The 72,089-nt window shown below is 43.2% G+C and overlaps 1 pseudogene; it reads right to left on the bottom strand.

Moving 5' to 3' along the window:
• Positions 1 to 40,213: 40,213 nt before the first annotated feature.
• On the bottom strand, positions 40,214 to 41,116 carry LOC140198394 (craniofacial development protein 2-like; annotated as a pseudogene).
• Positions 41,117 to 72,089: the final 30,973 nt, after the last annotated feature.

The raw sequence follows: 72,089 nt of genomic DNA, 5'->3' as shown, positions 1-72,089 counted from the left end.
TAACCTCCTGGGTCGCCCTGAACCCTCCACCTTGGTTCGGCATTTGGCCCCTCTCTAACGTCACCCTTAACTTCTCCAGGTCAAACTCCCTTTCCTTCTCTTTCTCTTCTTGTTCTAGCTGCTTTACTCAGAACTCGTGCTTGAGTCTTAATTTTTCCATCTGCAGCTGCACTGCTTCTCTACCAGGTTTGCTCATAGACACCATCTCCAGCTCCTCGTGGGGAAACACACCTTTAAATACATAATGCTCAACGATAGCTCTGTGCATCTCCGCTCTCCTCATTGTCGGCTTCCCCTTAAAAAAGATTCAACCATTTGGTAACAGTCGCCAATTCTGATTTCCTGGCATCCTCTAATGCCTCCAAGGTTGGCGCCTTTAGAAATTCCTCAATCTCCATTTCTGCTGTTTGCCCTTTTTTTTCTTTCGGGAATTCTAACCCAATCAATTTACCCAGTCCCAACTTTGGCGTTCAAAATCCTGGACGAGATCCCCACTTATGTTACCCCGTAACTGGGTTGCCAAACCAGCAGAAATGGAACGCTCATTGGAGTCTGGATTACTAGGAACTAATAAAGTTTTATTTAAGAAATAAGTAACGCAGTACACTAATCATAAGGATATGAATATAACAAGTTAACAATGATAATACACACATATACACAGAACTAGGGTAATAGGAATCAACCAAGCTCTATCGCAGTCTAGGGGTAAAATGATCAGTCTTAAGTGAAACAGAGTTCAGTTCAGTTTAGTGCAGTTTGCAGTAATCGCTATTGTCGTACCATTGGAGAGAGAGAGAGAGATGCAATTTGGTTTCAGGCAGACCTTTTTATATCTTCGCAGTTGGGTTCGGGCAGATCTTTTGATGTCTTCTAATCCCGCTGTGGTCACCGACTGTGACCCCTCCATTCCGGATATGATCGTTCTTCCGCGGTGAACCCGGCACCCAGGCAAGGGCAGACACACACCTCAGGTTCCCACCGATCGTACCTTTACACCCTGTGGGTCTCTGATCGGTTCCCGCGAACCGGTCCTCCAAACTCCCACCACTTGTGGGGGCACACTGCTCTTTCCAGGGTCTCATGGCGTGTCTCATGCCTTAGCAAACATGCTCCTTTTATCCCCCTGCAGGGGTATCACCTGTCCAACAAACTTCAAACAGTTCAGGTTGAAAGCAACCGGCCTGTCAATATCTGAATTGTGTTTCTTTCCCGTTAATCTCTCTCTTCTCTCTCATTAGCATTTTGAATGTTTCTCCATTGTCTTCTGTTATCTCTCTCATTAGCATCATCCGTCCTGTAGCTCTGCTTGGCGTCACACATGACATAGGCGAGTATCAGAACCTGGGGGAGTGGATGAGAATGTGGAGCAAATAAAGCGCGACTGGTAGTGAACAAATTGTCTTAAGCCAATGACGGTAATTTACAAAATAATCTCTAAATTTCACAACCCTACTCCCAGCCATTCTTTTTTAACATACGTACTTAAAGCAGCATTCATCATCAAGGACCCCCAACATCTCTTCTCGCTGCTGCCATCAGGAAGGAGGTACAGGAGCCTCAAGACTCACACCACAAGGTTCAGGAACAGTTTTTACTCTTCAACCATCATGCTCTTGAACCAAAGGAGAAAACTTCACTCACCACATCACTGAACTGTTTTCACAACCTATGGACTCACTTTTCTCTTTTTGTATTTGTGCAGTTTGTTGTCCCTCGCACATTGGTTGTTTATCTGTCTTGTTGGGTGCATTTTTTCATTGATTCGATTGTGTTTCTTTGTATTTGCTGTGAATGCCCTCAAGAAAATGAATCAGCTGCCTGGCCTGCTGCGTTCACCAGCAACTTTTATGTGTGTTGCTTGAATTTCCAGCATCTGCAGAATTCCTGTTGTTTGTATATGGGGACATACTTTATATGTAAGTAGATAATTCATTTACTTTAAACTTTGAACTTTTGAGCTTTAGTACTTCTGTATGTTGCGGTATTCTTTTTGCATCATCTTAGAATCTGCCATCAATGGAAAAATAATTTACTGTTGGATATTGTTTGACACTGAATCTCATAACTCCAAATTACCTTTAACAGAACTGACAGATCTTCAAGCTATGTTACTAGAAAGTCAGACAAATTGCAACAGAATGTAACTATAAACAGACAAAATGATGCATGATATAAGACAATTGGATAAAATAATTATAGGGATGGAACTGACTGTGTATCTGACAAAGAATGAGATCCACCTTGAATGAAAAATCATCAAAATACAATTTATAGATCAGTGTGAAGGTAGTATTTATGCTATAAAAGCATTTCTACGATAGTAAATAGATTTCAATTAAGTTGCATTTCCATTTAGATTGGTATATAAAGTCCTAATTTAAATCAATCTGAGACATTCATGTGGAATAGATTACTTCCTGTGTTAACTCCAATTTAAATTTTTTTAATAAAAATATATTTATCAGTGTCAAACTTCATGGGGAAATTAAGGTGCATTATCATATTAATATGGAATGTCTTTTCTTGCAGTGCATAGCAACTGTTTTTTATAATAATTGGACATTTGCTAATTATTCACAACTAACTGATTCACTAACCTAACACATTTTCTACTAGGTGATTGCAACACCTTGCGACTGAATGATATGTACGTTCATTTTCATTGATTCAGATTATCGATGTTCTCACAAATCTATATACTATGAGCTGGTAAAAATAGCCTGGAAAATGTATTCCAAAGTTACAAGTACACCGGGCAATTTGAAGGGTGGATCTCCCGTTTGAGTTGCCAGCAGAAACAAGACACAGATTTTTGAATGAAAATATAGGCCTTGAAACTGGACCCATTCAGATACGCGTTTTATTGTTTCATCAGCAAAACTGTTCTGTGCATGTTAGATTGTGCTTGCAATTTTTATTTGGGCTGATCAGTGACCATTGGGAAATCGGCCTCAACATTTTCAAGCAACTTCTTTTCATATGAATTTTTACTGACTTCAGATTCACTCAAGTTAGATCACCTAGTGGGTGGCAGCAATGTTGATGTTTATCAGCAGAAATCAACTTTAAAATTAGAACCTGTGGCTTGAGTTCATAACTGACATAAAGAGTAATGAAAATTGACTGAGGTTCAACTTAAAAGCTCCTCTATGTTTGTTAGCACCTTTCTCCATAATGCACATAGGGCTTGTCAAATGTGGTTGGTGACTCATCTAGGAGAAGTGAAACTCTGATCTCAAGTCTCAACTGCCTTGCAGCTACACCTGTCATGAGAAAGGCTTCTGGAGTAAACCCCAAGTTAATATCCAGAGCTGGAGTCTATAAGGCAGTCTGACGGTTCAATATTGACTGGCAGCTCCTGCAATGATGCTGGTGCTAAACTGTATCGGTCTCAGCCATTCCTTTGGATTCCTCAGCTGCGTGGACAGGGGGAGAATGCTGCATGGGGAACAACTTCCTCTCCATATCATACAGCGCTGGATTGCATCATGGTTTGCGTAGACATCTAGGACACAACACCCATGGTCAACCTGAACCAACAGAGGCCTACCAATGCAGAGGTGCATGCCGTCGTCTCCGCTGCCACAGTGAAGTGTGGGTTTGACTTTGTACTGTGTAGGTGATCAAAGACTGGGAGGGAATTGCACATGTCCTCCCTTTCCAACTCTTTCCTTCATGGCAGGCATTTTGTGGTTCCTATAGAGAAAGCATGTTTTTTAAACCAAAGTCAAGTTTATTGTCATGTGCACAGTTATCAGGTGCAATAAGAAACTTACTTGTAGCAGCATGGCATTGTATACACAACATTCACAAAGAAAACATGAAGTATTTGCAAGTTTTACAAGAAGGAATACAACGAATAAGCTCTTCTTGTCACACTGGCGCCGGCATTGAGAGCAGGGTGGACCCAAATGCAAGACACATCTTGTGAGGTTAATTAAATTTAGTGTATTGTTCGACACCAGGAGAGCAAGGCAGGAGCAGGAAAAAGCGAACTGGACAGGGACTCAGGACTATGACTAGGCTGGGACCAAGGGTCTGGGCTTGGACTCGGAATCGGCTCCCAGAACTAGAGGAGACATGAAGAGGCTAGGGTATGGACTCCGAGCCAGAAACTGGGCAAGGAGGCAGTACCTGGGTCTTGCCTCGGGCTCGGACCCCAGAACCAGGCAAGGACATGACATGGGCTAGGGAGAGGAGGAACATGGGAACACAGAGCCTCAGCTCGGGGAGCAGGTACATGGAACCATGGACACATACACAGAACACAGAGTTGGGACCCCTCCTTGGGTACAGGACATAGGGCCGGGACTCGCACACAGAACAGAGAGTCGGGACCCCTCCTTGGGTACGGGATATAGGGCCGGGACTCATGACCCTCCACGGGTCAACGGCAAGATGGCCTGACTTACCCCATGGAGGCGAGGACAAGACAAGACAGAACATGACCCTCCCCCCCGCGGGGAAATGGCAAGACAGCCTGACTTACCCCACGGAGGCGAGGACAAGACAAGACAGAACATGACCCTCCCCCCTGCGGGGCAACGGCAAGACGGCCTGACTTACCCCACGGAGGCGAGGACAAGACAAGACAAGACCAACACGAATGAACTCCAGACAGTACCTATCTAGCTCCGGCGATGGAACTAGACCGAAGTGCAGGCAGGGGCTGCAGACAAGGGCTAGAGGCCAGAGGGACAGAGAAGGGATTCAGACAAGGGGGTAGGACAGGAATCACAGACCACCAGGGTCAGGACTTGACTCAGAACTGGGAAGCCGCTAGGGACAGGACTTGACTTGGTGCTTGAATGCCACCAGAACCAGGACTTGACTTGGTGCTTGAATGCCGCCAGGGCCAGGACTTGACTTGGTGCTAGAATGCCGCCGGAGCCAGGACTTGACTTGGAGCCTCCGGGTAGTGGCGAGCTCTCAACTCAGCCTGGGAACAGTAGATAGCGGTTCTTGATTCCCTCCGGCGGGTTAACTGATGGACCCACCTCGGTGAGGAAACTTTGCAGGCTCGCTTTGGCGAGATAACTGGACAGGGTTGCTCTGGTGAGGAAAGGTGAATTACCGGCACTCGCTCCGGCAGAGACTAGGCTTGCTCCGGCCAGATGACATCGGCACACCGTACCTTAGATGACTTTGCAGACGCTCCTGTGCCGAACGGCTGAAAGCTGGAGACTATAAGCTACTGGTTTAGCTGAGTGTTAATTGCCTCTAATCACCAAAGTCGAGGGACATGGGAAAACAGGGAATCAACAGTCCGGATCATAACATAAACAAGGTAAATTTAAAGGGACCCCGATCCAGACCATGACACTTCTCAGGCTTCCAGATGGGTATATAACTGACATTTCAATGACAGATTCTGCCATCTTCATCAGGGATGGTGCCCAGGCATGTCTAGTCCGGTGGTATTTATATCCCCGTTGTCCATCCAATCAGGTTTCTGCTATCCCACCTTGTTTACGATCAAATTCCAGTTCCTAATTAGACCAAGACCTTCATCTTTTTTAAAATACATTTCCTCTATTTTAATTTCAATGGCTTCTGTTACCAAAAGCCATTGGCGCGGTACAGTAGTTCTGTGACATTGAAGCCAATCCTATGGCCATTCTGAATTTCTACACAGAGAACTTCAAGGAGAGAACTCTGGGTTCAATGCTTCTTCAGATACATTGATAGCACCTTTGTGGTGTGGCTCATGGACTCCAGGCACTCCAACAGACCATCTGAACAGTATACATCTGAACATTAAATTTGTGATGGAGATGAAGAAGAATCATTGCCTCTTGTTCCTGAACATTCGAATATGACAGAAACCAGATGGTCGTCTCAGACATGGCATCAATTAGAAACCCACTCACACAGACTTATACCTCAACAATAACAATCAACATCTCGCTTCCCAACTTAGAGAGGTTCTTTCTACTTTGATTAACCATGTAAAAACTATATCGGACCCGAAGAGTCTCCCCAAGGAAAGAAGACAATTACACACGACATTCCCACAGAAAGGCGACAAGGTGAAGGAAATCATTCAGGCCCTTAAAAGAGCCAATGGAAAAAGCAGGGACCTTAACAATGAGGAGGAACCTGTCACTACGGCCTGTCTTCCCTGTATTTTCACTGTTTCTGGATGCTGAATAAATACTGGATTAATACCATACACAAACCCATAAGGAAGCTCAAATCACAGATTTGAGTCAAAAAGGACCTGGGACTCAGGTTGGCTGTTATTTACAGGATTCCTTGTGAATGCGGAGCAGCGTATATCAGCCAGATAGGACACACAATGGAGACTGCATTCAGGAGCACTGCAGGTGTATCCGTTTGGGTTACCCAGAGAAATCAGCAATAGCAGAGCATTGCATTTGCAATGGCCATACGATTGACTTCAACAACACAAAACTGCTGTGCTTTTGGGACTGTCTGGTAAAGGAAGCCATTGAAAACTAGAGAAAATACATTTCGAAACACTGTATTCCATTTGCCACTTTTTTGCTCATTCTTCCAATTTGTCTAAGTCCTCTGCAATTGGATTGCTTCCTCAGCACTAACTACCCCCACCTAACTTGATATCATCCAGAAATTTTGCCACAAAGCCATCAATTCCATTATCAAAATTATTGACAAACAATGTGAGAAGAAGCAGTCCCAATACTGACCCCCTGAAGAACACCACTAATCACTGGCAACAAACCAGAAAAGGCCCTCTTTATTCCCACTCACTGCCTCCTGTCTGTCAGCCATTCCTCTATCCATACTAGTATCTTTCCTGGAACACTATTATTTTATCTTGTTAAGAAGTCTCATGTGAGGCAGATTATCAAATGCCTTCTGAAAATCTAAGTAAGTGACATCCACTTCCTCCACAGATTTGTCAGGCAAGATTTCCCATTACAGAAACCATGCTGACTTTGAGTTATTTTATCATTTGTCTCCAAGTACTCCAAAACCTTATGCTTAATAATGGACTCCAATACTTTCCCACCCACTGAGGTTAGACTAACTGGCTTATAACTTCCTCTCTTTTGGCTTCTTTCCTTTTTTAAGAGTGGAGTGGTATTTGCAATTTTCCAGCCCTCCAGGACCATGCCAGAATCAAGTGATTCTTGATCATGAACATTGCATCCATTATCTCTTCAGCAACCTCTCTCAAGACTCTGGGATGTAGACCATCTGGTGCAGGTAACTTATAAACCTTAAGACTTTTCAGTTTGCTGAGTCCTTTTTCTTCAGAATAGCAATGGAACTCACTCCTACTCCCTGACACTCACGGACCTCTGGCTAGTGTCTTCCATAGTGAAGACTGATGCAAGGTACCCGTTAAGTTCATCTGCCATTTCTGCGATCACATTACTACCTCACCAACATAATTTCCAGTGCTCCAATATCAACTCTCACCTCCCTTTTATTCTTAATATAACTGAAAAAGCTTTTAGTATCTTGCTTCATATTATTGGCTAGTCTGGCTCATATTTCATCTTTTCCCAACTAAGTCATAGTCATAGTCATACTTTATTGATCCCAGGGGAAATTGGTTTTCGTTACAGTTGCACCATAAATAATAAATAGTATAGAACCATAAATAGTTAAATAGTAATATGTAAATTATGCCAGTAAATTATGAAAGAAGTCCAGGACCAGCCTATCGGCTCAGGTTGTCTGACCCTCCAAGGGAGGAGTTGTAAACTTTGATGGCCACAGGCAGGAATGACTTCCTATGATGCTCTGTGCTGCATCTCGGTGAAATGAGTCTCTGGCTGAATGTACTCCTGTGCACCCCCAGTATATTATGTAGTGGATGGGAGAAATTGACCAAGATGGCATGCAACTTAGACAGCATCCTCTTTTCAGACACCACTGTCAGAGAGTCCAGTTCCATCCCCACAACATCACTGGCCTTACAAATGAGTTTGTTGATTCTGTTGGTGTCTGCTACCCTCAGCCTGCCGCCCCAGCACATAACAGCAAACATGATAGCACTGGCCACCACAGACTCGTAGAACATTCTCAGCATCGTCCAGCAGATGTTAAAGGACCTCAGTCTCCTCAGGAAATACAGACGGCTCTGACCCTTCTTGTAGACAGCTTCAGTGTTCTTTGACCAGTCCAGTTTATTGTCAATTCGTATCCCCAGGTATTTGTAAACCTCCACCATGTCCACACTGACCCCCTGGATGGAAACAGGGGTCACTGAAAAACTTATTGCTTTTTCAGTTGCATTTTAAAAGCTTCCCAATTATCCAACTTCTCACTCACTTTTGCTGCCTTATTTGCCCTTTCCTTGGCTTTTATGCAGTCCTTAACTTCCCCTGTCAGCCATGGTTTCCTACCCCTGCCATTTGAGAACTTCTTCTGTGGGACATATCTATCCTGCGCCTTGTGAACTACTCCCAGAAACTTCAGTCACCACTGCTCTGCCATCATTCCTACCAGTATTCCCCTCTAATCCCCCTGGGCAAGCTTCTCCCTCATGCCTCTGTAACTCCCTTTATTCCATTACGATACTGATACATGTGACTTATGCTTCTCCCTCTGAAACTGCAGTATGAATTCAATCATATTATGATCTCTGCCTCCTAAGGGTTCCATTTCTTTAAGCTGATGAATGGGATCTGGGTTATTACACAATACCAAATCTAAGATAGCCTTTCCCCAAGTAAGCTCAAGGACAAGCTGATCTAAAAAGCCATCTTGTCGATATTCAACAAGTTCCCTTCCTTGCGATCCGACACAAACCTGATTTTCCCAATCCCCTTGCATATTGAAGTCCCCGATTACAATTGTGTCATTACATTTAGTACATGCCCTTTCCAGCTCCCTTTAATCTCGACCCCACATCTTGGCTACTATTTGGAGGTCTGTATATGATTCCTATAATGGTTTTTTAACCCCTGCAGTTGCTTAACTCCACCCACAAAGATTTGACATTCTCTGACCCTATGTCATTTCTTTCTAGAGATGTAATTCCATCTCTTACCAACAGAGCCACACCACCGCCCATGCCTTCCTGCCTGTTGTTTCGATACAAAGTATATCCTTTGATATTCAGCTCCCAACTACGGCCTTCTTTCAGCCAGGACTCAGTGATGCTCACAATGGCATACCGACAAATCTCCAATTGTGTCATGAGTTTGTCCACCTTATTCCAAATGCTCCATTCATTTAAATACAACACCTTCAGTCCTGTATTCTTTGCCCTGATGAATTTTGCCTCTGTGGTAGAACTTAACACTTTGCTCTGTCTGCAGTTGTACTCAATCATTGGCTTGTTCTTCCTTACATTCATATTACATCATCAACTTGTAAACCTGCTAGCTCATTCTCAGATCTATCATACTGGTTCCTATCCCCCTGCTATATTAGTTTAAACCACTCTCAACAGCTCCAGCAAACTGGTCAACAAGGATACTGTTCCTGCTCAGATTCATGTCCATCCCGACCCTTTTGTACAGGTCACACCTGCCCCAGAAGAGGTCCCAATAATCCAGAAATCTAAATCCCTGCCCCCTGCTCCAAATCTTCAGCCATGCATTTATCCATCACCTCATTCTATCATTCTATTCCTATCCTCACTATACTTATTCCTGCCTGCCTACACCTGCTATGCATCTCCTTTTATATTCTTTACCCAGGGCCTCAACATCCCTTGAAAGCTATGGCTCCCTAAACCCATTACCTTTACCTTTTATGGTGAACAAAGGACATAGAAAATCTAGCTAAGAAGGAAATAAAAGCTTATGAAAGGTTTAAGAAACCAGGTACTGTTAGGTCTCTAAAAATTCCAAGGTTGCCAGGAAGGAGCTTAAGAATGACATTAGGAGAGCTAGAAGGGGCCATGGGATGGCCTTGTCAAGCAGGATTAAGGAAAACCCAAAGGCATTCTACAAGTATGTAACGAGTAGGAGGAAGAGCAATGTGAGAGTAGGACAAAACAAATAAAATAGTGGAAACATGTGCATGGAGTTGAAGGAGATAGCAGAGGTACTTAATGAATACTCAACAGTATTCACCAGGGAAAAGGACCTTGGCAATTGTGGGGATGACTTACAGCAGAGTGAAATGCTACAGTGTATAAGAAGGAGGATGTGCTGGAGCTTTTGAAAGATATTAAGTTAGATAAATCACCGAGTATGGGCGAGATATACACCAGGCTACTGTAGGAAGCAAGGGAAGAGATTGCTGAGCGATCTGGCGATGATCTTTGCATCAACAGGAGGGACGGGGAAAGTACTGGGGGGTTGGAGGGTTGCAAATGTTGTTCCCTTGTTCAAGAAAGGGAATAGCGATAACCCAGGAAATTCTAGACCAGTGAGTCTTACTTCAGTGGTGGGCAATTTATTGGTGAAAATCCTAAGAGGCAGGATTTGAGCATTTGGAGAGACATAATCTGATTAAGGATAGTCAGCATGCATTAAATTTCATCTGATATTTTTCAGCCCATTTCCAGCTTCTTTTTCTTAACCAGGGCCTCAATATCCCTTGAAAACCAAGGTTCATTGGTTCATTGGTTATAAAACCTGTTATCATTACCTTTTATTCTGACAGGCACATACAAGCTTTGTAATCTCAAAATTTCACTTTTGAAGGCCTCCCACTTTCCAAGTACATCTTTGCCAGAAAACAGCCTGTCCCAATCCACACTTGCAAGATTCTCTCCATTACCATCAAAATTGGACTCTCTCCAATTTAGAATATCAACCCAAACACCAGACCTACTCTTTGCGTATTTACTTTGAAAGTAATGGCATTGTGATCACTAGATGCAAAGTGTTCACCAAACTCCTGTCACCTGCTCTGTCTCTTTCTCCAACAGGAGATGAAGTATTGCACACTCTATCATTGGGACTTCAATCTTCTGATTCAGAAAACCTTCCTGAAAACATTTGATAAACTCTGTTCCATTTTATCCTGTTACAGTTTGGGAGCCCCAGTCAATATGCTGAAAATTAAAATCACCTACTACAACAACCTTGTGTTTCTTTCACCAGATTTGTTCCTCTAAGTCCTGTGGACTGTTGGGTGGTCTGAGGAGGGGGGGAGAGAAAGCAGCGCGCCGCGCATGCGCAGCCCTCTGGTGAAAAATGCTATCGTATCCATTAAATAGGGGCCGTGGACAATTCTGATTTGATGGAGACGGACGTGAAAGCACAGAGGAACATCTGGAAAAATTTCTGAAACGCTCGTTCGCTGCTGTCGTTACTGCATGGTGGGGCATCTTTCGGAGGGAAGGCCTCAAAATCCCCGGCTTTGCCTGCTGTTGGCGACCGAGAAGGAAGTCAAATCGTTCAGATAGAGATGGCGCTCAGTACTCGGTGTTGGAGAGCTGATCAGAGCTCGAAGTTTTCGGATGACTCAGAGTCGGACCGTGGTCGGGTATGGCAGGGAGAGTTTTTCTTCCTTCTCCTGTCTGTGTGAGATGTGGGACATTTGAGAGACTTTGAACTTTTACTGTGCTCATGGACTTCTTCACCAAGTTATGGTATTGTTGCACTGTTACAACTATATGTTATAATTATGTTGTTTTGTTAGTTTTTTTCAGTCTTCGTCTGTCCTGTGTTTTATGATATCACACTGGAGGAAATATTGTATCATTCCTTAATGCATGCATTACTAAATAACAATAAAAGAGGACTGCGTGTCTTCATAATCTAATTTAATATAGCCCCAATAATATGGCATAGCTTTCTTATTCCTCAGTTAGGCCCAAAAAGCCTCACTAGTTTGTCCTGGCTGAGCACTGCCATAACCTTTTCCCTGACCAGAAATGCTACCCATCTCCCTTTAATCCCTCCAGCTGTGTCGTGTCTAAAACAATGGAACCCTGGAATATTTAGCCCCTCCTGCAACCAAATCTCACTAATGGCTACATTATCATAATTCCACATGCTGATCCATGCCCTGAGATCATCTGCCTTTCCTACAATACTTCATGCATTGAAATATACTGAACGCAGCTCAGAACATTAGTTCTATGTTCTGTGGCCCTTACAGCAAAGCTGTTTGATAGTGAAGTCGGTCATATTGACATCAGATACCATTTTGCTCATTAGGACTCATTTTCCAAATGCAAGATCCCAGCAGGAAAGGCATTAAGATTTGTGTGGTCATGTGGAGAATTAACTATCGAAGTGAATGTCTGCTTTTTAGGAAGTTGTAAATGAGTCTAAAATTCTGAAAACATTTTTCAAAAGATAGACTTTATAAGAGAACCCATTTTGTATCTGAAATTGTACATAATTCAATGAAAATCATTCTGTTGTGTCGATCAGTAACCATTCTTTTCTGTAGGCAAGAGAGGTTTGTCTCTGTAAATCAAAATGCAGTGAAATGGAAACAATTCAAAATGAAAGCAGAAAACTGGAAAAACATTGCGCAATTCAACATCACCTGTGGAGAGACACAATACAGTTTCGACTCAAACGTAAACACAAAATTCTCTGCAAATGTTGGGGTCAAAGCAACACACACAACACGCTGGTGGAACTCAGCAGGTCAGGCAGCATCTGTGGAAACGAACAGACAACGTTTCGGGCCGAGACCCTTTGTCAGGACTGAAGAGGGAGGGAGCAGGGGCCCCATAAAGAAAGTGGGGGGAGGGTGGGAAGGAGAAGGCTGGTAGGTGCCAGGTGAAAAACCAGTAAGGGGAAAGATCAAGGGGTGGGGGAGGAGATAGGCAGGAAAAGTGAAGCAGGAATAGGGGAAAGCACAATGTGTAGTAGAAGGAGGCGGAACCATGAGAGAGGTGATTGACATGAACATTGAATTCTCCAGCTTGCGGTAATTCCCTCTCCCTCCCTTCCCCCATCCAGTTTCTCTCTGCCCCCTCACCCAGCTGCTTATCACCTCCCTCGTAGCGCCCCTACCCCCTCCCTCTTCAGTCCTGTTGAAGGGTCTCGGCCCGAAATGTTGACTGTTCGTTTCCATGGATGCTGCCCGACCTGCTGACTTCCTCCAGCATGTTGTGCATGTTGCTATGACCCAAACGTACCTGAAAGCAAATCAAAATAAAAAAAACACAAATCTTAGCAAAGTGAAGAAAAACAAATTGTCGGAAACACTTAGTAGGTTAGGTAACATCTGTGGGAAGACGAAAAAAGTTAACATCTTGGAAGTTTCAAGAAATGAATCTGCACTCTTCAATGCAGTTTGATCCTTTAATTCACTACAGAGGTGCTGCCCACGCAAAGTGCTTAGAAAACTTTTTTATTTTTGTCCCTGATGGGACCTGCTGCCCATGCTCTCAGCCCTCGGAATTTAATGTTTATTATTATCAGTTTTCTAAATCATTATTTATTTATTGATCCAGCAGCAGGCACTTTGAAACCAATAAGCTTGCACCACCCAGTTACACCCATGTGACCAATTAATCTTCTGGCAAGAACATGTATGCCTTTGAAAGCAAGCACCTGGAGGAAAGCAACACAGTCAAAGGGAGTTCGTGCAAACTCCTTACCTGCTGCATTAGAACTGAACTTGGGCCTCTGGCCTTACGTTAACCACTATGCTTACATGCCACTTCTACTTCCACTTCTCCAGACGCCCAGTTCTAGCTTTGCTGCCTTGACATTCATCAACTTTAAACAAAATATACATATTAAAAAGAAAGAAATAAAATATTTAAAAATAATTACCAAAACTATGTTATTTAAATCGTGGGCAGAAGCTATTGAAGCCTGAAGTCCTACACCACAAGGTTCAGGAATGGCTACTTTCTTGCAACCTTCAGGATCTTGAACCAACTTGCATAACCCTAATCCTACATCATGAACACAGTACCACAGATCACTTCCTGCACTACCTTGTCCCTGTGTTTCTGCACAACTGCTCTGCTGTCCTGTCCTTCACTGGCTTGATTAATTTATGCTATGTAAGTTCTCTGTGTCGGTGATGCTATTTTTCATTATTGTACTGGGCTTATGACAGTAAACCTGCCTTGACTGCCAAACAATTAAAAAACACATGCCTGGTGTACCAGAAGACCATAAGACATAGGAGCAGAATCAGGCCATTCGGCTCATCGAGTCTGCTCCACCATTTCATCATGGCTAACCAATTTCCCTCTCAATCCCATTCTCCTACCTCTTCTTCATAATCATTCATGCCCTGACTAATCAAAAACCTATCAACCTCAGCCTTAAATACACCAGTGACCTGGCCTCCATCGCCGCCGATGGCAATGGATTCCATTGATTCACTACCATCTGGCCAGAGGAATTCCTCCTCATCTCTTTTCTAAATGGACATCCTTCTATTTTGAGATTGTGCCCTCTGGTCCTAGACTCCCCCACTAAAGGAACCATCCACTTTATCAAGGCCTTTCAATATTCAATAGTCCATGAGGCCCCGCTCTGATTCCTCTATGTTCTAGTGAGTACAGGTCTAGAGCCTTCAACTGCTGCGCGTATGATAACCCTTCCATTCTCGGAATTATTCTCGTGAACCTGCTTTGGACTCGCTCCAATATCAACACATCCTTTCCTAAATGAGGGGCCCAAAATTGCTCATATACTCTAGGATAGGCCTCACCATATATTGCTTTTATATGCTAGTCCTCTTGAAATGAATGTGAACATTGCATTTGCCTTCCTCACCATTAATTTGACCTGCAAATTAACACTTAGGGAATCCTGCACGAGGACTTCAATATCCCTTTGCACCTTGGACTTTTGAATTTTCTCTCTGTTTAGAAAATAGTCTACGCTTTTATTCCTTCTGCCAAAATGCATAACTATAATCTTCCTAACACTGTATTCCATCAGCCAACTCTTTGCCTATTCTCCTATTCTGCAGCCTCTCTGCTTCCTTGACACTGCTTGGCCCTCCAACTAACTTTGTATCATCCGCAAACTTAATCACAGGCTATCAATTTCATCATCCAAATTGTTGACATACAAAGTAAAAAGAAGTGGTCCTGTATGTTTTCACAAATAAAATGACATGAGGTGTTTTATATTTAAGAAAAAATGTAATAACTTATTTATTGTACTCCAAACCCTGAAAACAAAGAGTGGTAAAAATACCTTACATAATTACACCCAGACCAGGTCTGTGGCAGTTCTCGATGCCAGCAGGTCGACTTCTGGCCACTTGGTGGAACGGTCCACCATGGTCAGGAGGTGCATGAACTCATGGGAGGGGGGGTGGATGACCATCAAGGTCCACATTGACATGATCAAACTGTCACTCAGGGACCTCAAAAGGTGTTAATGATGCCTGAACATGATGGTTAATTTTTGCCTGCTGGCATTCCACATGGACTGCAGTTCAATCACACACGTCCTTTTTGAGGCTGTGACGAAGAAATTTCTAGTGTAACCAGTTCGTGTGAAGCCTTCCAGTCCAGATTCAAGAGGCCTTGTATGGACTTGAAAACAGTCTGTCTCCTGTCTGCGAGCACGATGGGGCAAGGGTGACCGGTTGAGACATCACACAGGAGAGAAACCCCAACTTCCCTGAACTAAGTATCAGCCAACCAGAGGCCTGTGACTGCTGTTCAGTAAGTCTGGACCTCTGGGTCAGTAACTTGGTCAGTTGTCATGCCTTATGTGTATGGCCTCATCGGCGGCCATCAGAGGCAATCAGCCACACCATTATTTTTCCCCTTGATATGTTGTATACCCGTTGTGAACTCAGATATGTAGGCCAGGTGGCATTGTTGCCGTGCAGACCAGGGGTCTGATATTTTGGTCATTGCGTGCACGAGGGGTTTGTAATCAACGAACACTGTGAAATGGCGACCCTCTAGAAGAAAACAAAAATAGCGGACAGCCAGATAGAGACCGAAAATCTCACAGCTGAGCTTCCTTTCAGGCTAACGAAGCTGCCAACTGAAGAAGGCCAGTGGCTGCCACACGCCTCTGATCAGCTGTTCATACACAGCACCCATAGCGGAGTCTGAAGTATCAGAAGTAATGGCTATGAGTGCATTGGGGAGTGGGTGCACCAATAGGTTCACATTGGAAAGAACTCGTTTGGTATCATCAAATGCCCTGGTCACGTCCACTGACCAGTCAAGCGCTTGATTAACCTTGTAGTGCACTATATAGGGGGAGCATCAGTTCAGCATCTTGCAGAATGAAGCAAGATAAAAATTTATTATACCTTAAAACTCCTATAGTTTTTACTAGCGTGGGACAATGGGAAATCCATAATAGCGGCTACCTTTGATGGGAGGAGTTTTGCACCTTCTGTGGAGATGCAATGGCTGAGAAAGTCAATGGTTGACAACCTGAAATGGCACTCAGCAGGGTTAAAATCAACTTAAGCACTTAAGCGCTTATAAAGTGTGCGGAGATGGGATATGTGTTCGGATTTGGATCCACTGGTGACAAGTATGTCATCCTGGTAAACAAAAAGTCTCTTAATAAGTCAGAGTTTATCAGCCATTGGAAAATCTTTGCTGCATTGTTCAGCCCAAGCAGCAAGCGGCAAGCAGCATGCACAGAAATTCAAAGAGGCCAAATGGGTTATCACAGCTGTTCTGGAAATGTCCTCAGAGCACACAGGCACCTGATCATAGCCCCTACTAGATTGACTTTGGAAAAAAAATTAACTTCCTGCCTAAGTGTGCCAAAACATCTTGGATGTGTGGGACCGGGTAATGGTCAAGAGTGGTCGGTAATCACTACACGGGCAGTCACCACTATCAGACCTCGGGACCATGTGGAGGGTGAAGCCCAGGGACCATTTGACTGGTGTACAATGCCGAGTCTTTTCTTGTTGGCAAATCAGCCTTCAAAGTTGCCAGCTTTTCTGGGTCCAGTCTACATGCGCGAGCATGGACTGGTGGGCCAGTTGTGGGAATGTGGTACTCGACCCGTGTTTTATGACTGTTGTGGAGAATGTGGGCTTGGTGCAATTTGGGAATTCACTCTGCAGTTGAGTAAACTCACATGCAGAGGTGCATGCACTTGACAGAGTTGTGGGGAACTTGCTGTGGGAGCAGGATAACAACCCCAAGTCCTTGACCACCACAAGCCAGCTGTTCTTAAGACTGACTGGCAGTCCATGGGCACAGAGGAAATCTGCACTGAGCAGAGGTCTAGCCACCTTAGCCAGGATGAAGCTCCATGTGTAACCTCGCCCACTGAAGCAGAGTATCGCCTGTTGTATCTCATAAGTCTGGATCTTGCTGCTGTTGGCAGCCTCCAGCGAGATTTCGTCACTCTTTCCTCTCATCAAGAGGTGACGCTGGCAGCACAATTACTTGAGCAGCTGTGTTCACAGACCTCAGATGTTGCAACGCTACAGCGCGATCAGCCCTTCCTAGTGTTCATACTGAAGTGAGTATGGTAAAATCACCGGTCTGGCATCTGTTTCAGTGCTGCAGGCATCCTTATGTTGGGAGCCTTGCTGACCGAGCTTATTGAGATAGAGAAAGGAGGAGGAATGATGCATCATTGCCTGGCTGAGAGTAGACTATCAGCCATTTTAACAAGCTCCCTATAATCCTTCACGAATGCATTAGCGAGGGCTAAATGAACTTAATCGGGAACTTCCTGCATGAAGAGTTCCTTAAAAATAAAATAAGGATGGTGATTTGCCAGGAGAGACAGCATATGGTCGATTAGCTCCAAAAGTCTAGCATCACTGAGACCAGGTAAGGAGAGCCACTGTTCGGTGCACATAGACTCTAATAGTCCAAAAGTCTGTAAAAGGTGCGTTTTCAGTGATCGGTATATATTGTGTGCAAGCAAGTGTTCAAAAAGACTCACCACCCACAGCCATGGATGCTACCACGTAGAAATATTTGGTGTCATCAGTGGTGATTTCTCACAGAGTGAGCTGGTCCTCAGCTTGTACAAACCAAGCGATGACATTTTGCTCCCAAATTTCCAGCAGTTTCAAAGTGACTGCTTTGGCCACTACTATTACGTAAACTACGTCGACTCAGGCCCAGGGGGCCGGCATCGGGCACAATGACGGACTCTCCACTTCTCACTCTCCCTCAACTTGTTTAATAACTCTGGAATCATCCTCGAGCATTGGAGACACCAATGTAGGTTTCTGCAAATAAAATGAATTGAGGTGTTCTATGTTTAATGAAACCCATAACACATTTTATTGAACTCCAAAACCAAAACATAAAAGCATGCAAAAATCCTTACGTGACCACATCATCACATCAGAACACCCTTTTAAAGTGAAACCCCACTTCAGTGTCGGTGGTTGTGAATTATGCACATTTCTCCCAATTACAATACACTAGAAGATGATCGTGCCAACGCTCATCGGTCAGGGAAGCCCTCAGAGCAGCCTTTAAGGAGCAGTGAAACCACTCACATAGGCAATTGGACTGCAGGTGATATGCTGTGGTATGATTTATCCTAATACCAAGGCTTTGGTCCAGCGCAGCCCAGAGATCTGATATGAATTGGGGACCATGGTCAGAGGCAATATCCGATGGGGTGCCAAACCCTAAGAATCAGAATCAGGTTTAATATCACCGGTATATGTTGTGAAACCTGTTAACTTAGTGGCAGCAGTATATTGTAATACTGTGTACATACATCTATTGATGCTTCTGGACACATCTTCAGTGACGTTCCTGGAATCAACGGGTGTTTCGGATCTTTCAACATCATACAACTTCCTCCAGGTGACCCAGCCAGGGCTGATCAGACCCCAGCTTGTGTCCAGATGGCTAACTACTTATGACTCCATGGCTCCCCTCTTTTGAGCCACAGACATCTTGAGGCCCTCTCTGCCGCATCGGTGGTACTGCGGATGGCTATCCTCTTCCTCTCTCCCTTGATGCCCAAAATGCTGAAGGCTCTAACTAAAGAACGGGCTACGAATCCCCTACAACCAACCTCCACTGGGAGATACCTCGCTCTCCACCCAGCCTGCTGACAGTTGCTGACCAGTCCTGCGTACTTGGAGAGTTTCCTTTCAAAGGCCTCCTCCAACCTATCTTCCCATGAGACTGTCAGCTCCAGCAGCACCACTTGCTTAGTCGACTCAGACACTACAACAATGTCTGGTTGCAGGGTGGTGGCTGCGACATGGTTGGGGAACTTCAGCCGCCCTTCAAGGTCCACCAACAGCTGCCAGTCCCTTGCAGAGGTCAGAATGCCTGCAGATGTTCCTTTGGCAGGTATTGGCTGCTCCCCAGCTCTGACAAAGGCAATGGTCTGCTTGGAGGGTCGGGCTGTTTCGCCCACTCAACTCCTGCACTGACGGCTTCAGCGATGGTCTTCAGGACCTGATCATGCCTCCACCTCTACCATCCCCCTCACCACGTGCCCTTGCACAGCCACTGAAGATGTGCTCCAGGGTTCCTTGCTTGGAGCACGGTGGGCACGCAGATGACTCTGCCTTGCCCTATGTGTGCAGGTTTGATGGGCTTGGAAGCACATCGTACACTGCCTGGATGAGAAATTGGATGCGGTGTGGTTCAGCTTTCCAAAGATCAGCCCAGGTCACTTTCCTCTCAAGCGCATTCTCCCATCTTGTCCAAGCTCCCTGTTGCTTCATTCCCACTGCCTTGCAGGCTCTCATCTCCTCCACTACTGCTCTCACCTCCTCCTGAACTAGACGACGCCTTTCCTTCCCTCTGGTGTCCATATGGGGAGTTGGAAAGGATCCTAGCCCAGCTCAGCCCCATGTGACCACTCCCACCAGCCTCCTGTGACGCAGCCTCGCCTCTGCCTCTTGAACAGCTTCCTCTGCCCTCCACTTCCTGCCAGTACTTACTTGGATCCCTGCTCTAGCCACCTTCGGGTCACTTGAGTCCCTATACTGTAGCACTTCTCTGGCTCTTGTTACCTTGAATTCTTCCTCCAAGGATTTGAACGGCAGTTGCAGTTTGTTGTGGTGTCCATAGAGTGCGATGCTGCTCAGGCTCTTTGGCAGCCCCAGCCATCTCCTAAGGTGGTTGCTAACCCTCCTCTCTAAGGTTTCGACTGTCGAGATCGGAACTGCATAGACGAGGAGGGGCCACAGGATTCTGGGAGGAATGCCATGCTGATACACCCAGGCTTTAAACTTCCCAGGTAGGCCAGACTTGTCCACAGATTTCAGCCAGCCATCCAGCTCGGTGCAGGTTGCCTGAATGGATGTTGTGTCCCTTAAAGAGCTGTCAAAAGCTTTGCCTAAGCTCTTGACTGGCTTTTCTGTGATGGTTGGGATGGCTGTGCCTGCGATGCTGAACTGGAACTTGTTCTCCACCTTCCCTTTCCTCAGCACCATCGATCTTGATTTGACAGGTTTGAAACGCATTCGGGCCCACTCCACCAGCTTTTCGAGCCCTTGCAGAATCCTCCGGCAGCCTGGGACTGATTCTGTGGTGACTGTGAGGTCATCCATGAATGCCCTGACAGGTGGTTGCCATTGTGCAGAATTCATTCTAGGCCCTCTGCACTCTGGTTCAGCAGACTTAGTGAGCATGTTCATGGCTAGGGAGAACAGTGTCACTGAGATAGTGCACCCTGTGATGATGCCGATCTCCACCTTGTGCCAGGTTAATGTAATTGCTCCTGAAGAGACCCTCATCCTGAAGTTGCTGTAATAATCAGCGATAAGGTCTCTGATTCTGCTGAGGACATGATATTTGGTCAATGTGAGCTGCACCAGCTTGTGCGGAATGGAGCCATATGCATTTGCCAGGTCGAGCCACAACACTGACAGGTTGCCCTTGTTCTCTCTGGCCTCCCTGATGAGCTGTGTCACCACACCGATGTGCTCCAGACAGTCCGGCATCCCTGAAATGCCACCTTTCTGGACTGATGAATCAATATAGGTGTTCTTTGCTAGGTAGGTGCACAGCCGGTTGGAAACTGCACTGAAGAAGATCTTCGCCTCGACACACAGCAGGGAGATGATGTGAAACTGATCTATCTGGGTGACATTTTCCTCCTTCAGGATCCACACCCCTTCAGCCACTCTCCACTGTTCTGGGATTTTCCCCCTTCTCCAGAAGGTTCTCAGGATCTTCCACAGACGCAGCAGGAGTTTGGGGCAATTCTTGTACACTTTGTATGAGGTGTAGCTTGGTCCTGGAGCCGAGCTTGCCCTTGCTTTGCAGACGACCTCTCTGACTTCCTTTAGCTGCAGCTCTGACATGTCGAACTGCACATCTGGTTCAGGTAGGTCTATTAGGATGTCGCACTCTCCCAACTCCTGCTCTTTTTCAGGATCATTATATATCTTCTTCAGATGTTGGTCTATGTCTTCCTGTGAACAAGCCAGTTTCCCACTGTGCTTCTCCCCCAGCAACTCCTTGGTGAACTTGAAGGGGTTGACAATAAAGGCAGCACATTTTCGGGCCCTTTCATGATGGCGCCTCCGATCCCACTCTGCCCGGCGGAGGACCCTGATCTTCTTTCGTAGTATGCACATCAGCTGGACCAAGCCAATGCGCTCCTCTTCTCCTGCCTCCTTGTATTGGGACTTCAGCACTTTCATCTCCTGCCTGATGCTATGGATCCTCAATGCTCTTTGGTTCTTCAAGTAAGATGTTTACATGATAATATAGAAAGAAAAAGTAAATAAGTAAATCAATTACAGTAAATAAACATGTATATTAAATAGTTAGATTAAACTAGTGCAAAAAAGAAATAATATTAAAAAATGTGAGGTAGTGTTCATAGGTTCAACATCCATTTAGGAATCGTATGATGGGGGTGGGGGGAGAAAGCTGTTCCTGAAACACTGAGTGTGTGCCTTCAGGCTTCTGTACCTTCTTCCTTATGGTAACAGTGAGAAGAGGGCATGTCCTGTGTGAAGGGAGTCCTTAACAATGGACGTCACCTTCTTGAGCCACTGCTCCTTGAAGATGCCTTGGACACTACAGAGACTAGTACCCAAGATGGAGCTGATTAATTTTACAACTTTCTGTAGCTTATTTCAATTCAGTACAGTAGCCTTCCATACCAGACAGTGATGCAGTCTGTCAGAATGCTCTCTACAATATATCTGTAGAAGTTTTCAAGTGTTTTAGGTGACAAACCAAATCTCCTCCAATTCCTAATGAAATATAACCACCGTCTTGCCTTCTTTCTAGCTGATTTATTATGTTGGGACCAGGTTAGATCCTCAGAGATCTTGACACCCAGGAACCTGAAATTGCTCACTCTCTCCACTTCTATTCCTCTATACCATCCCTCTATCCATCTCTTCTTAGAGATGGTATATATAATTAACTGGATAGACAGGGTCTGATTAGGAACAGTCAATATGGATTTGTGCGTGGAAGGTCATGTTTGACAAATCTTATTGAATTTTTTGATTAGGTTACTAGGGAAGTTGACGAGGGTAAAGTGGTGGATGTTGTCTATATGGACTTCGGTAAGGCCTTTGACAAGGTTCCACGCGGAAGGTTAGTTAGGAAGGTTTAATTGTTAGGCATTAATATCGAAGTAGTAAAATGGATTCAGCAGTGGCTAGATGGGAGATGCCAGAGAGTAATGGTGGATAACTGTGTGTCAGATTGGAGGACGGTGTGTAGCAGAGTGCCTCAGGAATCTGTACTGGGTCCAACGTTGTTTGTCATATTTATTAATGATCTGGATCATGGGGTGGTAAATTGGATTAGTAAGTATGCAGATGATACTACTAAGATAGGTGGTGTTGTGGATAATGAAGTAGGTTTTCAAAGCTTGCAGAGAGGTTTAGGCCAGTTAGAAGAGTGGGCTGAAAGATGACAGATGGAGTTTAATGCTGAAAAATGTGAGGTGCTATATTTTGCTAGGACTAATCAAAATAGGTAAATGGTAGGGCATTGAAGAATGCTGTAGAAAAGAGCAATCTAGGAATAATGGTGCATAGTTCCCTGAAGGTGGAATCTCATGTGGATAGGGTGGTGAAGAAAGCTTTTGGTGTGCTGGCCTTTATTAATCAGAGCGTTGAGTAAAGGACGTAATGTTGAAATTGTATAAGGCATTGATAAGGCAAAATTTGGAGTATTGTGTACAGTTCTGGTCACCAAATTATAGGAAAGATGTGAATAAAATTGAGAGAGCACAGAGGAGGTTTATTAAAATATTGGCCGGATTTCATCTCCTAAGTTACAGAGAAAGGTTGAACAAGTTAGGTCTTTATTCTTTGGTGCGTAGAAGGTTGATGGGGGACTTGATAGAGGTGTTTAAAATTATGAGGGGGATTGATAGAGTTGACATGGATAGGCTTTTTCCATTGAGAATGGGGGAGATTCAAACAAAAGGACATGAGTTGAGAGTTAAAGGGCAAATGTTTAGGGGTAACATGAGGGGGAACTTCTTTACTCAGAGAGTGGTAGCTGTGTGGAACGTGCTTCCAGCAGAAGTGGTTGAGGCAGGTTTGATGTTGTTGTTTAAAGTTAAATTGGTTGATATATGGACAGGAAAGGAATGGAGGGTTATGGGCTGAGTGCAGGTTGGTGGGACTAGGTGAGAGTAAGAGTTCAGCACAGACTAGAAGGGCCGAGATGGCCTGTTTCTGTGCTGTATTTGTTATATGGTTATAAGGTTATATGAGGGTTGTTTCCTGTTCCCTCATCTTACCCTTCCTGAATTTCACAATAAGCTGTTTAGTCAAACTGATAAGATCAACTGATAGTCCGTGGACACACAGGAAATCTGCACTGAGCGGAGGCCAAGCCACTTTAGCCAGGACAAAGTTCCATGTGTAATGTCACCCAGTGACGTGGTGTTTCACCCCATTGTGTCTGGTAAGTCTGGATTCTGCTTCCGTTGGCAGTATCTTGCAAGGTTTCATCGTTCATTGCCTTCTCGTTAATAGGGGATGTTGGCAGCACATTCCCTTGGGCCCTGTGTCACGCAGAAAGCATCGGTCTGAAAGGGTGTCTGTGACGTACTCGCACATTGAAGCATCAAAGCGGTCAGCATTTCCTGGCGTTCATTTCAAAGTGAATGTGGTAAAATCACAAGCCTGGTGTCGTCTGCTTCACACTCACAAGCATCCTTATGTTGCAGGCCTTGCCTCCCGAGCTTATTGAGGTAGGCAATGACTATCAGTCATTTTAGCAAGCTCCCTTAGTCCTTCGCTGATGCATTACAATGGCTATGTGAACTTGATCGGGCATTTATTGTGGAAAGAGTTCTTTAAAAATAAAACAAGGATGGTGATTTCCCAGGGGAAACAGCATGTGGTCCATTAGCTCTGACAGCTTAGCATTGCAAGACCGGGTAAGGAGAGCAACTGGTACGCTCAGATTCTCATAGTCCAGAAATCTGTAAAAGGTGAGTTTTCAGCGATCGGTATTTATTGTGTTCCATTTGACTCACCACTCTCACAGCCGTGAGTTGCCAAAAGTCTGTAAAAGATGAATTTTCAGTGATTGGTATTTATCGTATTCAGGTGGGTGTTCGAGTAGACTCACCACTCTCACAGCCATAAGTTGCCAAGTAATGCTACCACAGAGAAGCATTTGGTGTTGTCGGAAACAACAGGAATTCTGCAGATGCTGGCAATTCAAGCAACACACATCAAAGTTGCTGGTGAACGCAGCAGGCCAGGCAGCATCTCTAGGAAGAGGTACAGTCGACGTTTCAGGCTGAGACCCTTCGTCAGGTGTTGTCGGCGGTGATTTTTCACAGCATGAATTGGGCCTCAGCTTGTACAATACCTCTGGAATCATCCAAGAGCATCAGGGTCACCAATGTAGGTTTTCACAAATAAAATGATGTGAGGTATTTTGTTTTTAAGAAAAAACATAGTAACTCATTTATTGTACTCTAAACACTGAACACAAAGTGCGGCAAAAGTACATAATTATGTCATCATGTCAGACCAGCCTCCTAAAGTGAACCCCAACAATGTCAGTGGTTGTGAATTAGGGTATGTTTCTACCACTTACATTCCCCTACAGTTCCAACACAGATCTCTGTGGAACAACACTGCCAGTCCAACAAGAATCCCTTTATTTCCACTGTTTGCCTCCTGCCAATCAGCCAATGCTCTATCTTTTCTGCGGTACTCTGGACTCTTACCTTGTTTAGCAGTCTCATTTGAGCACCTTGTCAAAGGCTTCTGAAAATTCAAGCACAGAACATTCACCAATTCTCCTTTGTCAATCCTGCTTGTTATTTCTTCAAGAGTTCCAACAGAACTTGGGTTTCTAGAAAGGGAATGAAAGGAGGATAGGGCAAGCATTCTATTCCCTGCGTATACACAGTATAAAAGGAAGAGAATGTTGAGAATGTGACAGTTTCGAAGAAAGAATGCTCTGAAAGTAAGTGTGTTTATAAAGATACTAATTAGCTTTATTTGTCACATGTACATCAAAACTTGAAAGATATAGAGAAATGCCTGTCTGCATTTAATCGAATCAGTGAGGAGTGTGCTGGCAGCCTACAAGTGTTGCTACATTTCCAGCACCAACACAGAATAACCATAACTCACTAATTCTAACCGTACATCTTTGGAAAGCGGGAGGAAATGGGAGCATCCTTAGGAAAGCCATGTGGTCATGAGGAGAATCCACAAACTCCTTACGGACAGCAGTGACAATTGAACCCCGAATGGTGATCAGTGGAACTGTAAAGTTATAATGTTAACTGCCATGCTACCATGAACAACAGGAATTCTGCAGATGCTGGAAATTCAAGCAACACACATAAAAGTTGCTGGTGAACGCAGCAGACCAGGCAGCATCTCTAGGAAGAGGTGCTGTCGACGTTTCAGGCCGAGACCCTTCATCAGGACTAACTGAAGGAAGAGTGAGTAAGGGATTTGAAAGTTGGAGAGGGAGGGGGAGATCCAAAATGATAGGAGAAGACAGCAGGGCGAGGGATAGAGCCAAGAGCTGGACAGGTGATAGGCAAAAGGAGATACGAGAGGATCATGGGACAGGAGGTCCGGGAAGAAAGACGGGGGGGGGGGGACCCAGAGGATGGGCAAGAGGTATATTCAGTGGGACAGAGGGAGAAAAAGGAGAGTGAGAGAAAGAATGTGTGCATAAAAATAAGTAACAGATGGGGTACGATGGGGAGGTGGGGCCTAGCGGAAGTTAGAGAAGTCGATGTTCATGCCATCAGGTTGAAGGCTACCCAGACGGAATATAAGGTGTTGTTCCTCCAACCTGAGTGTGGCTTCATCTTTACAGTAGGGGGGGCCGTGTATAGACATGTCAGAATGGGAATGGGATGTGGAATTAACCCATCCCTTCCCACTGATCTCCCTCCTGGCACTTATCCGTGTAAGCGGAACAAGTGCTACACATGGCCTTACACTTCCTCCCTTACCACCACTCAGGGCCCCAAACAGTCCTTCCAGGTGAGGCAACACTTCACCTGTGAGTCGGCTGGGGTGATATACTGCGTCCGGTGCTCCCAATGTGGCCTTTTATATATTAGTGAGACCAGACGCAGACTGGGAGACCGCTTTGCTGAACACCTACGCTCTGTCCACCAGAGAAAGCAGGATCTCCCAGTGGCCACACATTTTAATTCCACATCCCATTTATAAATCAGAGCATTGAGTATAAGAGTTGGGATGTAATGTTAAAATTTTACAAGGTATTGGTAAGGCCAAATTTGGAGTATTGTGCACAGTTCTGGTCACCAAATTATAGGAAAGATGTCAACAAAATAGAGAGAGTACTGAGAAGATTTACTAGAATGTTACCTGGGTTTCAGTACCTAAGTTGCCAGACAAAGGTTGAACAAATTAGGTCTTTATTCTTTGGAGCGTAGAAGGTTGAGGGGGTACTTAAAATTATGGGGGGGGTTAGATAGGGTTGACGTGGATAGGCTTTTTCCATTTAGAGTAGGGGAGATTCAAACAAGAGGACATGAGTTGAGAGTTAGGGGGCAAAAGTTTAGGCGTAACATGAAGGGGAGCTTGTTTACTCAGAGAGTGGTGGCTGTGTGGAACGAGCTTCCAGTAGAAGTGGTAGAGGCAGGTTCGATATTGTCATTTAAAGAAAAATTGGATAGGTATATGGATAGGAAAGGAATAGAGGGTTATGGGCTGAGTGCAGGTCAGTGGGACTAGGTGAGAGTAAGCATTCGGCACGGATTAGAAGGGCTGAGATGGCCTGTTTCTGTGCAATAATTGTTATATGGTTATATGGTCAGGCACATAAGGGATATGATTGAAAATGCTGTCACTCTTGTGGAGAGGATTCTTTGGTTGATGAAAATGGCGAATACGATCATCAGTAGATGAAAGAAATTGAACAGAAGGTGACAGATTTGATAGCTATCTTATAAACAGATTGGAAATTTACACTGACACAGCAAGAAAATTGAAATGAAACTGCATGTACGGGAAATATGAAATAAAAACAGAAAATTCTGGAAGTATTTAGCAGATCATGTAGCATTTGTGGAAAGAGGAAAATTAATGTTTCAGATCTGATTTCTATCATAAATTCATTTGAAGGATCTGTCACAGGCTCAATATATTGATGCAATCATGAAGAAAGCACTCCAGCAGCTCTACTTCATTAGAAGTTTGAGTAGAGTTGGTAGGTCAACCAATATTGTTGAAAATTTCTACAGATGTACAGAGGATATCAGTTTGGCTGTTTGCACCACTGCCTAGTGTGGAGCTCCATTGAACAGGATCACAAGAGGCTGCAGAGGGTGCAGACTTAGCCAATCCCATCATGGGCACAAACATCTCCAATAGGTGCTCCAAGAAGGCAGCATCCATCACTGTCTGGGATATGCCTTCAAGCAACACACATCAAAGTTGCTGGTGAACGCAGCAGGCCAAGCAGCATCTGCAGGAAGAGGTGTAGTCGACGTTTCAGGCTGAGACCCTTCGTCAGGACTAACTGAAGGAAGGGTGAGTAAGGGATTTGAAAGTTGGAGGGGGAGGGGGAGATCCAAAATGATAGGAGAAGACAGGAGGGGGAGGGATAGAGCCAAGAGCTGGACAGGTGATAGGCAAAAGGGGATACGAGAGGATCATGGGACAGGAGGTCCAGGAAGAAAGACGGGGGGTGGGAGAACCCAGAGGATGGGCAAGAGGTATATTCAGAGGGACAGAGGGAGAAAAAGGAGAGTGAGAGAAAGAATGTGTGCATAAAAATAAGTATCAGATGGGGTACGAGGGGGAGGTGGAGCCTAGCGGAAGTTAGAGAAGTCGATGTTCATGCCATCAGGTTGGAGGCTACCCAGACGGAAGATAAGGTGTTGTTCCTCCAACCTGAGTGTGGCTTCATCTTTACAGTAGAGGAGGCCTTGGATAGACATGTCAGAATGGGAATGGGATGTGGAATTAAAATGTGTGGCCACTGGGGGATCCTGCTTTCTCTAGCGGACAGAGCGTAGATGTTCAGCAAAGCGGTCTCCCAGTCTGCACCGGGTCTCGCCAATATATAAAAGGCAACATCAGGAGCACCGGACGCAGTATATCACCCCAGTCGACTCACAGGTGAAGTGTTGCCTCACCTGGAAGGACTGTTTGGGGCCCTGAATGGTGGTAAGGGAGGAAGTGTAAGGGCATGTGTAGCACTTGTTCCACTTACACGGATAAGTGCCAGGAGGGAGATCAGTGGGGAGGGATGGAGGGGACGAATGGACAAGGGAGTTGTGTAGGGAGCGATCCCTGCGGAATGTAGAGAGAGGGGGTGAGGGAAAGATTTGCTTAGTGGTGGGATCCCGTTGGAGGTGGTGGAAGGTACGGAGAATAATATGTTGGACCCAGAGGCTGGTGGGGTGGTAGCTGAGGACCAGGGGAACCCTATTCCTAGTGGGGTGGCGGGAGGATGGAGTGAGAGCAGATGTACGTGAAATGGGGGAGATGCGTTTAAGAGCAGAGTTGATAGTGGAGGAAGGGAAGCCCCTTTCTTTAAAAAAGGAAGACATCTCCCTCATCCTAGAATGAAAAGCCTCATCCTGAGAGCAGATGCGGCGGAGACAGAGGAATTGCCAGAAGAGGATGGCGTTTTTGCAAGAGACATACGGGTGCCCATAGCTACACCTTTAGTTTGGAGGAAGTGGGAGGAGCCAAAGGAGAAATTATTAAGAGTAAGGACTAATTCCACTAGACGGAGCAGAGTGGTGGTAGAGCTATGGGCACCCATATGGGTCCTAGCTATGCCTGCCTTTTTGTTGGGTTTGTGGAACAATCTATGTTCCATGCCTATTCTGGTATCTGTCCCCCACTTTTCCTTCACTACACCGACGACTGCATTGGCGCTGCTTCCTGCACGCATGCAGAACTCGTTGACTTTATTAACTTTGCCTCCAACTTTCACCCTGCCCTCAAGTTTACCTGGTCCATTTCAGACACCTCCCTCTCCTTTCTAGATCTTTCTGTCTCTGTCTCTGGAGACAGCTTAGCCACTGATGTCTACTATAAGCCTACTGACTCTCACAGCTATCTGGACTATTCCTCTTCTCACCCTGTCTCTTGCAAAAACGCCATCCCCTTCTCGCAATTCCTCCGTCTCCGCCGCATCTGCTCTCAGGATGAGGCTTTTCATTCTAGGATGAGGGAGATGCCTTCCTTTTTTAAAGAAAGGGGCTTCCCTTCCTCCACTATCAACTCTGCTCTTAAACTCATCTCCCCCATTTCACGTACATCTGCTCTCACTCCATCCTCCCGCCATCCCACTAGGAATAGGGTTCCCCTGGTCCTCACCTACCACCCCACCAGCCTCCGGGTCCAACATATTATTCTCCGTAACTTCCGCCACCTCCAACGGGATCCCACCACTGAGCACATCTTTCCCTCCCCGCCTCTCTCTGCATTCCGCAGGGATCGCTCCCTACACAACTTCCTTGTCCATTCGTCCCCCCCATCCCTCCCCACTGATCTCTCTCCTGGCACTTATCCGTGTAAGCGGAACAAGTGCTACACATGCCCTTACACTTCCTCCCTTACCACCATTCAGGGCCCCAAACAGTCCTTCCAGGTGAGGCAACACTTCACCTGTGAGTCGACTGGGGTGATATACTGCGTCCGGTGCTCCCGATGTGGCCTTTTATATATTGGCGAGACCCGACGCAGACTGGGAGACCGCTTTGCTGAACATCTACACTCTGTCCGCCAGAGAAAGCAGGATCTCCCAGTGGCCACACATTTTAATTCCACATCCCATTCCCATTCTGACATGTCTATCCACGGCCTCCTCTACTGTAAAGATGAAGTCACACTCAGGTTGGAGGAACAACACCTTATCTTCCGTCTGGGTAGCCTCCAACCTGATGGCATGAACATCGACTTCTCTAACTTCCGCTAGGCCCCACCTCCCCCTCGTACCCCATCTGTTACTTATTTTTATGCACACATTCTTTCTCTCACTCTCCTTTTTCTCCCTCTGTCCCGCTGAATATACCTCTTGCCCATCCTCTGGGTCCCCCCCCCCCCCCGTCTTTCTTCCCGGACCTCCTGTCCCATGATCCTCTGGTATCTCCTTTTGCCTATCACCTGTCCAGCTCTTGGCTCTATCCCTCCCCCTGCTGTCTTCTCCTATCATTTTGGATCTCCCCCTCCCCCTCCAACTTTCAAATCCCTTACTCACTCTTCCTTCAGTTAGTCCTGACGAAGGGTCTCGGCCTGAAACGTCGACTGCACCTCTTCCTACAGATGCTGCTTGCTGCGTTCACCAGCAACTTTGATGTGTGTTGCTTAAATTTCCAACATCTGCAGAATTCCTGTTGTCTGGGATATGCCTTCTTCTCTTTACCACCATTGGGGAAGGAGGTACAGGAGACTGAAGACCTACATTCAACATTTTAAGAACATTTTCTTCCTCTCCACCATCAGGTTTCTGAACAGTCCATGAACCCACAAAGACTCCGTCATTATTGTTCTTTTACACTATTTATTTACTTTAGTAATTGGTAGTACTTGTATTATTGGTACAAAGCAACACATTTCATGACACAGGTCAGTGATAATAACCCTGATTCTGAACCAGGCCCAGGGCCTACAATGTGAGCTCTGTCTTTCTCTCCACAGATACAGTTTGACAGTGTTTTCGACATTCACTATATTTTATTCCACTGAAGCATTGTTACACTAATGTTCCAGGGTGCAAGGAAGGTGACAGGGCGTCCTATATAAGGAATAGACTTGGTATAGAACACTCAAACTCGATTAGTCAGTTAATGAGTCATCTCCTGCCAGGCTCCTTTGCAGACAGTGTGATGGTATTTCTTCCATGAATTGCTGTCGAGTTGATGACCATCCTACTGCACAGACATAATTACAGATATCATTGAGTCATTTAATTCTCACGTACATTGAAGAGGGCAGGTTGCTACTGAAATTGTCATATTGTTATCACCAACACCTTGTAACAATTTGAAAGGTTAAAGGCATCACATCACCACTCCAGGTGCTAAGTGAAATAACTCATTATCCTTAGATTTAATTGAGACTGATATTAACTAGAAATATAAGTTATGCCACTGAAGAGCAAGCCTTTCAGATTGCAAATTAAAGGGCAAGGGGGTTATTTTTATTCAATTCTAGGAAGCATTTTGTGGCCTTTATCATAATGCCAAACATAATGACATGAAAATATTTCACCATTTGATGAATATTTCTGCAAATAAAAGATGCACAAATTAATAAAAAATTACCATTTAGCTGCTTCAAAGATCTTTAATCACCTTGCTTGAAGCACACAATCCTTCTTGCTAATTTTTCTGCTTGGCAGGTATGTGCTAGTGTGAACTCACATTTGCAGAGCAGATGATATATGTTTACAAGAAAAATTCTACAATGCTGGAAATCCAAATCAACAACCACAAAATGCTGGAGGAACTCAGCAGGTCAGGCAGAATCTATGGAAATGAATAAACAGTCAAGGTTTTGGGCCAAAATCCTTCCTCAGGACTAGAATGGAAAGGAGAAGATCCGGAATTATGTTAGGCTGTTTTGGAGACCCAAATGACAATTGCCCAAGCCAGTCTCCTGATACGGATCTTCTACAAGGCCATAAGAAACAGGAGTTCAATTAGGTCACTTAGCCCATTCTGCCATTCCAAACCAATATGTGTTTTTAACCACATTGTCCAATCTTCTCCCGGTAATCCTCTACCCTCATACCAATCAAGAATCTATTAGTCTCTGTCTTAAATACACCCTCTGACAGTCTGCACAGCCCTCTGTGCATATAAATTCCATTGATAAATTCCTCTGCCTGAAGAATTTCCTCCCTATCTCAGTTTTAAAAGGGTTTTCCTCTATTCTGAGTCTGTGTCGTCAGATCCTAGGCTGTCCTAAAAATCAAAACATCTTCTCTACACCCACTCTATTCAGTATAAGAACATAAGAAATAGGATCAGGAGTAGGCCCATCCAGCCCGTTGAGCCTGCTCCTCATTCAATAAGATCATGGTTGATCTGGCCATGGACTCATCTCCATCTACCTGCCTTTTCCCATAACCCTAATTCCCCTACTATACAAAAATCTATCCAACCTTGTCTTAAATATATTTTCTGAGGTAGCCTCCACTTCTTCATTGGGCAGAGAATTCCACAGATTCATCACACTTTGGGAAAAGCAGTTCCCCAGCAACGCATGACCCTTGTGAAGCATGAACCCTCAACCAAAGAGTTTGAGGTGGAAGTGGCGGAGGGGCTGCGCCACGGACAAGAGCTCCCGGCTGGTGACACAATATTTCCATAAAATGCGACTCAGGGTGCGGCTGAAGTATGCCACAGCGTGGTCTCCTTGGTTCCCCTCCTGTAACACCGCTGTACCAAGCCCCTCATTTCTGGCATCCGTGTCAACACTGAAGGGGAGTGCTGGATTGGGGTACACCAGCACTGGGGCCTGGGTTAGCGCAACTTGGAGCTGATTGAAGGCGGCAGTGCAGGTGTCCGACGGGCGAAGGGCTGTACCCTTCTCGGTGAGCTGGTGCAGGGAATGGTTCCGTTGGTGAAGTCCCTAATAAACGGGTGGTAGTATGATGCCAGCCCCAGGAAGCTGTGAACACTGAGAACCTCACAGGGATTGTGCCATTCCTTAACTGCCGCCACGATCGCCACTCCTCCCACACTCACCACGTGCACCAGGAACTTCGTCTGGTGGAGCAGCGAGCAGCATTTTGCAGAGTTGAGGAGCAGGTTCACCTGGCAGATGGTGGTGAAGACCTCTTCCAAATTCCACAGGGTATTATTGGAAATGGCGGTGTGCACCAGGAGATCGTCAAATAGATGACACAGTGACTCTGCGGAATGTGATCCAACACCCTCTCCACCAGTCTCTGGAATGTGGCCGGTGTGTTACACAGGCCAAACGGCCTTACCTGGAAGTGCCACAACCCTTGACCAATGGTGAAAGCAGTCTTAGGCCAGGCCTCTGGGGCCAGTTCGACCTGCCAGTAGCTACTGCGGAGATTGAGAGAGGTGAATCAGGTCGAACCTGCGATATAGTCCAGGGCATCAGCAATTCGCAGCAGTGGGTAGGAGTCCTTCTGGGTCACGAGTTGAGATGGCGGTAGTCTACGTAGAGTTGCCACAACCTTGACGACTCCTCTGTAGAGATCGTTAAGAGCACCAAATTTCTTGGTGTTCACCTGGTGGAGAATCTCATCTGGTCCCTTAACACCAGATCCATAGCAAAGAACGCCCAGCAGCATCTCTACTTTCTGCAAAGTCTGAAAAAAGTCCATCTCCCACCCCCCATCCTCACCACATTCTACAGAGGTTGTATTGAGAGCATCCTGAGCAGCTGCATCACGGCCTGGTTCGGAAATTGTACCATTTCGGATCGCAAGATCCTACACGGATAGTGAGGTCAGCTGAGAAGATCATCAGGGTCTCTCTTCCAGCCATCACAGACATTTACACCACACGCTGCATCCACAAAGTAAACAGCATTATGAAGGACCCCACGCACCCCTCATATAAACTCTTCTCCCTCCTGCCATCTGGGAAAAGGCATCGAAGAATTCGGGCTCTCATTACTAGATTATGTCACAGTTTCTTCCCCCAAGCCATCAGACTCCTCAATACCCAGAGCCTGGCTTGACACCAACCTACTATACCCTCTACTGTGCCTACTGTCTTGTTTATTATTTATTGTAGTGCCTGCACTGTTTTCTGCCCTTTATGCAGTCCTGGATAGGTCTCCAGTCTAGTGCAGTTTTTTGTGTTTTTTTCTTATGTAGTTCAGTGTAGTTTTTGTATTGTTTCATGTAGCACCATGGTCCTGGAAAACATTGTCTCATTTCTACTATGTTCTGTACCAGCAGTTATGGTTGAAATGACAATAAAAAGTGACTTGACTTGACTTGACTTGACCTGAACCCATCTTTCTTCCTGATCAACATCGCTGGGGCTGCCCACAGGCCGTCATAGGGCTCGATGATGCCAGATGCTGCCATTTCGTTCAGCTACTGCTCTGCTGCCTGGCACTTGGCAAGGGCCAGGTGATGGGACCGCAGGCTGGGTGTCCCCGGTTGATGTGGTGTTGGACCAGCCCCCTGCGCCTGCAGTCCTCGTCCATGGCTGTGAGATATTGATGTGCTGATCCAGCAGGTCCTTCAGCCGCTGCCGCTGGTCCTGATCCAGGTCCTCACAGCCCCGCTGCCACAGCCCTGCACTGTCAAGATGATGCCGCGGTAGTGCTGCTGATGTTGTTGTGCTATGCCAATGCCGTTGCTGATGAGCTGTTCTGGGGTGTCCGGTGGTAGTTGCTGTACCTGCCTGGTCTGCTTCCTGGAGCTGCCCTGCCGGAAGCCACGGCTTCAGTGTTGAGGTAGAGTGTTGCCCCCGACACATCCACGCGGCCCTCCAGTGGGACATCAGGTCCAGGCCAAGGATACAGGACTCTCAGATGTCAGCAAGCCACACCTCGTGCTCCACCGTGTTTTCCCCCACTGCGATGCGCAGCCTCCTCTTCCCTCGCATCGCCGCACAGTCACCGGTGACCATCGCCAGCTGGACCGCCGTCGTTGTCCACTCAGGCGGGGAAGGCTGGTCCGTGTTCGGGAGGATGATAGTGATGGTTGACCCCATGTCCAACAATACACAGCATCTGATGCCCTCCACCACGCAGTCCATGTATAAGCCTTGCTCTTCACCCAAACAGCCAACCAGAGGGGTGACAACGGATGGATTCTGCTGGAGGTTCTGGGTGATGCTGAAATACCATGGGGGGTTAAAATTGCTTTGCTCTCTCCACCTCAGCCAGCGATGATGGTGATGTCAGGCGGACATGCTGCTGAAAGCACTCCGGCGTCTACGCCTTTACAAAGGCGAGGAAGGCAAGCTCTTCCTGAACCGTGGGAGGGAATTGGGGGTGGCCATGCCAAGCACAGTGGCGGAGATCTGCTGTTAGTGTCCCCAGGTTTTCTCCCATATGGCGCCGTCTGGATCTTTTGACGTTAATTGCTAGGGCCCATGTTCCTCCACTTTCTCCGATGGTGTTGGTGGCGTCTGCCATGTTACTCATCCTCCCATGACTGCAGTATCTTGGGTTATCCAGCACGGGCCGTGAAGGAGGCACATGATGTGTTCTGCCATGTCCCCCTGGGTACTGGGTACTGGGTCCACTCACCCATTTGGGGTTCCCTGAGAAGGCACAATGCTTGATTCCCAGATTCTTCCTCCAGGTCAGCTTCCCGTCTTTGGGACCCTGGCCTGGGTTTGCGGGAGGGGCATATGGCTCAGTCCTTTGACTAACTCTTTGGGTCTCAAGTCTTACATCGTAACTCTTCAACCTCACCGTCAATTTCTAATCCCACTTCTGACACCAATATGGTGAGCCATGATGACAGACGAGGAGTGATTGCTTAACTTAACTGCCAATTTTGTTGCAACCAGCACAATAACAGACAGAATGCATCAGCTCGGTGAGAACTAAGCCAGTCACATAGAGTGGGGGAGGTGATCATCGCACACCCTGGTTACGGTCAGGGTGACCCACAAACACACATGAGAATAACTGTATAACCCAAGCTAAAATGTAACAATAAATGAACTTGAACATTCCACCATAGTCCCACGGCTACATTTACAAGAACAATAAATAGCACTGGCTGCTAGAAATGCTGGGGTGAGCTGTCGACCATTGCATGGATCACCACTCTGATAAACCAGAGGATAATCCATGTTTGCACTGAATGGCAAGGAAGTTTCAGAGGACCGACTGGACAGGTTTGATACAAATCCCATCCTCACTTTATCCCTTCTTGCACATTTAGAAACATGTGCATAATTGTTATTATATTGGTATTTGCAAGAAATGAATTTGCAGGACTAAAGGGACAGGTTAGAGGAATAGGCCTGTTGGAATTGCCTTACTAGGAACCAGCATGAAGTTGACGAGTAGAATCATTGCCTCCAGGCACATCTTCCCACCTTTATCTCTAATCGGTCCTATCTTCACTCCTGTCATCCTGTTTTTCTTCACATAATTGAAGAATGCCTTGGGGTTTTCCTTTACCCTACTCGCCAAGGCCTTCTCATGTCCCTTCTTGTTCTTCTCAGCCCCTTTTTAAGCTCCTTTCTTGCTTCCCTATATTCCTCAATAGACCCCTCTGATCCTTGCTTCCTAAACCTCATGTATGCTGCCTTCTTCCACCTGACTAGTTTTTCCACCTCACTTGTCACCCATGGTTCCTCCAGCCTTCCATTCTTTATCTTCCTCACCAGGACAAATTTATACCTAACATCCTGCAAGAGATCACATGTCCATAGTACATTTCCCTGCAAAAACATCATCCCAATTCACACCCGCAAGTTCCAGCCTTATAGCCTCATAATTTGCCCTTCCCCAATTAAAAATTTTCCTGTCCTCTCTGATTCTATCCTTTTCCATGATAATGCTAAAGGCCAGGGAGCGGTGATCATTGTTCCCCAGATGCTCACCCACTGAGAGATCTGTGACCTGATCTGGTTCATTACCTAATACTAGATCTAGTATGGCATTCCCCCTTGTCGGCCTGTCCACATACTGTGACAGAAATTCATCCTGGACGCACTTAACAAACTCTGCCCCATCTAAACCCTTGGAATTAATCAGGTGCCAATCAATATTAGGGAAGTTAAAGTCACCAATGATAACAACTGTAGCCCCCCGGCCACCCTCAGGGTCGCTTGGCTCGCTGTCGTCGAAGGAAACAGCCCTCGGCCCTGCCAAACTGGGTAATTAGTTTCTGTGGATGCTGTGTGATGTACCCCACCCCGCCCAATAACAGACAATACACCAGATATGATTAAATGATTTATAGTTTATAGATATTACTGGAACTATATCATTAATAGAGAATAAAACATACAAGGAAAATAAAAGGCGCCACACTTATCAAAGTTAAATCTCTTCACGCACAAACAGTTGGAGCTCAGGACCCTTCTTCTTCACCTTGCGACCCCTCGGACCACCTCGACCGGCCACCTGGCACCATCAACAGTGGTCGACCAGATGCTCCACACGAGTTCGTCTCCGTCTCCTCGCCGAACGCCCTCCTTGGAGTCTGACCCCGTTAGCGGACTCACAGCACCTGGTCCATCCTCTGTCTCTCTCTCCCCCGCCTTCTTCCCCAAAGCCCTGCGCATACAATATCTTACAAATACACCAAAAACATTACAACTATCCCAATTGGTTCATAACATCTTCTTATCAGTAACGTGATTCAGGAAACTGCCAGCGGGAGGACTTTCTCAGCATTTAACATAACAAAGAAGCATTCACAAGTATAACATAACAAAGAAGCCATTTTAATTAGCCTACACAGTAACATAAGAGATGAAACCCCCTTACACAACCCTGTTATTTTTGCACCTTTCCAAAATCTGCCTCCCAATCTGCTCCTCTGTATCTCTGCTGCTACCAGGGGGCTTGTAGAGTACCCCCAATAGAGTAACTGCTCCCTTCCTGTTCCTGACTTCCACCCATACTGACTCAAAGGAGGATCCTTCTACAGTACCCACCTTTTCTGTAGCTGTAATAGTATCCCTGACCAGTAATGCCATCCCTCCTCCCCTTTCCCCCCTCTCTATCCCTTTTAAGGCACTGAAATCCAGGTCACAGTTCTTCAGGACATCTGGTGGTGTTCCATCTGGTCCAGCGCTCCTGCTCTGTTTGAGTGCATACTTGGCCTTCTTCAGTTCTTCAATGGTGAATGGGCCATCATCGATGTCGACTTGCGTTATTATCGTGGGCATGTCCTCTTCTTCTTCCATGATCGTTGGAGGGCTTCCCAACAAGTTCTTAAAGTGGGTAAAACATGTCAGGACATGGTCCTCTGCTGTTTTACCACTTATTTGATCTGATGGGGACTTCTTCCGTCTACTGATCTTATTGACTAGATGCCATGCTTCTCAATGCTGCATGTCTTCATTAGCAGCTTCTTTGGCTTCTTCCATTGAGCCAATGTCTAATCCAATTTACCACCTCTCCATGTACACCTAGCAACTGAATTTTCCTATCTAACCTCCCATGCGGGACCTTGTCAAAGGCCTTACTGAAGTCCATATAGACAATATCCACTGCTTTCCCTTCATCCACTTTCCTGGTAACCTCCTCGAAAAACTCCAACAGATTGGTCAAACATGACCTACCAAGCACAAAGCCATGTTGACTCTCCCTAATAAGTCCCTGTCTATCCAAATGCTTGTAGATTCTGTCTCTTAGTACTCCCTCCAATGACTTACCTACTACCAACGTTAAACTTACCGACCTATAATTTCCCGGATTACTTTTCGATCCTTTTTTAAACAACGGAACAACATGAGCCACTCTCCAATCCTCCGGCCCCTCACCCGTAGACAGCGACATTTTAAATATTTCTGCCAGGGCCCCCACAATTTCAACACTAGTCTCCTTCAAGGTCTGAGGGAACACCCTGTCAGATCCCGGGGATTTATCCACTTTAATTTTCCTCAAGACAGCAAGCACCTCCTCCCTTTCAATCTGTACAGTTTCCATGATCTCACTACTTGATTCCCTTAATTCCATAGACTTCATGCCAGTTTCCTTAGTAAATACAGATGCAAAAAACCTATTTAAGATCTCCCCCATTTCCTTTGGTTCTGCACATAGCCGACCACGCTGATCTTCAAGAGGACCAATTTTATCCCTTACAATCCTTTTGCTCTTAATATACCTGTAAAAGCTCTTTGGATTATCCTTCACTTTGGCTGCCAAGGCAACCTGATATCTTCTTTTAGCCCTCCTGATTACTTTCTTAAGTATTTTCTTGCACTTCTTATACTCCTCAAGCACCTGATTTACTCCCTGTTTCCTATACACTTCATACAACTCCCTCTTCTTCTTTATCAGAGTTGCAACATCCCTTGAGAACAAAGGTTTCTTATTCCTATTCACTTTGCCTTTAATCCTGACAGGAACATACAAGCTCTGCACTCTCACCTACCGATCACATCTTTGCCAGAGAACAACCTGTCCCAATCCACGCTTTTTAGATCCTTTCTCATTTCTTCAGATTTGGCCTTCTTCCAATTCAGAACCTCAACCCTAGGATCAGATCTATCCTTGTCCATGATCAAATTGAAACTAATGGTGTTATGATCACTGGAACCAAAGTGCTCCCCTACACAGACTTCCGTCACTTGTCCTAACTCGTTTCCTAACAGGAGATCCAATATTGCATCCCCTCTAGTTGGTCCCTCCATATATTGATGTAGAAAACTTTCCTGAACACATTTTACAAACTCTAAACCATCTAGACCCCTAACAGTATGGGAGTCTCAATCAATATATGGAAAATTAAAATCCCCTACCAGCACAACTTTATGTTTCCTGCAGTTGCCTGCTATCTCTCTGCAGATTTGCTCTTCCAAGTCTCATTGACTATTGGGTGGTCTGTAATACAATCCCACTAATGTGGCCATACCTTTCCTGTTTCTCAGCTCCACCCATAAGGACTCAGTAGACAAGCCCGCTAATCTGTCCTGCCTGAGCACTGTTGTAATATTTTCCCTAACAAGCAATGCTACTCCCCCACCTTTCATTCCTCTGCCTCGATCACATCTGAAACATCGAAACCCTGGAATATTAAGCTGCCAGTCCTGCCCCTCCTGTTGCCAAGTTTCACTAATTGCTATAACGTCATAATTCCACGTGTCAATCCACGCCCTGAACTCATCCGCCTTCCCCGCAATACTCCTAGCATTGAAATATATACACCTCAGAAGATTTTTACCACCACTCACAACCTCACAACCTCTTCTGTTTCGCTCCTTCTAAGTTCGGCATGACAAGCATTGACCACACTTCTTGCTGAGATGACACGAGGATGTTTCGAGATCCGACTCTTTTTGATTCACTTCACAGTAGGCAAACTCTTTGTTGCACCTGTGTGTGTGTCTATGAGCCATTGTTAGCGGTCAGTGGCAGTGTCTTCCTCTCCCCTTTCCAGTGAGCGGAAGTGATTTCTCACCTCTACTGTGTATTGGGCTTGAAGAACAGGTTGTGAGGAGAATGCCTTCCAGTCTAGCTTCTCCTTGGGACCTGTGGCTTTGGGTTGCCGCAGGCTCAGTCTCACTTGCTTTGACACTACTCTGTGATCAGAACTGACTGAGTTGAAAGTGCTGTAGGCTTCAGTGTTGATCACTTAATTACGCCATTTTGTTCTTACGAGGATGTAATTGAGCTGTTTCCTGTAGGTGGAGGCTCTGTTTTCATATGTCCACAGTTTACCAGCTCGCTTCTTGAGTTGTGTGTTGGCGGCAATGAGACTGTGTTCGTGGATGAAATCAACTAGGTATTGTCCATTTCTGTTGGTAAAGTCTTGGTATGAGTATGGAACATCTTCCAGTCCGACCTGGGCGTTAAAATTGTCGAGCACAGCCAGGAAGTTATGTGTCGGTATTGAAATGACAACTTTGTGAAGCTTACTGTAGAAGGCCTCCACCTCCTTCTCCTTGCTGCAGTTGTGCGGTGAGTAACAGATGATGACAGAGGTCGCCGGGTTTCTGTCAAGTTCCGCAGTAAGGATTCTGTCACTGACTGAAACTATGCGCCTCAGTGCCTCCTTCGCCTTGCGGTTCAACGTCAGCCCTACTCTACCTTGTGCTGACATCGTCGTCGGATCTCTCCATGCAGACGAGGTGATGAGGTGCATCCCCTCTACCTCTGTGAACCTTATCTCTTCGTCAGGGTGTACATGACGGTGTTCTTGGACCACCAGGATGGAGATCTCGTATCTGCTTGCCTGTGATGCCAACTCTGTGCATCGAGGCAAGAGGCGGATGGTGTTTGCGTTGAAGGTTGAGATGATCATCTTTACCTTACAACGCAAAAGAGGCGCAGTTCGCTCAGCTATCACAAAAGAACTGCGGAAACATTTTGAAGTTACAGTCATTTGTGTGCCTTCGGGAAGCTCATCTTAGGTGATCTTCCCAGGAAAATACTTCAAAGAAGTAAGAAATAATTAAACTATTTCTACTCTCCGAGCCAAAGATGTAATTCTTATTTCTTTATTCTCTTTTCATTCACTCACACATACACAACCACAATCACAGAAACTGCATTTGTAAAGTAAACTCTTTCAGAGCAAAAAAATCCATAACTTCTCTCTCTCTCTCTGGTGTAGGAGGCCATTCAGCCCATTAGCACTACGTTGGTTCTTAGAGCAATCTCATTATTCCCATTCCCCCCACTTATTTCCATGTTATCTATTTTCTCTCATGTTCATTGACTCTCTACTGATTGTCCTGGATAATTTACAGCAGACAATCCCATCTTTGGGATTTGAGAGGAGCAACCGCACATTTTTCAGTTCTCTGTCACTCCAGGCCTTGCAACACTGTCCCTAGATAAAATCAAATTTTGCGACATATGTCGATGCTATTAAACCTGACTCTGATTCAAGGCAAGGGACAGTAAATGTGTCACATCCCAATCGCAAACAGCTGAAAGACACAGAGAAAACCTACAGCACAATAAGGCCCTCCAGCTCACAAAGCTGTGCCAAACGTACTTACTTTAGAAATTACCTTGGGTTACCCATAGCCCTCTATTTTTCCAAGCTTCACGTACCTATCCAAGAGTCTCTTAAAACAGCCTATCGTTTCCGCCTGCACCACAGTTACCGGCAGCCCATTCCACGCACTCACCACTCTCTGTGTGAAAAAAACTTACCCCTGACATCTCCTCTCTACCTACTTCCAAGCACCATAAAACTGTGCCCTCTCGTGCTAGCCATTTCAACCCTGGGAAAAAGCCTCTGACTATCCACATGATCAATGCCTCTCATCATCTTATACACCTTTATCAGGTCACCTCTCATCCTCTGTCGCTCCAAGGAGAAAAGGCCAAGTTCACTCAAACTATTCTCATAAAGCATGCTCCCCAATCCAGACAACATCCTTGTAAATCTCCTCTGCACCCTTCCTACAGTTTCCACATCCTTCCTGTAATGAGGTGACCAGAATTGGCACAGTACTCCAAGTAGGGTCTGACCAGGGTCTGAGATAGCTGTAACATTACCTCTCGGCTCTTAAACTCAATCCCACGGTTAATGAAGGCCAATGCACCATATGCCTCTTAACCACAGAGTCAACCTGTGCAGCAGCTTTGAATATCCTATGGACTCGGACCCCAAGATCCCTCTGATCCTCCACACTGCCAAGAGTCCAACCACTAATACCAGATTCTGTCATTATATTTGACCTACCAAAATGAATCACCTCACACTTACCTGAGTTGAACTCCATCTGCCACTCCTCAGACCAGTTTTGCATTCTATTAATGTCCAACTGTATCCTCTGACAGCCCTCTACACTATCCACAACACCCTGACCTTTGTGTCATCAGCAAATTTACTAATCCATCCCTCCACTTCCTATTCCAGGTCATTTATAAAAATCACAAAGGGTCCCAGAACACATCCCTGAGGCACACCACTGGTCACCAGCCTCCATGCAGAATATGACCTGTCCTGCAACCTCTCTTTGCCTTCTGTGGGCAAGCCAGTTCTGGATCCACAAAGCAATGTCCCCTTAGATCCCATGTTTCCTTACTTTCTCAATAAGCCTTGCATGGGGTACCTTATCAAATACCTTGCTGGAATCCATATACACTACATCTACAGCTCTACCTTCATCAATGTGTATAGTCACATCCTCAAAAAATTCAATCAGGCTCATAAGGCATGACCTGCCTTTGACAAAGCCATGCTGACTATTCCTAACCATATTATACCTCTCCAAATGTTCATAAATACTGCCTCTCAGGATCCTCTCCATCAACTTACGAAATGAAGGAGTGAGTCTCAATCTCACCAGCACCCTGTAAAATTATCTGCTACATCTGCCTGTTTAGCCAGACCATTATACTCTTGGTCTTTAGTTGTTTGCACATAGGAACAACTCTACGTTATTTACCCATTGTAAATTAATCATGATTTTATACACCATGACCAAATTTTCTCTCCATCTTCCTTGCTAAAGAAATAACCCCAGTCTATCCAGTTTGTCCTCATTTCTGGAACCATTCTACATAGTCATTAAAATATTCACATTGTTCCTAGAAGTTGGTGACCAGAATTGTGTGCAATAATCATGTTGAGACCCAAACAATATTTTGCACATTTTCAAGAATACACAGAATTACGAAAAAGATTAGGTCCTTCCAGGATGTTCCACCATTCAATATGATCATGACTGTTGCCCCAGGTCACAATGTCTCCTCTATGCCTGGTGTGCATTGTCCTCAATTTTCCCATCTTTCTAAAACATATCTTCCTCTTCTTTAATTACTTCCAGTTGATCTAGAGTTACCAGACAATTCCAGTGATGTACCAGTTTCAGTGAGAAGAAATTCCAACACATCACTGTTTTAAAATACTGGTAATTATGAACCTTGGTATTCAATACTCGAGTAGGCACGTGGCCAAGTGGTTAAGGCATTGGACTAGCGACCTGAAGGTCGTGAGTTCGAGCCCCAGCCGAGGCAACGTGATGTATCCTTGAGCAAGGCACTTAATCACACATTGCTCTGCGACAACACTGGTGCCAAGCTGTATGGGTCCTAATGCCCTTCCCTTGGACAACATTGGTGTCGTGGAGAGGGGAGACTTGCAGCATGGGCAACTGCTGGTCTTCCATACAACCTTGCCCAGGCCTGCACCCTGGAGAGTGAAGATTTTCCAGGTGCAGATCCATGGTCTCGCAAGACTAACAGATACCTTTAATGAGGTACTCCCACTAGTGGAACTACCGCAACATCTGCTGTTAAGATGTTATATATTTCAGTGAAATTATTTTGCATTTTTCTTAATGCCCGAGGATAACTTCAGTTTAGAACTCACTGTCTCTATTTATGAATCCTAAGTTCCCATATGCTCTGCTAACCATCACATGAATTCATCCAGTGAATCTTCTGCACACTACCTCCAGTGAAAATATATCCTTCCTTAAGTACACACTGTGCATCAGGCACACTGTAAGGGTTATCTGTTCAGCTTGCCCATCTTTTTCCACTTGCAATCTACAAATGTCCTGTGTACTGTTTGCGTTGTTCCATTTGTGTCATTTGCCGATTTGGAAATTTTCACTGTGCACGCTAATGTCTGAATAAATTTATGATCAAGATGCAGTTCAGGGACAAAAACTATTTTATGTAGCAGTGGCATAGCTGATGTAGGAGCAGTTCATTGTATAATACAGGAAATTCAGTATACAATGACAATTTAATCAGGAAGTTGTACCTTGTAATCGGTGAAGAAGATTATGATTCATTAATCATCTTACATCTAATTAGATTTTCTTTTCATATATTATACTTTTTCAAGATCATTCCATTTCCCCAGATATCAGTCAAATGTGAATTCCCTTTCTCCATAAATGCTGCCTGAGCTGCAAAATATTTCCAGCATTTTCTGTTGTTTTATTCCTCTCGCAGAATTGTAAGTGTGCGGAGAGAGTAAATGATTCACAATATTAAAGCATCTTTGTTCCTTCAGCACTGATGTCATTTCAAAATGTGTGTACCCATCAACTATTTGCAATCATGGAGTCCGTGTGAGGTCTGCAAAGATGAAATAGCTTCAAAACTGCATGGGTGAAGCAATCTGAGTCAGTAATAAAAAATAGTGTATCTCTGTATGAGTGATGCATAATAAAATGATGGAAATACTTTCAAGATTTTCCGACTGGCATTCAGTAAGTTTTGTTCCTCCATATGCAATAGGGAACATTTTATAGCTGAGTGAATAATAAGAATTAGATATTGTGAAAAACTATTTCAGGATCTTCTTCTATTTATACATCTTCCAGTGTTGGCATATTACTGGCTGACAGATAAGAGGTCTAGGAGGGCAAAAGTTATACTTTGTATTGGATATATATGACAATGAGTAAACTTAGGTGGATTAACAAAACAGCAAGTTCAATAACGTAACTCTTCACGGCCACATTGTTCACTGGTAGAATATGTTTACTCTAAGGAGTTTGCCACAATGTTGGTTGTAGTTCATCCCCACAACCATCAGGCTCCTGATATGACAAATAAACTCACTCACCACTTCTCTACAACCTACAGAATCACCTTCAAGGATTCCCTTACAACTCACACTCTCAGTATTGTTTTTATTTGCTCTCCTTATCTTCTTTTGTATACAGGTTGTTCGTCAGCCTTTGAAGGTTTAATGTAAAGTTCTTTTCATAAAATTTCAGCATATTTCTTTTTCCCTGTAGCAAGAAAAATAAATCTCAGGGTTGTATATACTAACATATTTGTACTTTGATAATAAATCTTCCTTGAACTTTTGAACTTTAAACATATGTGTCAATGGCAGTCATTGAAACATTGCACTTTGCAAGTTAAGATCTTTAAATTGATACCAAGGTGCATCCATTGTTTTCCGGAATCTTCATCACAGAGGTCTGAATGGTTGATTATATCTGTACAGAAGAAGCCTAAGACAGTCATAAGAGATCTCATCTTCATCAGTATTCACATATATCACCCACACATATATAAAGGCAGATGGAGAGGCGACTGGAGGGAAGTATAGGGCACATGTCAGAGAAAAGTTTCTTTTTGCGGAGAGAGAGGTGATTGTGTGGAACACACTACCAGGTTGGCAGTAGAGGCAGATACATTTGGGGCATTTAAGCTAATCTTAAATAGGCACATGTGTAAGAGAAAAATGGAGGGTTATGTGGGAGGGAAAATCTAGATTGATCTTAGAATAGGCAATAGACAATAGGTGCAGGAACAGGCCATTTGACCCTTTGAGCCAGCACCACCATTCACTGTGATCATTGCTGATCATCCACAATCAATATCCAGTTCCTGCCTTATCCCCATAACCTTTGATTCCACTATCTTTAAGAGCTCTATCCATCTCTTGAAAGCATCCAGAGACTTGGCCTCCACTGCCTTCTGGGGCAGAGAATTCCACATATCCACCACTCTCTGGGTGAAAAAGTTTTTCCTCAACTCCGTTCTAAATGGCCTACCACTTATTCTTAAACTGTGACCTCTCATCCATCACCCATCAGCGGGAACATGCTTCCTGCTTCCAGCGTGTCCAGTCCCTTAATAATCTTATATGCTTCAATCAGATCCCATCTCATCCTTCCAAATTCTAATCTTTCAACATATGACAGTCTCTCCATCCCGGGAATTAACCTTGTGAACCTACGCTGCACTCCCTCAATAGCATGAATGTCCTTCCTCAAATTTAGAGACCAAAACTGCACACAATACTCCAGGTGTGGTCTCACCAGGGCCTTGTACAGCTGCAAAAGGACCTCTTTGCTCTTATACTCAATTCCCCTTGTTATGAAGGCCAGCATGCCATTAGCATTCTTCACTGCCGGCTGTACTTGCATGCTTGCTTTCAATGATTGATGTACAAGAACACCTAGATCTTGTTGGACTTCCCCTTTTGCTAACTTGACTCCATTTAGTCAATAACCTGCCTTCCTGTTCTTACCACCGAAGTGGATAACCTCACATTTATCCACATTAAACTGCATCTGCCATGCATCCTCCACTCACTCAGCCTGTCCAAGTCACCCTGCATTCTCACAACATCCTCCTCACATTTCACACTGCCACCCAGCTTTGTGTCATCTGCAAATTTGCTAATGTTACGTTTAATCCCATCACCTAAATCATTAATGTATATTGTAAGCAGCTGCGGTCCCAGAACTGAACCCTGCGGTACCCCACTGGTCACCACCTGCCATTCCGAGAGGGACCCGTTAATCGCTACTCTGTTTCCTGTCAACCAGCCAATTTTTAATCCATGTTAGTACTCTGCCCCCAATACCATGTGCCCTAATTTTGCCCACTAATCTCCTATGTGGGACTTTATCAAAGGCTTTCTGAAAGTCCAGGTACACTACATCCACTGGCTCTCCCTTGTCCATTTTCATAGTTACATCCTCAAAAAATTCCAGAAGAATAGTCAAGCATGATTTCCCCTTCATAAATCCATGCTGACCCGGACCAATCCTGTTGCTGCTATCCAAATGTGTCGTAATTTCATCTTTTATAATTGACTCCAGCATCTTTCCCACCACTCTCATCAGGCTAACCGTTCTATAATTTCCTGTTTTTTCTCTCCCTCCTTTCTTGAAAAGTGGGACAACATTAGCCACCCTCCAATCCACAGGAACTGATCCTGAGTCTATAGAACATTGGAAAATGATTACCAATGCATCTACGATTTCTAAAGCCAACTCCTTAAGTTCCCTGGGATACAGACTATCAGGTTCCAGGGACTTATCGGCCTTCAGATCCAACAATCTATCCAACACCATTTCCTGCCTAATATAAATTTCCTTCAGTTCATCCATTACCCTAGGTACTTTGGTCACTATTATATCTGGGAGATTGTTTATGTCTTCTCTAGTGAAGACAGATCCAAAGTACCTGTTCAACTCGTCTGCCATTTCCTTGTTCCCCATAATAAATTCACCCGTTTCTGTCCTCAAGGGCCCAATTTATTTTTTTTCCTTTTCACATATCTAAAGAAGCTTTTACTATCCTCCTTCATATTCTTGGCTAGTTTACCTCCGTACCTCATTTTTTCTCCACATGTTGCCTTTTTAGTTATCTTCTGTTGCTCTTTAAAAGTTTCCCAATCCTCCGGCTTCCCACTCTTCTTTGCTATGTTATACTTCTTCTCTTTTATTTTTATACTGTCCTTTACTTCCCTTGTCGGCCACGACCTCCCCTTACTCCCCTTAGTATCTTTCTTTAGGATCTTTCTTCCTCTTTGGAATTAACTGATCCTGCACCTTCTACATTATTCCCAGAAATACCTGCATTGTTGTTCCACTGTCATCCCTGCTAGGGAATTGCTCCATTGAACATTAGCCAGCTCCTCCCTCATAGCTCTATAGTTCCCTTTGTTCAACTGTAATATTGACACTTTGGATTTTCCCTTCTCCCTCTCATTTTGTAAATTAAAACTTATCATATTATAGTCACTACCTCCAAATGGCTCCTTTACCTCGAGGTCCTTGATCTAATCCTGTTCATTGCACAACGTTAAATCTAGAATTGCGTTCTCTCTGGTAGGCTCCAGTACAAGCTGTCCTAAGAATCCATCTCAGAGGGACTCCACAAACTCCCTTTCATGGGGTCCAGTACCAACCTGATTCTTCCAGTCTACCTGCATGTTAAAATCCCCCATAACAACTGTAGCATTACCTTCGCGACATGCCAATTTTAACTCTTGATCCAATTTACACTCTCCATCCAGACTGCTAAGTTAAAAGGTATGCATTACATCGTGGGCCAAAGGGCCTGTACTGAGCTGTAATGTTCTATGTTCTATGTTCACATCATGAGTTACACTGCCTATAAAAAGGATTCACCTCCCTCGGAAGTTTTCATGCTTTATTCTTTTACAACATTGAATCACAGTGGATTCAATTTGGTATGTTTTGACACTGATCAATAGAAAAAGACTCTTTTGTGTCAAAGCGAAAACAGATCTCTACAAAGTGATCTAAATTAATTACAAATATAAAACACAAAATAATTGATTGTATAAGTATTTTCCCTTTTAATAAGGGACACCAAATCATCATTGGAGCAGCCAATTGGTTTTAGAAATCACATAATTAGTTAAATAGAGATCACCTTGTGTATTCAAGGTGTTTCAGTTGATGGTAGTGAAAATACACCCGTATCCGGAAGGCCCAGAAGCTGGTGAGTCTGTATCCTGGTAAAAACTACACCATGAAGACAAAGCACAAGTCAAAAGATGGATACAAGAACATTTCCAACTCACTGAATATCCCTTGGAGTACAGTTAAGTCAATCATCAAGAAATGGAAAGAATATGGCACAGCTGTAAATCTGCTAGAGGAGACCGTCCTCAAAAACTGAGTGAACATGCTAGAAGGGGGCTAGTGAGGGAGGACACCAAGAGACCTATGACAACCCTAGAGTTACATGCTTCAGTGACTGAGATGGGAGAGATGACGTGTACAACAACTGTTGCCCAGGTGCTTCACCAGTCACTGCTTTATGGGAGAGTGGCAAGGCAAAGGGAAAGCCACTGTTGAAAAAACTCACATGAAATCTTGGCTAGAGTTTGCCAGAAGGCATGGGGGAGACTCTGAAGTCAGCTGGAAGAAGGTTCTGTGGCCTGATGAATGAAACCAAAATTGAACTTTTTATACATCAGAGTAAATGATTTGTTTGGTGTAAGCCAAACACAGCACATCATCAAAAACACACCATCCCTACCATGAAGCATGGTGGTGTCTGCATCATGCTGTGGGGATGCTTCATGGAAGGCTTGTGAAGGTGGACAGTAAAATGATTGCAGCAAAATGCAGGGAAATCCTGGAGGAAAACCTAATGCAGTCTAGAAGAGAACTGCAACTTGGGAGAAGATTCGTTTTCCAGCAAGAAAATGACCCTAAGCATAAAGCTAGTGCTACACGGGAATGGCTTTAAAACAACAAAGTTAATTTTCTGGAGTGGCCAAGTCAGAGTCCAGACCTCAATCCAATTGAGAATTTGTGGCTGGACTTGAAAATGGCTGTTCACTCACGATCCCCATGTAATCTAACAGAGCTTGAGCAGTTTTGTAAAGAAGAATGGGGAGAAATTGTAGTGTCCAGATGTGCAAAGCTGATAGAAACCAAAAAAAACCCACTGTGTAACTAAACTAAAAGCAAAGCAAAGCAATGGGCTATCTTGGAACCAAGTAGAGTTAAAGAACTTAAAATCACGTCCTCAAACCCGACCTCCATTAAAAACAGTAAAAAAAACAAGAAGGGAGTATAAATATGGAGCAAAAAAGAGAAGAAAAAAAATTACATTAAATGAAAATATTGAATAAAAGATCTCCAGGTCTGTTCAAATTATAGTGAGGAATCATAAAGATTACTTCTAATCTTCTCTAAATTCAAGCATAATATCGTCTGAGAAAACCAAAAAAAGGTGGTTGGAGCATTAAGCTCTTTCCAATGTTGTAAGATACATCTTTTTGCCATTAAAGTAAGAAATGCAATCATTCTACGGGCTGAAGGAGAAAGATTACTGGAAATTTTAGGTAGTCCAAAGATAGCAGTAATAGGGTGAAGAGAGATATCTATATTCAATACCTTTGAGATAATATTAAAAATGTCTCTCCAAAAAGTTTCCAGAGTGGGACAAGACCAAAACATATGAGTTAAAGAAGCTATCTGCCCCGGACATCTATCACAAAAAGGGTTAATATGGGAATAAAAGTGAGCTAATTTATCTTTGGACATATGTGCTCTATGACCAACTTTAAATTGAATTAGGGAATGTTTAGCACAGATAGAGGAAGTATTGACTAATTGTAAAATCTGCCCCCAGTCATCCACGGAAATGATAGAACCCAATTCCTGTTCCCAATCTACCCTAATCTTATCAAATGGAGCTTTCCTAAGTTTCATCATAGCCGATGCACCTTTCTGACATGGATTAAGGTTAATTATAGTATCTAAAATATATGTAGGAGGAAGCATTGGAAAGGAAGAAAGTATATTACTTAGGAAATTTCTAACTTGTAGATATCTAAAAAAATGTATTCTTGATAAATTATATTTATTAGATAATTGTTCAAAAGACATAAGGGAACCATCTAAAAATAAATCCAAAAACCGTGAAATACCCTTAGTCTTCCAAATTTGAAAAGCACGATCCGTAAAAGAGGGAGGAAAAAATATGTTACCTAAAATAGGAATCGCTAGCCCAAATTGGTTAAGATCAAAATATTTTCTGAATTGAAACCAAATATGTAAGGTATATTTAACTATCGGGTTAGAGACCTGTTTGAGGCGTTTCAAATCAAAAGGAAGAGAGGAATCTAAAATAGAGCCAAGTGTATAGCCCTGAACAGATTGTAATTCCAATGCTACCCATTTAGGAATGGATAGTATATCCTGGTCAAGTAACCAAAATTTCATATGTCGAATATTAATTGCCCAATAGTAGAATCTAAAGTTAGGTAATGCTAAACCTCCATTTCTCTTAGCTTTCTGTAAATGTATTTTACCTAGTCTCGGGTTTTTATTTTGCCAAATAAATGAAGAAATTTTTGAGTCAACTTTATCAAAAAAAGATTTTGGAACAAAAATCGGTAATGCCTGAAATATATATAAAAATTTTGGCAGGAAAAGCATCTTAACTGCATTAATACGACCAATCAAAGTTAAATATAATGGAAACCATTTAGATGAAAGTTGAATAATATGGTCAATTAAGGGTAAAAAGTTAATCTTAAATAAATCTTTGTGTTTACAAGTAATTTTAATCCCAAGATATGAAAAATAATTATTAATCAATTTAAACAGAAAGTTATGATATAACGGAAGTTGTTTATTAATCGGGAAAAGTTCACTCTTACTAAGATTTAATTTATAACCTGAAAAGAGACTGAATTGTGCTAATAACTCTAAAACAGCAGGGATGGATTTTTGAGGATTAGAAATAAATAAAAGTAAGTCACCAGCATAGAGTGATATTTTATGGGACTTTAAGCCACGAGTTATCCCAGTTATATTTGGAGATTCTCGAATGGGAATTGCAAGAGGTTCTAATGCAATATCAAATAATACAGGACTAAGAGGACAACCTTGTTGAGTACCTCGAAAAAGAGGGAAAAAAGGTGATCTTAAAGAGTTAGTACGGGACCGAGACCACAGGAGAATGATATAACAGTTTGATCCAGGATATAAATTTCGAGCTAAAATTAAACATTTCAAGCACCTTAAATAAGTAAGGCCGTTCTACTCTATCAAAAGCTTTCTCAGCATCTAAAGAGATAACACACTCAGGAACATTTTGTGAGGGGGTATAAACAATATTTAACAGTGTGTGATGTTATAAAAAGAGTAACGACCTTTAATAAAACCCGTTTGGTCTTCCGAAATAATAAAAGGAAGTACTTTTTCTAATCTGTTTGCTAATAACTTAGAAAAAATTTTAGAATCAACATTTAATAAAGATATTGGTCTATAAGATGCACATTCAGCAGGATCTTTATCCTTCTTTAATATTAGAGAGATTGACGCTCTATCAAAAGATTCGGGAAGTTTTCCAAGTTTTAATGAAGCCTCGAAAACCCTACAGAACCAAGGGATTAATGAAGGTGCAAAACATTTATAAAATTCTGCGGTAAACCCATCAGAGCCAGAAGCTTTCCCCAGGTTCATAGAGGAAATAACATTCTTAATCTCATCAGTGGTAATGGGAGTATCTAGCATAGAAGACATATCCTGTGAAATCTCAGGGAAATCTAGGTTATCTAAAAAATCATTCATATATTTAGAGTCTCGAGGAGACTCTGATTGATATAAGGAAGAATAAAAATCAAAGAAGGCTTGATTAATCCCCGCATGATCAAGTATCAGTCGATCATTTTGATTATAAATCTGATTAATTTGAGATTTAGCATAATTAGACTTCAATTGGTTAGCCAACAGTTTGCCAATTTTGTCACTGTGTACATAAAATTCACTTCTTGTTTTCTTTAATTGGTTTACAATCGAAGACGAAAGTAATAAACTGTGTTCCATTTGAAGTTCAGTTCTTTGTTTATATAACTCCTCAGAGGGAGCTGTAAAATATTTCTTATCAATTTCCTTAATCTTGTCCACAATTACCAACTCCTCCTGCTTCAGAATACGAGATAATCTGACCACGAATATAAGCTTTAAAAGTATCCCAAAGAATGTTCACAGAAATATCCTCTGTATAGTTGATTGTAAAAAAAAGATCAATCTGTTCATTCATAAAGTTAACAAAGTCCGAGTCCTGAAGCAACAGCGAATTAAAACGCCATTGTCTATTATTTTGTGTATTGGCCTGAATTTTAATAGAAAGCTTAAGTGGAGCATGATCCGAAATGGTTATAGAGTCATAATCACATTTAATCACTGAAGAAATAAGACGAGAGTCAATAAAGAAATAATCAATTCTTGAATAGGAGTGATGAACATGTGAAAAAAAAGAAAAATCTTTTTCCTGAGGATGCAAAAAACGCCAAATGTCCGTCGACCCAGAGTCAGAGAGGAATGAATTAATCAAAGTTGCAGATTTATTAGGTAAGGTCCGTAGAGGAGCCGAACGGTCCAAAGCTGGAGATAAACAGGTATTAAGATCGCCACCCCAGATCAATGAAAATTCATTCAAATTCAGGAACTGATTGAATAATGATTTATAAAATTCCAGACAGTCCATGTTGGGAGCATAAACATTAACCAAAACTAACTTTTTATTAAATAGTAGACCACTAACCAGTAGAAATCTACCATTCGGATCAGAGATAATATCATGTTGTATAAAAGTAACTGAGGAGTCTATAAAAATAGAGACACCTCGAATCTTAGCATTAGAGTTTGAATGAAACTTTTGTTCCTTCCAGAATTTAAAAAAACGTAGTCTGTCCCCCCTCCGCACATGGGTTTCTTGTAAAAATAGAATTTGTGCTTTAAGTCTCCGGAACACTTTAAAAACTTTTTTCCTTTTAATAGGATGGTTAAGACCATTAGTATTCCAGGAGACAAAATTAATAATAGACTCCATAAACCCTAAAGTCAACCCGCAAAAAGGAGGATTGACGGTAGGCTCGACCCACGAACCCGGAAAGGGAACAGAACAAACAAGAGATACCGGGAAGGAGAACACAACCAATATTTCAATAGTGTAGATAGCCCAAGAAGAAAAAAACTAAAACGTGAAGCCCCTCCCACCACCCCCCACCCCATGACCCCAAGGCTAAATCTAAAACAGACCAGCCGGAAAGCAGCAAGCACTAAAACTACCTCCATGACTTCCGATAGACGCTCACTAAAAAAAAGTGTAAATATAAAAAAGATCAGCTAGTTATAAAACAGTAAAAGGATAAAAAAAGTAAATCAATTAAAACAAACACTTAATATAACAGAGAAAAAGCCAGAAAATATAAAAAAAACCGCAACAAACCCCAGACCCTATGAATAAACAAAAAAAAGAAATGAAATTATTAACATAAACTAGTTATGAAAACCTACAAGAAAAATAGATTTAAAAACTACAAAATTTAAGGCCTCAAAGGAAATACGTAGAATGACGCTGAGGAAATAACCACCCAGAATCCCCTGGGAAAAAGAAAGGAATGACGCAGATAGAAAGAAAGTTTAGCAACCATATTAATTAATCAAAAATAAACTTTTCTGCCCATCTAAGACAAAAAAAAATTAAGGCCAACAGATTCACAACCTCCGATCAAACGGAGATAGTTAAAAATTATGATTAAGATGTTGAAGTTGAAATTTGATCCAGATAACTCTGGGCATCCGATGGAGATTCAAAAAAACGGAGGGCTCCATCCAATGTACGAATCCTTAAACGTGCTGGGAAAAGCAACGCTGGTTTTAAATCCATCTTGTAGCGTTCCGACATCACAGATCTGTAATGAACCCATTGATCCGGAATTGGTTTGCTGAAATCCTCCACGAACCGGAAATGAAGATCCAAAAAATCAATGTAACCTTTAGATTGAACGAATCGAAACAGTTTCTCCTTGTCTTGAAAGTAATGAAAACGTAAGATGACATGTCGAGGCTTATCTGACTTAGAGGAGTATGATGCAACTCTGAAACACGATCCAATAACGGTGGTTGGTCAGGAAATACAGTAGGAAATGCATCTTTTAAAAGTTGAGAAAAAAACTTAATAGCGTTGTCAGATTCAACAGCTTCACACACACCAATCATTCGAAGATTCTGCCATCGCATTCTGGATTCTAAGTCAGAGTTTTTAAAGGTCAGAAAGTCAAGTTTTTTCTTCATTATAGTAATTGTTTCTTCAATTTTCCCCATCTTGAGTTCATTTTGTTGCGTGGATTTTTGAAGATTAGATATAGCCGACTGATGTTCCGTAATAGATGTTTGTATTTTATCGATTGAATCAGCAATTTTCTGGAAATTAATTGAAATTTCCGCACAAATCAACTCCGTAATAGAGGTTGAAATTTCCCTTTGAATTAGATCCGATATAGCTTTCAAAGTCACTGGTGGCTCAGTCAGAGGAAGATCGGTACCTTTCGTCTAACCGGAGGTTTGCCGTCTTTCCCATTTTTCCATTCTTAGACATAGCAGACCTTAAAAGCATCCGATTATCAAAGAGCCCAATTTGTTTCAAAGTATTGTAAAAGTCGATGCCTTAATGGTTAGTTAAAATATAGCTGATCATAAGAAGAAAAGCTCAGAGGTAATGGAGCGAGTCAAGAACACGACTTCACTCCATGAGCTCTACCGGAAGTCCCCCATGAAAACTTTCAAGGGGTTGAATACTTCTTATAGGCACTGTAAATGGGTATCCTTAGTGATAAATGCGCAGCCCTCCGGTGAAAGTGATATCATATTCGATAAATAGGGGCCGTGGACAATTCTGATTTGATGAAGACACACGTGAAGGCATAGAGGAACATCTGGAGAAATTTCTGAAATGCCGGTTCACTGCTGTTGTTACTGCGCGATCGGGAATCTTTCGGAGGGAAGGCCTCAAAATCCCCGGATTTGCCTGCTGTTGGTGACCAAGATTGAGGTCGAATAACTCAGATGGAGATTGCGCTCAGTACTTGGTGTCGGAGAGCTGGTCGGAGGCTTGAAGTTTTCGGATGACTCAGAATCACACTGAGAGAGTTTTTCTTCCTTCCCCCATCTGCGTGAGATAGAAACCATAGAAACCATAGAAACTACAGCACAGAAACAGGCCTTTTGGCCCTTCTTGGCTGTGCCGAACCATTTTCTGCCTAGTCCCACTGACCTGCACATGGACCATATCCCTCCATACACCTCCCATCCATGTATCTGTCCAATTTATTCTTAAATGTTAAAAAAGAACCCGCATTTACCACCTCATCTGGCAGCTCATTCCATACTCCCACCACTCTCTGTGTGAAGAAGCCCCCCCTAATGTTCCCTTTAAACTTTTCTCTCCACAAATGTGGGACATCTGAGAGACTTTGAACTTTTTACTGTGCTCATGGACTTCTTCATCAAGTATTGTTGCACTGTTGTAACTATATGTTATAATTATGTGCTTTTGTTAGTTTTTTCCGTCTTGGTCTGTCCTGTGTTTTGTGATATCACACCGGAGGAAATATTGTATCATTTCTTAATGCATGCAGTACTAAATGACAATAAAAGAGGGCTGCGTGTCTTCATAATCTAAAACACCATTATTGACTTTAACCCTGAAATTAATGGTGCAGTCATTAGTTATCTTACAAACCACAGTTGCTCCATTCTCTGGAGTACTATGGGCAGAGAGGAGACCAGATAGAAATCAATAAAATTATGAGAAGCCTATATGGGAATTATTCCCCTGATTGAGAATATACAGTAGAAGAAATAATAGTGGTGTTTAAATGATTTCAAATTGACACATAAGTATGTATGGAATGGAGGGGGATGGATTATGAACAGTGATAAGATTTAGTTAAATTTGGCATCAAGTTCGGCACAGATATTGTGGGCTCAAAGATAGGAGATTTTGTGGAGGAGATCGGGAGTCTCGGATGGTATGTTGCCTCCCTGGTGCCGGGGTCCGGGACATCTCAGATCGGGTGCAGGTTATTCTCGAGAGGGAGGGCAAGAATCCAGATGTTGTGGTCCATGTCGGGACCAACGACGTGGGTAGGAAGAGTGAGGGGGTCCTGCGTAGTGAGTTCAGGGAGTTATGTGCGAAGCTGAAGGGCACGATCTCCAGGGTAACAATCTCAGGATTGCTACCTGTGCTACGTGCAAGTGAGGCGAGGAACAGAAGGATTATACAGATCAATACGAGGCTGAGAGGATGGTGCAGGAGGGAGGGCTTCAGGTTTTTAGATAATTGGGCTTTGTTCCAGGGAAGGTGGGATCTGTTCTGACGGGACGGTTTACACCTGAACTGGAGGTGGTACTAACATTCTTGCAGGAAAGTTTGCTAGTGCTGCTTTGGGGGGTTTAAACTAAATTTGCAGGGGGCAGGGATCCAGAATGTGAGAAAGGATAGTGAGATGAAGTATAAAGGGCAGGTGGGGATTACATGGTTCCAGAATATTAAGTGTGAAGTAGAGAAAGGTGAGGCGGAACGAGTGATAAGGAGGATACATATGCAGAGGGATGTTTGACGGAGCATGGAGTTAAATGTGCAGAAAGAGTAAGTAAATTTAAGAAGGACAACAAAATTCAAGGGGCGTATAGCCCAGTGAGAGTTCGGGGAGCTGGATTATGCACAATAGGCAGCGATTTAAACAGAGAAAAGAGAAATGGGTTAAAAATTCTATATCTGAATGCACGAAGTGTCAGAAATAAGGCGGATGAGCTTGAAGCTCAGGTGCAAATGGGTAACTATGATGTTGTTGGGATAACGGAGACATGGCTGCAGGGGGATCAGACTTGGGAATTGAATGTACAAGGGCATACGTGCTATCGAAGGGACAGAAAGGTGGGCAGAGGGGGTGGGGTGGCCCTGTTGGTGAGGAATGAGATTCAGTCCCTTGCAAGGGGGGACATAGAATCAGGAGAAGTAGAGTCAGTGTGGATAGAACTGAGGAACAGTAAGGGCAAAAAGATAGGTGTTATCTACAGGCCCCCAAACAGTAGCATGGATATCGGGTGCAAGTTGAATAGGAAGTTAACAATGGCATGTGGCAAAGGAAATGTTGCAGTAGTTATGGGGGATTTCAACATGCAGGTGAACTGGGAAAATCAGGTTGGTACTGGACCCCAGGATAGGGGGTTTGTAGAGTGCCTACGGGATGCATTTTTGGAGCAGCTTGTATGAGAGCCAACCAGGGATAAGGCTATTCTGGATTTAGTGTTGTGCAATGAACAGGATTTGATAAATGATCTTGAAGTAAAGGAGCCATTAGGAGGTAGTGACCATAATATGATAAGTTTTTATCTGCAAGTTGAGAGGAATAAGGGCAGATCAGAAGTGTCAGTATTGCAGTTGAACAAAGGAGACTATGGAGCCATGACGGAGGAGCTGGCCAAAGTTGACTGGTCGGATATCCTAGCAGAAAAGACAGTGGAACAGCAATGGCAGGTACTCTTGGGAATAATGCACAAGGTGCAAAATCAGTTCATCCCCAGAAGAAGGAAGGATTCAAAGGGGGGAAAGTAGCCACAGTGGTTGACAAAGGAAGTCAGAGATAGCATAGCATTAAAATAGAAGAAGTATAACAGAGCTAAGGTGAGTGGGAAGACGGATGATTGGGAAATTTTTAAGGAGCAACAGAACCTAACTGAAAAGGCAACACGGGGAGAAAAAATGAGGAATGAACGCAAGCTTGCTAGGAATATAAAGGAGGATAGCAAAAGTTTTTTTAGGAATGTGAAGAGAAGGAAGATAGTTAAGAACAATGTTGGGCCCTTGAAGAATGAATTGGGAGAAATTGTTATGGGAAACAGAGAAAGAAGTTATGGCAGACGAAGTTAATAAGTACTTTGGGTCTGTCTTCACTAGGGAAGACACAAGCAATCTCCTAGATGTATGGATGGGCCAAGGACATAGGGTAACAGAGGAACTGAAACAGATTGGCATTAGGAAGGAAACGGTGATGAGTAGACTGATGGGACTGAAGGCTAACAAATCCCCAGGTCCAGATGGTCTGCATCCTAGGGTATTAAAGGAGGTGGCTCTGGAAATTGCGGATGCATTGGTGATCATTTTCCAATGTTCCTTAGATTCAGGATCAGTTCCTGAGGATTGTCCAATGGCTAATGTTATCCCACTTTTTAAGAAAGGAGGGAGGCAGAAAACAGAGCACTATCGCCTTGTTAGCCTAACATCAGTAGTGGAGAAGATGCTGGAGTCCATTATTAAAGATGAAATAGCAGCATATCTTGATAGCAGTGATAAGATTGGGCTGAGCCAGCATGGATTTACCAAGGGCAAATCATGCTTGACTAATCTATTGGAGTTTTTCAAGGATGTAACCAGGAAGATAGACGCGGGAGATCCAGTGGATGTGGTGTACCTTGACTTTCAGAAGGCATTTGATCAGGTACCACATAGGAGATTGGTGGGTAAAATCAGAGCTCATGGCATTGGGGGGAGGATATTGACATGGATAGAAAACTGGTTGGCAGACAGAAAGCAAAGGGTAGCAGTGAATGGGTGTTTCTTGGAATGGCAGGTGGTGACTAGTGGGGTGCCACAGGGCTCGGTATTGGGACAACAGCTGTTTACGATTTACGTCAATGATTTAGAGGAAGGCATTGTGAATAACATCAGCAAGTTTGCTGATGATACTAAGCTGGGTGGCAGTGTGACATGTGACGAGGATGTTAGGAGAATTCAAGGTGGCTTGGATAGGCTGGGTGAGTGGGCAGAAACTTGGCAGATGGCGTTTAATTTGAATAAGTGTGAGGTTATTCACTTTGAGAGCAAGAACAGGAAGGCAGATTATTATCTGAACGGTGTGGAGTCAGGTAAGGGAGAAATACAAAGAGATCTAGGAGTACTTGTTCATCAGTCTCTGAAGGTGAATGAGCAAGTGCAGCAGGCAGTGAAGAAGGCTAATGGAATAGAAACATAGAAACATAGAAAATAGGTGCAGGAGTAGGCCATTCGGCCCTTTGAGCCTGCACCGCCATTTATTATGATCATGGCTGATCATCCAACTCAGAACCCCGCCCCAGCCTTCCCTCCATCCCCCTGACCCCCGTAGCCACAAGGGCCATATCTAACTCCCTCTTAAATATAGCCAATGAACTGGCCTCAACTGTTTCCAGTGGCAGAGAATTCCACAGATTCACCACTCTCTGTGTGAAGAAGTTTTTCCTAATCTCGGTCCAAAAAGGCTTCCCCTTTATCCTCAAACTGTGGCCCCTCATTCTGGACTTCCCCAACATCGGGAACAATCTTCCTGCATCTAGCCTGTCCAATCCCTTTAGGATCTTATACGTTTCAATCAGATCCCCCCTCAATCTTCTAAATTCCAATGAGTACAAGCCCAGTTCATCCAGTCTTTCTTCATATGAAAGTCCTGCCATCCCAGGAATCAACCTGGTGAACCTTCTTTGTACGCCCTCTATGGCAAGGATGTCTTTCCTCAGATTAGGGGACCAAAACTGCACACAATACTCCAGGTGTGGTCTCACCAAGGCCTTGTACAACTGCAGTAGTACCTCCCTGCTCCTGTACTCAAATCCTCTCGCTATAAATGCCAGCATACCATTCGCCTTTTTCACCGCCTGCTGTACCTGCATGCCCACTTTCAATGACTGGTGTATAATGACACCCAGGTCTCGTTGCACCTCCCCTTTTCCTAATCGGCCACCATTCAGATAATAATCTGTTTTCCTATTTTTGCCACCAAAGTGGACAACTTCACATTTATCCACATTAAATTGCATCTGCCATGAATTTGCCCACTCACCCAACCTATCCAAGTCAACCTGCATCCTCTTAGCATCCTCCTCACAGCTAACACTGCCACCCAGCTTCGTGTCATCCGCAAACTTGGAGATGCTACATTTAATTCCCTCATCCAAGTCATTAATATATATTGTAAACAACTGGGGTCCCAGCACTGAGCCTTGCGGTACCCCACTAGTCACCGCCTGCCATTCTGAAAAGGTCCCGTTTATTCCCACTCTTTGCTTCCTGTCTGCTAACCAATTCTCCACCCACACCAATACCTTACCCCCAATACCGTGTGCTTTAAGTTTGCACACTAATCTCCTGTGTGGGACCTTGTCAAAAGCCCTTTGAAAATCCAAATATACCACATCCACTGATTCTCCCCTATCCACTCTACTAGTTACATCCTCAAAAAACTCTATGAGATTCGTCAGACATGATTTTCCTTTCACAAATCCGTGCTGACTTTGTCCGATCATTTCACCGCTTTCCAAATGTGCTGTTATCACATCCTTGATAACTGACTCCAGCAGTTTCCCCACCACCGACGTTAGGCTAACCGGTCTATAATTCCCCGGTTTCTCTCTCCCTCCTTTTTTAAAAAGTGGAGTTACATTAGCCACCCTCCAATCCTCAGGAACTAGTCCAGAATCTAACGAGTTTTGAAAAATTATCACTAATGCATCCACTATTTCTTGGGCTACTTCCTTAAGCACTCTAGGATGCAGACCATCTGGCCCTGGGGATTTATCTGCCTTCAATCCCTTCAATTTACCTAACACCACTTCCCTACTAACATGTATTTCGCTCAGTTCCTCCATCTCACTGGACCCTCTGTCCCCTACTATTTCTGGAAGATTATTTATGTCCTCCTTAGTGAAGACAGAACCAAAGTAATTATTCAATTGGTCTGCCATGTCCTTGCTCCCCATAATCAATTCACCTGTTTCTGTCTGCAGGGGACCCACATTTGTCTTTACCAGTCTTTTCCTTTTTACATATCTATAAAAGCTTTTACAGTCCGTTTTTATGTTCCCTGCCAGTTTTCTCTCATAATCTTTTTTCCCCTTCCTAATTAAGCCCTTTGTCCTCCTCTGCTGAACTCTGAATTTCTCCCAGTCCTGGCCTTTATTGTTGGCCTTTATTACAAAAGGAATTGAGTACAAGAGCAAGGAAATCCTTTTGCATTTTTACAGGGCCCTGGTGAGACCACACCTGGAGTATTGTGTGCAGTTTTGGTCTTCAGGGTTAAGGAAGGACATCCTGGCTGTGGAGGAGGTGCAGCGTGGGTTTACTAGGTTAATTCCTGGGATGTCTGGACTGTCTTACGCAGAGAGGTTAGAGAGACTGGGCTTGTACACGCTGGAATTAAGGAGATTGAGGGGGGATCTGATTGAGACATATAAGATTATTAAGGGATTGGACAAGATAGAGGCAGGAAATATGTTCCAGATGCTGGGAGAGTCCAGTACCAGAGGGCATGGTTTAAGAATAAGGGGTAGGTCATTTAGGACAGAGTTGAGGAGGAACTTCTTCTCCCAGAGAGTTGTGGAGGTGTGGAATGCGCTGCCTCAGAATGCAGTGGAAGCCAATTCTCTGGATGCTTTCAAGAAGGAGCCAGATAGATATCTTATGGATAGGGGAATCAAGGGTTATGGGGACAAGGCAGGAATCGGGTATGATAGTAGATGATCAGCCATGATCTCAGAATGGCAGTGCAGGCTTGAAGGGCCGAATGGTCTACTTCTGCACCTATTGTCTATTGTCTATTCCTGCACTGACTTGGCAACAACAGCTGGTGACAATTGGAACCACTCTTTTTGAGGAAAGTTATGAAGAGTTAGTGGTTTTTTTCTACTCACACCTCTCCCCACCCACTCTCTATTTAGGCCATTTAGACCTAAATTAAAAACAATTTGCTCTCAAGTGGGTAGTGAATACTTGGAATTCAATTACCAAGTGGGTTCTAGCAGCTTATTTGTGGAGCATCTTTAAGATGGATGTCAGTAAATATTTCAATAAGTAAATCAGTAGATATGCAGGCAGCAGGGGAAAATGACATTTAAGAGTCAGCTATGACATTCAGTAGTGGAAGAGGTGAAAGGATCTGAATGGCCAACTCCTGTTTCTACTTCTTATGTTCAAACATTATTTCAAATGCCTTGGCTGATGAGACGATTGTGCAAAATCACTAAAGATGCTGATACTTTAATTCACCAAAAGATGGTGAAATCCCATTTTTTGTCTTAGATGTTTGGTTTAGAAGTATATTAACTCTTGAAAGGAAGGAAGGCGACCGAGACTTGAATGCTTTAAGTTTTAAATGTAAAATATTTAACTCAGCCCATGATTGAAAAAAAAGGAAAATTGTTAAACTTGAGCATAACTAAGTATTAGTGGAGCTAATACTTTCCAAAACAAATGTAAGTCATTCTGACTCAGATTTTCAAAATAAATCAGACTTGATGATGTTAATGTCATGGTTGCATAGGCAGTGCTAATCAAATGTTCAATGGAACATCAAGGTTATCTTATTTCAAGGACCAAGATGATGTTATTTGTGCTCGACTGTCAATAGGCTTCAATAAAGATGTATGAATGTATAGATAGGCTTTCTCACAGAATCATACAGAAGTGCAGCACAAAAAAGGTCCTGAAGTCTACAGTGTCTGAGGTGACCATCAAGTACCCTCCTAGTACCCAGCACTAGATCATTCCATGCCTTGGCAATGCAAATGCTTACGCACATCCACCACCCACTCAGATAGGGTGTTCCAGATCCCATCCATTCCCTGGGCGAAAATATTCTTACTCAGGTTCCCTCACTACCTTCTCCTCCTGATCAAAAACCCCTGCCCTCTAGTTTTTAACATCTCTGCTAGGAGGGATGGATGTCAAAAGAAGAAAACTGTAAGGCAGTTAGCCTGAGATCTGTCATGAGAAATGATGCCTGGAGGCCTGGAGTGTGTGAGTGGGTGGCTGGATGAGAGGCTTGTTTTGCTGTTGTTGTCATGTTTTGTTCTGTTGTTGTTCTTCCGGGCCGCCTAGGCGACTTGAGGACCAGCAGCACTCTCAATGGATACAATTAAATATTCCATTTTCAGCCTGTTACAGCTAAAAAGCACAACTGCTTCCAAGATCAGTACAGTCAACAAAGATGCCTTAATGTGTTTAAAGTCATAGTCACAGTCATACTTTATTGATCCCAGGGGAAATTGGTTTTCGTTACAGTTGCACCATAAATAATAAATAGTAATAGAACCATAAATAGTTAAATAGTAATATGTAAATTATGCCAGTAAATTATGAAATAAGTTCAGGACTAGCCTATCGGCTCAGGGTGTCTGATCCTCCAAATGAGGAGCTGTAAAATTTGATGGCCATAGGCAGGAATGACTTCCTATGATGCTCTGTGCTGCATCTTGGAGGAATGAGTCTCTGGCTGAATGTACTCCTGTGCCCACCCAGTACATTATGTAGTAGATGGGAGACATTGTCCAAGATGGCATGCAACTTAGACAGCATCCTCTTTTCAGGCACCACCATGAGAGAGTCCAGTTCCATCCCTACAACATCACTGGCCTTACGAATGAGTTTGTTGATTCTGTTGGTGTCTGCTACCCTCAGCCTGCCGTCCCAGCACACAACAGCAAACTTGATAGCACTGGCCACCACAGACTCGTAGAATATCCTCAGCATCATCCGGCAGATGTTAAAGAACCTCGGTCTCCTCAGGAAATAGAGATGGCTCTGACCCTTCTTGTAGACAGCCTCAGTGTTCTTAGACCAGTCCAGTTTATTGTCAATTCGTATCCCCAGGTATTTGTAATCCTCCACCATGTCCGCACTGACCCCTGGATGGAAACAGGGGTCACCGGTACCTTAGCTCTCCTCAGGTCTATCACCAGCTCCTTAGTCTTTTTCACTAATGAACTATCGCTGCTTAAAACTAACAAAAACAACACAGTTTGTGGTCGGAAGAGTCCACGGAGAAAACCTCAGAGGAAGCCTGGGTGAAGTTCAGGATTACAAGTGCATTTAAGGAAACAGAGTTTTAAACTCCATAAACCGATGATCTTGCTGGCGAACGTGCAGTGTCTGGTGAATAAAATCGATGATCTCAGAACCAGGGTGCTGAATCAGAGAGGCATTAGGACCGTGTGCGTCCTTTGTTTCACGGAATCCTGGTTAACCCCTTCTGTGCCGGATGCAGTGATTCAGATCGATGGGTTTACTATACACTGTCAGGATAGATCTGTAGAGTCTCTCAAAAGCAGAGGTGGAGGAGAGTGCCTCATGATCAACTCTTCTTGGTGCAGGAATATATCAGTGCTGTCCCAATTCTGCTCACCAGACCTGGAATATCTAGCAGTAAAGTGTCATCCTTTTTACTTACCACAGAAATTCTCTGTGGTCATTCTGGTAAGAGTTTACATTCCACCTCAGGCCAATATCAAGCAGACTTTAGAAGATATGAGCAATGGGATCAACATGCACAAAGCAGCGCATCCTAATGCCTTTACCATCGTTTTGGGAGATTTTAACAAGGCCGGTCTGAAAAAATTACAAAGCAACTACCATCAACAGACATTTGCAATACCAGAGGAAACAACACATTTTTACCATTTTTTTGTAACCATTTTTACACCACCATCAAGAATGCCTGCCGTGCTATTCCACAACCTCACTTCGGAAAGTCTGATCACCTGGCTGTACTTCTACTACCTGAGTATAGGCAGAGACTGAAGACTGCAACGCCAGTGGTGAGGACCAAGAAGGTATGGACAAGGGAAGCACAGGAGCGCCTACAGGACTGCTTTGAATTGGTGGACTGGACTGTATTCAGGGATTCATCTTTGAATCTGGATGAGTCTGCTGCAGTTGTCACCAACTTCATTAAAGCTGTGTGGATGAGTGTGTTCCTACAAAGACATACTGTACATTCCCAAACCAAAAGCTGTGGATGAACCAGGAGGTACGTCATCTGCTGAAGGCTAGATCTGTGGCATTCAAGTCTGGCAACCCAGGCCTGTACCAAAACACCAGGTATGATTTGCGCAGGGCTATGTCAAGGGCAAAGGGACAATTTTGAATGAGGTTGGAGGTGATATCAAATGCACAGCAACTCTGGCAGGGACTGCAAGACATTACTTCCTACAAAGCGAAACCCAACAGTATGAATGACAGCGATGCGTCACTATCAGATGAACTCAACGCCTTCTATGCACACTTTGAAAGGGAGAATATAACTACAGCTGTGAAGATCCCCGCTGCACCTGATGACCCTGTGATCTCTGTCTCAGAGGCCGATGTCAGACTGTCTTTAAAGGGAGTGAACCCTCGCAAGGCAGAAGGTCCCGATGGAGTACCTGGTAAGGCTCTGAAAACCTATGCCAACCAACTAACAGGAGTATTCAAGAACATTTTCAACCTCTCTCTGCTGTGGGCAGAAGTTCCCACTTGCTTCAAAATGGCAACAATTATACCAGCGCCAAAGAAAAGTAATGTGGGCTGCCTTAATGCCTTAATGACTATCGCAACAACAGTGATGAAATGCTTTGAGAGGTTGGTCATGACTAGACTGAACTCCTGCCTCAGCAAGGACCTGGAGCCATTGCAATTTGCCTATCACCACAATAGGTCAATGGCAGACACAATCTCCATGGCTCTCCACACGTCTTTAGACCACTTGGACAACACAAACACCTACGTTAGGATGCTGTTCATCGACTACTGCTCAGCATTTAATAACATCATTCCCACAATCCTGATTGAAAAGTTGCGGAACCTGGGGCTCTGTACCTCCCTCTGTAATTGGATCCTCAGCTTCCTAACTGGAAGACAACAGTCTGTGCGGATTGGTGATAACATATCCTCTTCACTGACGATCAACATTGGCTCACCTCAGGGGTGTGTGTTTAGCTCACTGCTCTACTCTCTGTATACTCATGCCCTTGTGGCTAGGCATAGCTCAAATACCACGTACAGATTTGCTGATGATACTACCATTGTTGGTAGAATCTCAGGTGGAGACGAGAGGGCATACAAGACTGAAATATGCCAACTAGTGGAATGGTGCCCGCAACAACCTGGCACTCAACATCAGTAAGGTGAAAAGGCTAATTGTGAACTTCAGGAAGGGCAAGATGAAGGAACACATACCCAATCCTCATAGAGGGATCAGAGGTGGAGAGAGTGAGCAGCTTCAATTTCCTGGGTGTCAAGATCTCTGAGGATCTAACCTGGTCCCAGAATATTGATGTATTCATAAAGAAGGCAAGACAGCAGCTATACTTTATGAGGAGTTTGAAGTGATTTGGCATGTCAACAGATACACTCAGAAACTTCTATAGTTGTACCGTGGAGAGCGTTCTGACAGGTTGCATCACGGTCTGATATGGAGGGGCTACTGCACAGGACCAAAAGAAGCTGCAAAAGGTTGTAAATTTAGTCAACTCCACTTTGGACATTAGCCTACAAAGTACCCAGGACATCTTTAGGGAGCAGTGTCTCAGAAAGGCAGCATCCATGTTTTTTTGTTCATTTAAAAAAAAAATTTGGTGACAAGAAAAGTGAAAAAAAACCCCTACTAAAGCAAAGAAAAGTGAGGGAAAAAATACCATTAGGTGTTCAACCCCAGAGCCATCTGTCATACAAAAAGCTTCTAAAGATAAACATCAAACTGCCAGGAAGAAAAGAAAAATGTACCAAAAATTTACAATTAGATTGTGGAAGAAATCTATCAATTAACTCAAATGATAGTAATGAGCAAATGAACCCCATCTTTTGTCAAAATCAAACAAAGGTTCGACTTCTAATTTTCTCCAAACTAAGACATAGCATCACTTGAGAGAACGATTGTGACAAAATGGGAGCCAACGTAACCTTCCACTTCAACAAAATAGCCCTCCTAGCTATCAATGTAACAAATGCAATAACATGTTGGTCAGACAAAGAGATACTGATGATATTTTGAGGAATTATTCTAAAAAGCACAGTTAATTTGTGAAGTTGTAAATTAATTTTAAGTGCTTTAGAAATCCCAGTTTAGAACAGGACCAAAACATGTGTGTTAATATAGCTGTCTCAGTTTTACATCTATCTCAATAACTATCAACATTAGGAAACATTTTAGACAATCTCTCCTTCATCAAATGGTAATGATATACAACTTTAGATTGAATCAGTGAATGACTAGCTCAGGTCGAAGAAGAGTTAACTAACTTCAGAATCTGCGTCCAATCCTCCGTCATAAAAGTCAAATTTATTTCCTTTTCCCAATCTTGTTTAATCTTAAATAAAGGACGCTTATCCCATTGTAATAGTAAATTATAAATTTACTATTACAATGGGACTCCTCATACTCGTAATAGTACCTAGCAGGTCAGCATCGAATATGTAAGGAAAATTACTTAAATCTTTTTGTAAGAAATGTCTAACTTGAAGGTATTGTAAAAAGTGTGAGTATGAAAGAGGATATTTATCAACTAATTGTTCAACGGACATCAGTCTATCTTCTTTAAATAAATCCAAAAAATAATTAATACCTTTATTTTTCCAAAGTAAAAAAATTGGATCACTCAAAGAAGGCTTAAAAAGTAACTTCGATAAATTAAACAACAAAGTTTAAATTTTTTAAGATTAAAAAAAATTACAGAACTGGAACCATGTTTGTAAAGAATGTTTAATCATAGGGTATAAATTTAAATTATCAATTTTAGCTAATTGTATAGGTAAAGCAGCTCCCAGTAACGAGGTTAAATAAAACTGTTTCACAATTTTCAATTACAGGTCTGCCCAAATTGGCCGATTGTTCTTATATATCGCACATTAACAGCCTAGTAATGCATTCTTAAATTAGGCAAAGCGAGACCACCATCCTTTTTCAACTTGACATTTACTAATTCTTGGTCTTTTATTATTCCAAATAAAAGATAAAATAATAGAATCAATCCGATCAAAAAAACCTCTTAGTCAGAAAAACAGGGATGTTCTGAAATAAATATAAAATTTTGGTAAAATCATCATTTTGACTATATGAATGTGACCAACAAGTGAAAATATAAGTGCGTTCCATCTACTAAATAAATGCTTCATAGAATCTACCAAGGGAACAAAATTAGCTTTATAAAGATCCTTATATTTTTTAGTGAGTATAACACCTAAATATCTAAAGGAAGCTATGACTTTGAAAGGAGTATTATATTTTTTAGTGAATATAACACCTAAATATCTAAAGGAAGCTATGACTTTGAAAGGAGTATTCTCATATATAGAAACAGATTTATTTTTAGTGAATGTAACACCTGAATATCTAAAGGAAGCTATGACTTTGAAAGGAGTAGTATCATATATAGAAACAGATTCATTTAAAGTTCACTTTTACTAAAATTTATTTTATATCCTGAAAAATCTCCAAATTCATTAAATAATTTTAGTAAAGCAGGAATAGATTCCTTGGGATTGGATATATAAACCAGTAAATCGTCAGCATAAAGAGAAATCTTATGAATGGTCTCATTCACAAAAACCCCATAAATATCTTTAGCTTCACGAAGAGTAATAGCAAGGGGTTCTAGTATTAAATTAAATAACAAAGGACTTAATGGACAACCTTGCCTTGTCCCCCATATAAGCTGGAAAAAGGGATCTACAGTTATTAGTAATAACAGTAGCAATAGGTTTTATATATCATTCTAATCCAATTATTAAAATTAACACCAAAGCCAAAATTCTCTAAAACATTAAATAAATATTTCCATTTGACTCGATCAAACGTTTTTTCAGCATCCAAAGAGACGATGCATTGTGGAGTTTTAAAAGACAAATATATAATGTTAAATAATCTCCGAACATTTGAAAAAGAATAATGACCCTTTATAAAGCCTGTTTGATCTTTGAAAATCATTTTACCCAAAATATTCTCCAACCGATAGGCTATTATCTTTGACAGAATCTTAGCATCGACATTCAATAATGAAATAGGTCTATATGAGGCACAATCAGTAGGATCTTTTTCATTTTTAAGAATTAAAGAAACAGAAGCCTCATAAAAAGTAGAGGGTAAATTACCTTTCACAAAAGAATCCTTAAACATTTCCAACATATACGGAGAAAGCAATTTTCCAAAATTTTTACAAAATTCTACAGGATAGCCATTAAGTCCAGGGGCCTTACCACGTTGCATTGAAAAAATAGCTTTATGAATTTCGGCTTCAGTAATTTGGCCATCAAGAGTTTTTTGATCCTCAACAGAAATTTGAGGAAAAGCAATCTTTCATAAGAAAGCATTCATTTTAGAAGAATCTGCAGGATATTGAGATTTTTAAAGTTCAGTATAAAAATCTTGAAAAATCTTATTAGTTTCTTTATATTCCCAAGCCAGGATACCATCTTCCCTATGGATTTTCAAAATTTGCCTTTTGGCTCTAGCCCTTTTATCTCCAAACATATAAAATTGGCCCTTTAGCTTAAGCAAGTAGCCTTCAATAAGATGAGTTTATAATAGATTATATTGTGATTGAAGTTCCACCCTCTGTTTGAATAAATCAATATTAGGGGAGATTGCATAAATATTATCTAAGTCTTTAATTTGTTTTGAAATCTTATCTAATTCTACTTTAGTCTGTTTTTGAAGCTTCGCTGAATAAGAAGTGATCTGACCACATAAAAATGCTTTAAATGTTATCTGGGTTTCAATGAAGCTGACAAAGTCAGAGTTCTGCAATAATGTCTGAGACATGCGCCGTAGTGGGCAGGCAAGAATGACATCGTCAAATTTGAAAGACGAACTTAGAGGCGCATGATCAGATATAGCAATGGCGTTATATTCACAATTTTTAACACTAGGCAAGAAGCGAGGATCGATTATATTATAATCGAATATTTTGAAAACATGTGAAAGAAAAGAATATTCTCTGTCTTCAGGATGTAAATATCTCCATAGTTCAATCAATCTAAAATCAGTCAAAAAGGAGTTAATAAGTTATGCGGAGCAATTTGGAAGTCACTGATTGGCTGAGTTCTTGTCAATCAAAGGATTCAAACAACAATTAAAACCCCCACTCATTATCAACATATGTTCATTTAAATCAGGCAGGAAAGCAAATACCTTTTTTAAAAAAGGAGGTTCATCTAAGAGTAAGGGGTTTCTTTTTTTTTGTCACTGCGTAGTCTAATTAAAATGGCTTCTTTGTTATGTTATAATTGAAAGGACTTCTTTGTTATGTTAACTGCTGAAAAAGTCCTCCCGCTAGCAGTTTGTTTGGATCATGTTACTGCTTAGAAGGTGTTACGAACCAATTGAGATAGTTGTTATGCTTTCTGTGTGTCTGTAAGATATTGTGATGCGTGGGTGTTTGAAGAGAAGGCGGGAGGGAAAGACAGAGGATGGACCAGGCGCTGTGAGTCCTTGAACGGGGTCGGACCACGAGCAGGAGTCCGAGGTCCAGGGTGTTCGGCGAGGAGAGGAGACGGAGACGGACTCGTGTGGAGCGTCTGGTCGACCACCATTGTTAGTTCCAGGAGGCAGATCGAGGTGGTCTGAGGGGATCGCAGAGTGAAGAAGGAGGGTACTGAGCTCCAACTGTTTGAGCACGAAGAGATTGAACTTTGATAAGTGTGGCGGCTTTTATTTTCCTTTTATATTTTATTCTCTATTAATTATGTAGTTCCAGTAATATCTATAAACTGTAAATCATTTAATCGTATCTAGTGTATTGTTTGTTATTTGGGCGAGTTGGGGTACATCACACAGCATCCACACAAACTAATTTCCCAGTTTGGCGGGACTGAGGGCTATTTTCCTAGATGACAGCGAGCTGAGCGACCCTGAGGCTGGCCAGGGGGGCTACATAAGTTAGGACCATACAAATTGACCAAAACAACTTTTCTGTTACAGATTACTCCTTTAACAATTAAAAATCTACCATTAAAATCTGACTCAATATCCTCTTGAGTAATTATATTGGATTTAATAAAGGATTTAATCCATTATTAAAGACCTCCAGCACCCAGGACATGCCCTTTTTTTCACGGTTACCATCAAATGGGAGATACAGAAACCTGAAGGCACACACTCAGTGATGCAGGAACAGCTTCTTCCCCTCTGATATCCGATTCCTAAACAGACTTTGAAGCTTTGGACATTACTCACATTTTTAAATATACTGTACAGTATTTCTGTTTTTGCACATTTTTTAATAATCTATTCAATATTTACTTGTTTATTTACTGTCATGTTTTATTTTATTATTATTATTATTTTCTCTCTGTGCTAGATTAGGTATTGCATTGAACTGCTGCTGCTAAGTTAACAAATTTCACGTCACATGCTGGTGATAATAAACCTGATTCTGATTTTGATTCTGCTCTGCAGAACATTGTGGGCATGTTATATTGGC

The sequence above is a fragment of the Mobula birostris genome, chromosome 5 (genome assembly GCF_030028105.1).
Source record: "Mobula birostris isolate sMobBir1 chromosome 5, sMobBir1.hap1, whole genome shotgun sequence".
Taxonomy (NCBI): domain Eukaryota; kingdom Metazoa; phylum Chordata; class Chondrichthyes; order Myliobatiformes; family Myliobatidae; genus Mobula; species Mobula birostris.
This window is presented reverse-complemented; position numbering and strand designations above follow the sequence as displayed.